At 55.3% G+C, this 69,315-nt stretch overlaps 9 protein-coding genes across 12 annotated transcripts; 4 read left to right on the top strand and 5 right to left on the bottom strand.

The window, feature by feature from the left end:
- Positions 1–3,850: 3,850 nt before the first annotated feature.
- On the top strand, positions 3,851–5,440 carry IUM83_14514 (the record flags this gene model as incomplete). 2 transcript variants are annotated; one of them, XM_067939267.1, is made up of 2 exons in its annotated part: positions 3,851–4,941; positions 5,137–5,440. In XM_067939267.1, the coding sequence occupies 2 exons, from the start codon at positions 3,851–3,853 to the stop codon at positions 5,438–5,440; spliced, it is 1,395 nt and encodes a 464-aa protein (XP_067793545.1). The 2 variants fall into 2 exon arrangements, with proteins under 2 accessions (XP_067793545.1, XP_067793544.1); XM_067939268.1 differs by having other exon boundaries at positions 3,851–5,440.
- Positions 5,441–10,679: 5,239 nt separating this feature from the next.
- IUM83_14513 (putative endo-1,3(4)-beta-glucanase) lies at positions 10,680–13,337 on the bottom strand (the record flags this gene model as incomplete). Its single annotated transcript, XM_067939266.1, has 1 exon — positions 10,680–13,337. One exon carries the CDS (start codon positions 13,335–13,337, stop codon positions 10,680–10,682), a length of 2,658 nt encoding a protein of 885 aa, XP_067793548.1.
- Positions 13,338–32,389: 19,052 nt separating this feature from the next.
- Positions 32,390–32,810, bottom strand: IUM83_14512 (Retroelement pol Polyprotein; the record flags this gene model as incomplete). The annotated part of the gene is made up of 2 exons (XM_067939265.1): positions 32,390–32,404; positions 32,475–32,810. The coding sequence occupies 2 exons, from the start codon at positions 32,808–32,810 to the stop codon at positions 32,390–32,392; spliced, it is 351 nt and encodes a 116-aa protein (XP_067793549.1).
- Positions 32,811–34,424: 1,614 nt separating this feature from the next.
- Positions 34,425–35,426, top strand: IUM83_14511 (DnaJ protein 1; the record flags this gene model as incomplete). The annotated part of the gene is made up of 3 exons (XM_067939264.1): positions 34,425–34,909; positions 34,967–35,168; positions 35,256–35,426. 3 exons carry the CDS (start codon positions 34,425–34,427, stop codon positions 35,424–35,426), a joined length of 858 nt encoding a protein of 285 aa, XP_067793582.1.
- A 189-nt stretch (positions 35,427–35,615) lies between these two features.
- Positions 35,616–39,683, bottom strand: IUM83_14510 (pleiotropic drug resistance protein ABC superfamily; the record flags this gene model as incomplete). The annotated part of the gene is made up of 1 exon (XM_067939263.1): positions 35,616–39,683. One exon carries the CDS (start codon positions 39,681–39,683, stop codon positions 35,616–35,618), a length of 4,068 nt encoding a protein of 1,355 aa, XP_067793547.1.
- An 883-nt stretch (positions 39,684–40,566) lies between these two features.
- Positions 40,567–44,631, bottom strand: IUM83_14509 (pleiotropic drug resistance protein ABC superfamily; the record flags this gene model as incomplete). 2 transcript variants are annotated; one of them, XM_067939261.1, is made up of 2 exons in its annotated part: positions 42,374–42,378; positions 42,438–44,631. In XM_067939261.1, 2 exons carry the CDS (start codon positions 44,629–44,631, stop codon positions 42,374–42,376), a joined length of 2,199 nt encoding a protein of 732 aa, XP_067793630.1. The 2 variants fall into 2 exon arrangements, with proteins under 2 accessions (XP_067793631.1, XP_067793630.1); XM_067939262.1 differs by having other exon boundaries at positions 40,567–44,631.
- Positions 44,632–44,991: 360 nt separating this feature from the next.
- On the top strand, positions 44,992–46,032 carry IUM83_14508 (ATP-binding Cassette (ABC) Superfamily; the record flags this gene model as incomplete). The annotated part of the gene is made up of 1 exon (XM_067939260.1): positions 44,992–46,032. The coding sequence occupies one exon, from the start codon at positions 44,992–44,994 to the stop codon at positions 46,030–46,032; it is 1,041 nt and encodes a 346-aa protein (XP_067793629.1).
- Positions 46,033–46,136: 104 nt separating this feature from the next.
- IUM83_14507 (ATP-binding Cassette (ABC) Superfamily) lies at positions 46,137–52,866 on the bottom strand (the record flags this gene model as incomplete). Of its 2 annotated transcripts, none has more annotated exons than XM_067939259.1 (2): positions 46,137–46,335; positions 52,223–52,866. In XM_067939259.1, 2 exons carry the CDS (start codon positions 52,864–52,866, stop codon positions 46,137–46,139), a joined length of 843 nt encoding a protein of 280 aa, XP_067793623.1. The 2 variants fall into 2 exon arrangements, with proteins under 2 accessions (XP_067793623.1, XP_067793624.1); XM_067939258.1 differs by lacking the exon at positions 46,137–46,335 and adding an exon at positions 48,808–48,855 and having other exon boundaries at positions 52,252–52,866.
- A 2,121-nt stretch (positions 52,867–54,987) lies between these two features.
- IUM83_14506 (ATP-binding Cassette (ABC) Superfamily) lies at positions 54,988–68,788 on the top strand (the record flags this gene model as incomplete). Its single annotated transcript, XM_067939257.1, has 2 exons — positions 54,988–55,649; positions 68,647–68,788. The coding sequence occupies 2 exons, from the start codon at positions 54,988–54,990 to the stop codon at positions 68,786–68,788; spliced, it is 804 nt and encodes a 267-aa protein (XP_067793622.1).
- Positions 68,789–69,315: the final 527 nt, after the last annotated feature.

The raw sequence follows: 69,315 nt of genomic DNA, 5'->3' as shown, positions 1-69,315 counted from the left end.
CTGGCTGACATCATCTTTGTAAATACGTGGGCAGTGTGTATCAAACTTTAACTTCGACATTAAGGCCATCGCGGCCGAATATGAGTTGAGTTTTGTGTCTTCATCGTAGTCGGTGTTTCTTTCTCGGTGCAGTCATTGCTACACAAACCGCGCAACGTTGCATCATGTCTGGCATTGCCGCGAATAACGCTCAGAAGGTTCAAGGCACACTGTCGACTTTATTGGAAAATAAAACAAGTTTCTTGTTATGTGCCTTACGCAAAACTGAAAAAAAAACTCGCAAAATGGTTTCACTCAGGGTGTCACCCTTTCTCAACGCTACTCAGAGGCGGTGCGGTACAGGTATTGGGAATTTTCAAGCGGAGAGTGAAAATTTACACTGGCCACGGATTTGAGCAAGTTTACTCACAGAGGGGCTTCGAGTAAATCGTTGAACAACGTTCAGCGAGACATCGCGACATTTAGCTAGGCAGGTCCAGTACGTCACCAAGCCGCTGCGCAGTCTTTTACTGCCACTCTGGAATCTCTCGAGACTGCGAGCTGTTTTCGAGCCCTAGTGGCCACACCGGCAAGCCCATCAACACTTACGAGGGAACGCGCTACATCTCCAGCCTCGCCTCGCCGGCACTTGACCGCTACTAAACGTCTAAACTGTCCAGGGTGACTCGTTCAGTCTTCAGTTCGACAACGGATCCGGTACCGCCAGCCGGGCTGTTACGGACAATACTGCGCGAGAGAGACGGTGAACGTCTCCGGAATCGAGTTCAACTGGTGGAATGGATCACGACTGGCTCCTGGTGATCGAGCCTTACATTACTCTTCACGTCGTCAGGGCAGAGAGGTATTGTATTTTGAATTTTCACTTGTATACTGTACAGGACATGTATGTACATGTAACGCATTGTGTTATGTGTGCATGCCTGCAATTTCACGGGCATGTACTACGTAAAACACAAACCGCCACAGCCGCTGTCAATAGCCGTATACATCGAAACATGTATGGGCTAGGTTCGGCGAATCTACAGTAGCATTCAGCAGGAAAAAATCAAGGTGCCATTTCGACACCAATGATTGAGCGTTGTCTTGCAACCTGCAAGTTGCAAACTTTAGCCTACAGTACTCTTCAACTAGTGAAACGCTTTTCTGCATCAAAGATGGCCCGTTCTTTGGCGAGTCCAACTTGAGGTTTCCTCGCGCTTCATATTTTGCGTTATCAATGACCCACGCGTGAAGGTCTCCAGGCAGTATGTCTAGCCAGATGATTGCGAGCGATATGAGGCGAATCCGCATTAGGCACGATTTTGATTGGTTTAATGTGTATTTCCGTTGCCCTCACGCCCAGTGACTCACTTCATCGAACTATCGGGAGGGACAGCTCCGTATGCCTGTTGATGCTATTCTCCAGAACCCGAACATATTACGCCACATTGTTAGTCCGCTTTCACCAGTTGATCGTTCATACCATTGTGTGACACAATGGTCTAGATGTCCAGCACCAACCACTTCACTTTCGAATTCACTTCGACCACTACAAGACAAGCCAACTAACGGAGCACCAATGAAGATCCAACCAGTCCTTGCAGGTCTTCTTTCGCTGGCAGGACTCACCTCCTTCGCCACCGCTATCGACAACTCCTGGCATAACCTCGCCATCTCCGCCCCACACTACGGACGATACCTCTACCGCACTGCCTCAGAGGAACCCTTCTTCTGGCAGGCCGACACGGCCTGGGAGCTCATCCACCGCCTCAACAAGACGTCCATCGACTTCTACCTCAAGACCCGCGCCGAACAGGGCTACAACGTCGTCCAGACTGTCGTGATCTCGGAGCTGAACGGCACGACGCGCTCCAACTTCTACGGCGACCTGCCGTTCAACAACTCGGACCCGTCCAAGCCGAACGAGGCGTACTTCGAGCTGGTGGACTGGACGGTTGACCTGGCCGCAAGCTACGGCATTCTGATAGCCCTAGTACCGACGTGGGGCATGTACGTGAACGGCGGATGGCACAATTTCGAACGCATTTTCAATGAGTCGAATGCGTACGACTGGGGTCAGTACATTGGCAACCGATACCCTGGTCTGCCGAAAATTCTCGGTGGTGACTCCAATGCTTTGTGGTCGTGGAACATGTCTGCAGTCCAGACTGAGTACAACGAAAATCAAGACCAGGACTTTGTGAGTATGCTGGCTCCTATCGAAGACACGTCCTCGGTTTGGGCGAGCATGCGCCGCGGTCTCAAGGACTCGGAAACCGAGCACGGCTATGACTCGCTGGTGCTTTATCACCCGACTAACATGTGGATCGTCAAGCCTGAAGTGACGCCACTACCGTACGGTCACATCATGCTTCCCAATGAGGAGGACCGCGTCTCGATCGATGCTGTTCAATCCGGTCACGCCACCCCGGACCCGACCAACAAGTTCACGCCTGCGATCGGTTGGGACTCCACCAAAAACTACGAGTGCATCGCCGAGATGCGCGACAAGTTCACGGGGCCGGTCCTCGACTTGGAAAACCACTACGAGGGTGCCCACAACAGCTTCGACCTGGCCAAGACGATCTGGAACGCCTCTCACATCCGTACTGGGCTTTACCACGGCGTCTACGGTGGTGCAACGGGTTTCACCTACGGCGCTAACAGTGTGTGGCAAATGTATGAGCCTCGCTCCGACCTCCTGCGTGACAGCGACTACTACCCCGCCCAGATCAACCAGAACGCCTCCGGTTCGTGGCGCAACGACATCTACTTCGAGGGTGCCACCCAGATCCAGTACGTCACCAAGCCGCTGCGCAGTCTTTCTACTGCCACTCTGGAATCTCTCGAGCCTGCGCGTGAGCTGCTTTCGAGTCCTAGTGGTCACACCGGCAAGTCCGTCAACACCTACGAGGGCACGCGCTACATCTCCAGCCTCGCCTCGCAGGCGCGTGACCGCTACTACGTCTACACTGGTCACGGCGACTCGTTCAGTCTGCAGCTTGACAACGGATCGTGTGCTCGCTCGGGCAGCGCCACCTGGCTGTCCCCTCGCGACGGACAATACTACGCGAGCGCGACGGTGAACGTCTCTGGAAGCGGCAACAACACGTACGTGGACTTCACACCTCCTTCGACTGGTGGAATCGACCACGACTGGCTGCTGGTGTTGGAGTTTTAGGTTCTAAAACTCTAACACCTATATTCTGTAGGGTTTGTACCTAGCAGAAAATGTGATGTTGAAACACGCTTCATGTACTGAGTCCCTTCCTGGTTCTATTCTGCGCGATACACACTGCAAGGCAAGTGCTTGGAGTCATTGACATACCCTACTAAATAGTAGATTCAGCGTCAGGCTATCGCGGCTTCCGCGTGGAGAAATTCTGGTGTCAAGTTTAGCAAAAGATAAAGTTTATCGAGGTCCTTTTCAGAGTGTCCAGTAATACTGTAGTTGCTAGAGATCTCAGATTACTATTAATCGAGCCTCTGTGTACAGTATATTCGAGGTCCCGTGCGTTGAAGCCCACTTGAATCAAGTGACTTGATTTTGCTGCACCGGGGATCACCGCGGTGTCTACTGATACCGCTCACGTCGACACGTACGCCGATTGCTGCTTGGGCTTTCTACCACGCTCCTTGAAGTATCTTCTTTTTCGTCATCAGCTGGTATCACTTCAACGTACTGTGCGGGCAGCCATATTTGCGTTGTGGATGAAGGCGGGAATGGCTCGTTCCCGAATGGTAAATCGCGCATCGAGCCTTTGTCACCAAGCGAGCAGCATACGACTAGAAAAAGACAAGTCCCTTGACCATTCTCCAATTCGGCTCGAGCTTCCCTCGTCTCTCGAGGTACAGTGCCGTACCAACGACGATGAAGATTCAAGCCGCACTCGCCGGTTTGATCGGCCTAGCCTCCACTACTCTGGCAGACCCCTCATGGCACGACCTCGCCATCACCGCCCCGCGCTGTGGGAGATACCTGACCCGCACGACCTCCGGCGAACCTTTCTTCTGGCAGGCTGACACCGCTTGGGAGTTGACACACAAGCTGAACAAGACCTCGATCGATTTCTACCTCAAGACTCGTGCTGAACAAGGCTATAACGTGGTGCAGACGGTGGTGATTGCGGAGTTGAACGGCACCACCCGCGCCAACTTTTACGGGGACTTGCCGTACAACAACTCGGACACGACGCAGCCGAATGACGCGTATTTCCAGCTGATCGACTGGACCGTGGATCTAGCTGCGAGTTATGGTATCCTCGTTGCGCTGGTCCCGGTATGGGGTCGCTGGGTGAACGGAGGCTGGCACAATGATGAGGCATCGATCTTTAATGAATCGACGGCGTACGAGTGGGGCAAGTACATTGGTGATCGGTACCCGGGTCTGCCGAAGATTCTCGGCGGCGACTCGGACTGTATTTGGGCGCGTAACACAAGCGAAGCCATGGTGTCGTACGCGGCTGACCCGAACGTGGATCCTGCCACGCTACTTGGGCCATTAGAAGACACTACCGACATTTGGGTGAGCATGCGCACTGGAGTGAAGGACGCGGAAACTGCACAGGGCTACGAGCCGGTGATACTTTTCCACCCGACCGCTGGCTGGATCTCTAGACCCGAGAACACCCCGGAGGCTTACGGACATCTGATGCTACCAAAGGAGGAAGATCGAGTGTCGATTAATGGCGTGCAATCGGGTCACGCCACCCCGGATGCTCTCGGCGGATTTACACCGTACACGACCTGGGACTCGACGAAAAACTACGAGCTCATCGCCAAGATGAGAGACGAGTTTACTGGCCCCGTTTTGGACCTTGAGAACCACTACGAAGGCGCGCACGACAACTTCAAGACTGCTTTCCCGATCTGGAATGCCTCCCAAGTTCGTACTGGCCTGTACCATGGAGTCTACGGCGGCGCCACGGGCTTCACCTACGGCGCCAACAGCGTGTGGCAGATGTACGAACCTAAGGCTGATCTGCTTCGCGAGAGCGACTACTACTCGCCTTCAGCCAGCCAAAACGCCTCGGGTTCCTGGCGCCAGGACATTTTCTTCGAGGGCGCGACTCAAATCCAGTACATCACTAAACCGCTGCAAAACTTCTCCTCGGAAGAACTGGAGCTCCTCGAACCAGCCCGCCAGCTCCTCGCAAGTCCAAGTGGCTACCTCGACGTGTCTGTCAATGCATTCGAGGGAATCAGGTACATCTCTGTCCTCGCTTCGGAAAACCGCGACCGCTACTTCGTCTACACTGGCCACGGCGACTCCTTCAGCCTCAAGCTGGGCAACGGATCCGAACGCTCGGGCAGCGCCCGCTGGTTCTCCCCGCGTGACGGTCAATACTACGCAAACGCAACGGTGAGTGTCCTCGGCAACGGCAATGGCACGCGCGTGGACTTCACCCCTCCCTCGGGCGGCAGTGTGGATGACGACTGGCTTCTGGTCCTGGAGTTTTAACATCGCCAACATCATCCCGGACTGGGCTAATTTTTTTTTTGACACGACGATTGTCGTCTTTAACTTGTAGTGTACATGTTGCGTTGGACAGAATACAGTCATGCTGACAACTGATGCGTCGGCTGTAATGTCGGAAGCTTTATCGAATCGCTTTTAAAAAGCAATTTGAAAAATGTTCATGTATTAGTTTCCTTACTTAGTCTTCGCTGTTTGCTGCTCTTTCGCAGCCAGTCGTTTAGAAAGTAAACACAGCGTGATCTATTTAGACTAGAAGTAAACATGAACGTAATCGTCTACAGAACAACGGAGCATGCACTCCGTTACATCGGCAGTACATGCATCACATTATTGTTCTGTTAGACATATTAGTTAGTAGTAACCATTGCCCTTCGATTTCTTAGATGCATCATAACTAAGTGGCGTGTGCCACGGTCTAACAAAATCTGTAAAGTCCAGTAGCATAGCATGCATGTAAATGCTGATTAATGATCTCTCAATCCACAAGTCTGCCATGCAAGTGCAACAGCGACAAACTCGACGCGCCTTCTTAGGTTGCCATAGAAAAAAATTGCTGACTGATGCGCAGCAAACGCAAAACTACAATTCTCAACTGTTGCAACATTGCGTTACACTCTGCCGTTCTGACTCCAAGTTCTACAGATAAAAAATATATACGAGTTCATTCGCCCTGCCGTCTCGTCATGGCCGGTCTGGTAGGTCGCCTACAGCGCACTCTGAGGTAAGAAGTGCGTACTTGCACACGGCTGATACGTCCTTGATGTTCCCCAATATCCGAAGCAACGGAGTCACCAAGTCGATCTTGGGCTCTAGACGTACTACGCGACCGCTTGCCTCGTCGAAAAGGAACCTCATGGAACAGCTGTAGTCCAGGCGTTGCCCCAAAAGAGACTTGCTCAGCTGGAGCAACTTGCGACCACCGCACGTTGCGAGTCCAGGGAACACGCATCTTAGCGTGAAATCGGTGATGGTCACACTTAACGTTGCGATAGCTGAGACGACTCCCTTCGCCAGAACTTCGACTCGCTTCAACTCGAGATGGGGTTCCTCGAAGTACAGCGAGTACCGTCTCCATTGGTCCATGAGCGCGTTGATGCCTCGCAGGTCTCCCATGGCCACATTATGCACGAAACATTTCTCCAAGAATGCCAGGCTCTGGCGAGTATCGGCGTGCTTCATCATCTCCTCCGTACTCGCCAATCGCCATGGGGACCGAAACCCGTCTTCAAGCAGGCGGAAAACTTCGCCCACAATCGTCCATGGACTCTGGTTGGTCTTCCTCTCGAACTTGATGTTCCGCTTTCTCAACTTTAGACCTTGAATTTCCTCCTCGAGAAGCTGGTTGTCTCGCTGCAGCTGGCGCTTGTGGTTTAGCTGTTTGTTGCGGTAGCGGGCCTGGTTAGCTCGGCATTGCTCTCGGCGAATGGCCTGCTTGTCCGTAAGAACTGGCCTCGTCTTCTTTTTCGAGTCTCGGACTCGCTACGCTGGAGTCCTCGGTCATTATCGAGTCTGATCGATCGCGAGGCATGAGACGCGCCATTTCGTCTGCCGAGGAAACGGTGCCAGGATCAGGCTGAGCTGGGCCGAGATCGGCTTCGGTGGTGGTCGCCGAAATGAGCGCGCTCACTTTCATTTTTCCTCAAGAGCAGCCTTCCAAGTGAGGTTGGCTCTATAAGATCATGCAGTCTTCAGTGTGCTGAACCTGGTGTCGTTGACAGAGTGAACTCGCGAATGACCCAACGCTGCGCTCGTTCAGGGTGTAGGTAGCTCCCAGAGACTGCACAGAGACGAATTCAGCCGAGGTGTCCGCAAATCTGCAAAGCCAGCTGGAGCTTGAAGCAGCACAAGCATTGTGCCACAATGCATGAACCGTACTGATTGTCATGTCAAACGAACCGAACGTGCACACAAATCTTCAGTATTGTACCAGTACTGTACAGTACATCGCCGGATGGCGCGAGCAAGGAGGACGGACAAGTGCCGCCGATCCTCCATGCTGTAATCAAACATACACCGAGGTGAGGACGCTACGAATCATAGCCAACGATTGGAATCAGCAAAGCCTCCTCAGTCACGTAGGTTCAACCACGCCAAGGCGGGTCTGCAGACGCAGCAGCGTCACCGATAGAAAGAGCATAGTTTAGTACTACTAAATGTAGTAGTAAACGGTAGTGCGCGTTTTCACTCGGTGAAGGAGCATAAGGAGCACCAATCTTGGGCGCCACCACCCGCAACTTGTGGACGCAGACCGCAGCAACACACGTAAGGGTCTGTTGAGCTCTATCCGGCTAAACTTTTCTCGCTCGAAAAACGCGTTGTTGGTGTTAATGCATGTATCGCAATAATGCACAACATACCAAACTGAACAGTAGCTCCTTTCCATTTGGGTACATGACAGCACGATGATTGAGATTAACACAGGGTTGTACTGTATCCACTCGATATCAGTGCAACTCCTGCTCACTCATCGCCTGGCCAGGTTTCTTGCTCAAAGCGATGCTCTAAACCGGTAATAGTCACCAGGCAATGGAAACGTCACCACATGTTCATTTTGCTACTGTGGAAGGTATACACTGCCATTGCGTTTCATGCAACACGAAGACAACGAAATAATATTTATTTTCGGGAAATCCAGGCAGAGGCGCCCAGTGTTGCAAACATCAAGTCGTCGTTTCGAAGTCACTGTCATCGTCACGCGGCAGAGTTAGAAATCGACCGGGTGACACTAAGCTTAGCCGAAGTGCTTAGCCGTTTGGGATATGACCCGCCAATGGACAACATAACAGAGCCCAATCTATCGCTTCCGAACAATCACATTTGGATACCACGTCAGTAGTCAATTTCTTGAACTTTGAGATGTCTAAGCTACATGTAGTTAATCAATTTCGATTCTTCTCTGTATGCCGGTAATAGTCGTTGGACTCGATCACATCACGATGAAGTTTACACACGCCATGTTGCAACACTGTTGCGCTCTCGCCCACCTTACATCCCTGCCGTTTCGCTACTCCACCTTCTAGGCTCATCACTTTCACGAAATCTCAACCTGGTTTCACAGCCGCGGTAGGGATCCTGCAATATGTACAGGGCATTTGCGCCACAGGATACCTATCTCGACGGTGCCGAAATACAATTTCGACTTAGTTGAAGTATACATGTAGGCGGACTGCCCATTTCGATGTTCTGGTGACCTTCTTGGGCTAGAACCAAATAACACTGAAGAATGGGTAATTCCCTGTCTTGACTGTGAACTCCTCTCCCGCGAAGTCTTGGATAATACGAGTGACTATCATGCTGGAAGAGAGAAAGCTGACCGGGTTAATTGTTCGCCGTTATCCCCTCAAATGATGCAATTCGAAGATGACGGATTTTTTGTGGACATGTTCGCTGGACGAAATTGGTGGTATCAATAGCGAGTTCGAGCGTTTGATGATTTTGAAGGTGACGAAACCGTTGTGCTGGAGTCGAGTAATATTAATCCCATCCAGGAGCAAGATTTGCGTGCATCACCTCCAGGCAATGCCAGGACTGCTAAAGAGGGAGAAATTGGTGAGTTTGCACACTGCAAGAAGTACCTCGAGCATTTAAACAGCACGTGGTATTTTGCATAGTAGAGAGAGCATTGCTTCGCCGGTGGAACATGCAGGAAACAGGCGAATTGTCTGGCGGATCGATAGAAACATCACGGGCAAGCCAACTTCGCATGTTTGCTGGGGTGAAGTAGAGAAATTGACGTTATTGACGCGTTGTGTATTAGCTGAAGGCATCTAAAAAGTATCGTAAAAACCTGCTTTAAGCGAAAGGTGGCTACGATTATTGGAGGTCGAATACTTGCTATTTTTTTTACTGAGCTTGGAGAAAGGTTTGTCGCCACTGGATCTAGATTCATCGTTGTGGATCAAATTTCAATGATCAAACAAAAAACGTTTTCGAAGCTAGACCGTCTACTTCGAAAGGAAAAACGAGTGTTTGATATTCCATTTGGTGGCGTCCACATACTTTTCACGGGTGATTTTCTTCAGCTTCCTCCAGTTGGCGCAGTGCCGCTATTTGTTGACCCAAAAGCAAAACGAAAATGCTCAGTTATTGATATTGCAACTTTCGAGCTAAGGCGGCCATTTGCGACAGACATTGTTCTAGAAGGATCAGCACGTTTTCGCGCTAACCCGGAGTTGTGGGGGGGGGTGCAAAGCTGCTAGTCATGGCAAGTGGACCCCTGACTTTATGAAAATAATTAACCGCAGGGTAGTGCCGAAACGAGGTGGAGAGGAAACTGTGCTTGGCATTGGTGAAGTTACTAACCATCAAACGGTGTTTGCAAGTCCCGAAAATACTACCCGACGAATGTCTAGACTAACCGAAAGTAATCGTTTGTTTGCTGTTCGTAGCCTCACAGAACGGATCCATTGCTCAGGCACTGCTTCGTCAGTCAAGCCACCGAGGGCTCATTGGCAAGGGGTGCGCCATCGATGAAGTGATGTCCACCCGTAATAGTGCATGCAACGATTGGTAGAGCGAGAAGGATGTGTCTGGATGCACTCTAGACTATGGCAACTGGCTGGTAAGGTATATGAACGTAAACTCGTGTTTCTTATATTACTATCGCTGGATTACGGTGGCGCTGCGTAGGCGTCCTCGAACAGGATGAATTCGGGTGAAAAAGTAGTGGTCTTGAGCAAAGACGTCGTAGCTAATTTCAAGGATCTACAAGCAGACAATACGTTGCACACAACTATTTGTAAGATTCAATAATGTTTGCGGAGTGCATGGTAATGGCAACCAGGAGTTAGACGTAGCGTAGGATAACTAACATGCATAAAGTATCCCACATTTACTAAACTAACACTTGCCTGTAAATACTTGTTCGTTTCTCAGCTAACATTTAGGCGAGTAATACTGTCGTACCGACGTCGGAAAAAGGGAACGCGGTAGGCAATTGTGTCAAGGTTTTATTGCCTGAGGATAGACATGGAAATACTTCCTCCACGTTCATGCACCATAAATTATGTCCATGAACTTAGACCATCAAAATAACATCGAGATCAATACTACTTCTGTGATCATAGTCAACAGGGTATTTGATAAGCCAATAATGGCACCGGAGTGGCATCCGCCTATGGACTCTGGACTCTGGATAAAATGGCGAAAAACAAAGATTTTCGATTTATTTTGTGAACATTTGGCTATGACAACCAACGGATAGACAGGTAACGAAAAACTCCTAAGCTCTACGCGGTTGTTGGCTTTTGGCGCTGTGGCTACGAGCAGCGGCATTGTACAGAGCCCATGAACGGGTGAGCCCGTCGTCCATGGTTGCCTTTTTTAATTTGGGTAGCGCGTCTGCCTGATCGACAGCAGCCTCATTCACCAGCAATAAAGAAAGCCACGCGTTGGTCGTGTTGGCCTCCGTGACGATGGGCTCCTTGGACAGGATGTCGTCCCATTCCTGCTGGATGAACTCGGTGGTGCGCACCATGGCATTGATGGGCGACACGGGGATCATCTGGATGCCGTGGATCGCGTACTTCTCGGCGCTGAACCAGGTCGCGTACGCCGCCTTGTTGTCGAAGAAGATGCCCGTAACGTGGTTGGGCACGAACTCCTTCGGGTGGATTGTGTTGTCCGACGTCATGAGGAAGTAGGTGCGGATGGCCCGGGCGTTCAGGCGCAGCATGAGGCTACCCAGGTCTTCCACGGCCTTGTTATTAGACACCTGACCCCAGAGCTTCATGCCGTAGTAGAAGTTGACGTCTTCCGACGTGCTCTCCTCGTCCTTGCCGTCCGCCATGGGGGTGACACCGTGTGAGTACGAGTGACCGAGATAGAATGAGAAGTGGCGGAATTTGGGGAAGAATGCGTCTTCACTGCTTGGGTTGGCGACGTCACGTAGCATTATCCAGATCATTGCATCCAGCTCCTTCATGCGCTTCCACTTGGGGTGAAGGCTCTTAAGCATGGCGGAGGCCGTAACCCAGTAGCCATAATGGTAGTGGTGGTCGTTGTACACGGAGTTTCCGAAGTCGGCGTCAACGTCGTTGGCCGTGAAGCCCTGGCTGCTGACGAGACCGCCGTAGGAAGTCTCATAGTTGAGCGGTGGGGCCAGCGTGTTGTCCAGGAACGGCTCAAGGAGAGTCTCGAGCTTCGACAGACAAGTATTGAGCAGTTTTTTGTTCTTCCCCACGATAGCGACGTCAGCGGCCATGAGGCACAACGACGCGTACTTCTGGTACTGCTTGCCGTTGAAGTACCAACTCGTCTTGTTTAAGCCCCAGTCATCGGCGATATCGGCCTGCAGAGTCTTCAAAAGGCCCAACTTCGACACCATCTTCGCAGACGGTTTGGTCGTCGGGTAAAAGTCCACCTCGAGGTCGTTTTCAGCCTCGGACAGCGTCCACGCCCCGGTGGTCGTCACCTGAGCAACCATTTTGCCTCGCGTAGCGGAATTGAGGACGATGGCTTTGGGATTCTTTGCAGTAATCGCGCCCTTCAGAACAGGCAAGTGGTGAGGCAGCGCGAAGTGCAGCAAGCCGTGGGTTTTACAGCTTTTGCCGACCGTTTCCCACTGCAGCAAGTACTCGGTCCTTGATGTCACCGAGACGTTGCCGCCGCGAACGTGGCATGTTCTGTACTTATCGTACACATCTGTGGCTTCGCTTGAGGGTAGAATAGCCACACGGACCGTTCCAGTGAAAGGTTTACTGGAGACCAACGCCTTACCCGATTCATCGATGGTGAAGCTGCCGTCGTTGCCAGTGTACACCACCCACGTCTGGTTACCGCCGAGATCGATGATGTACTTGCCCGGAACCGACTTGTCCACGATCTTCATCGTGTACTCCGATTCAATGCTAGCTGTCAGACGATCGTAGGTCGCGGTAATGAAGGCCATGCCGTGCACCAGAGCGGAGTCCATGCACTGCTGCTTGTTTTCGAGGCACGCGCGGACCTTGATGCCGAAGTCGCTGAACGAATACATCTCGTAGATAGGTTTAGCTTCCCCAGCAAACTCCGTGGCCGAGAGCGTGATGTCGTTAACGAAGTCGTGCAAGTAGAACTCAGCAACACCGTCGGTCAAAGCGGATAACTGGCGGTAGTTGTACGAGTAACACGCCTGGATGCCGTACGGCGCCTCTTTCGGCAGCTTGACCGCATACGGGTTGGACCAGCCGGGATTGGCCTTCGTGTTGAGCTCCTCGGCCGTGGTATGAATGAGGTTGCCCCACCACTTGTTCGTGGGGAGTGGTTTCCCCAGCAAACCTTTGGCGACGTTGATGATAGGCGCCATCTCTCCGAGAGCATTACGAGGAAATAGAGTCTCGGGTGGCTCCTCTGTCGCGAACGGAGCAAGCAAGCCGCCGCTTCCAGATGTGGTGGTTGTAGCATCGGAACCCGCCGAAGAAGTCGTGGAAGTCTCAGCCGAACCAGAGGCCGAGAAATCCAATTCAGACCCCGAAGCAGATGAACTAGCGTCGAAACTCGAAGCCGAAAAACTAGGAGTCGATCCGGACATCGAAAAACTAAAGTCGGAGCCGGAAGCCGACAAACTGCCATCGTTTCCGGAAGCGTCCGAGCCGGAGGTTGAAAAACTAGCCTCAGGATCCGAACCGGACAAGCTAACAGCAGAGCCTGATGTAGACAGGCTGATGCCTGATCCTGAAGCCGAGAAGCTGGGAGCGGACCCGGATGCCGAAAAACTATCAGAGCCCGACGAAGAGTGTGACAGGGAGGCTCCAAAGGCCCGTTCTTCCTCTTCTTGTGGAGCATGCACGGTGCCCCCACGGAGGATATCATCGTCGTTCAGCAGGGAGAGGTCGAACCCGGCTGCCGAGACAATCGCCATGGCGATCGCCGCGGCGACGCGCATCCGTCTCAACTTCATGTGTGGGTCTTGGAATTGGGTGGTGTTCGGATGGAACTTTTGTACTTTGAGTAGCGCTTGCCAGTCAGAGAGCAGGATTGAAAGTGATTTCGTCCAGGCGGATCAGCAAGATGCTTGCTGCTACCGAGGACGATTCACGCGGCGACCTAGGGGGGCAGATCCGAACACGAATCTTTGGTTCGAAAAATTGCTTGCAAATTGCCTTTGCTAGCTCTTTGTTGCTGAAGTGTTCGACGTGGCATTGGACTCACCTCAGCTCCTGTAACTCAACCCTCGATTTCGATGCTCACCAGCTGGATCCACGGACGGCGACTAAACAGCACACAACTCTTTGGGTCATGGCTTGGTAGTCACTGCAAGTCCTTGCAACGGGCAGTTAACGTAGCACACAGGCTCTTCCAGCGTCGAACTGGTGTACTTGTCGTGCAGAAAAAACTTGAACAAAGAACACGAATTGCTATAGAGTTGAAGGCCGATCTCAGCAACACTCGCAAATCCTTGCACGAAAGAGGCTTTGCGTGACGATTGTGCCGAGCGTCGAGATTGCATAGGTGCACATACAGTACAATGGGACTGCCCCGTATCAGCGCCTGTCTAATGTATGACGAAGAATTGCAGTTACCTCAGCCATGCTGGCTCCTTCGGAAGTTCCTATTAGGCCCATGGGCATCATACTTTTCAAACCACCATCCGCCCATATACTGCGTGTATCAAAAAAACGTCGTAGGGGAGATAATATGGCGAACTAAATATCCTTGCTCTCGATCAGCGCACTAATTTGAAATTGCTTTGCTATGCTAGGTGTTTGTAAACAGGTAAGCTGTACATTGCGTGTTTGTATGTACAGTGTATTCTGCATCCCCAAGCGAGATTTGAACGGTGGTGCAGATGGCAACCGACAATATTCTGCTGATGCATCTGGTCGTACCAATATTTGAAACGGGCAAACACCTCGAAAGCTCGCGGGTAGCATGCCCTGGAGCGCAGTGCCTATTCATGTACGATAACGACCTTTACGCTATTTGCTCAAAGTTCTTGTCAGCTGCAGTGTTCAGTCTGCACGTCCGCCCAGTACTCAGAGTCGTATATATATACATTATAATATATTATGAGACCACGGCAAACAAAATATTACTTACAAACCTAAGCACGAATCAGCTCTTTCGCACACTATAGAAAAGCGGGGTATCTCCGCTTTCCAATGAGCCATACTACGTTTAATTTGGGCATGTTCGAGAGGAGAACCACCCCGATGAAAAACGTATCTCCTGTGTGGTCGCCAAAATCGATTTTTTTCTTTGCATATCCCACTCTGAAACTATCTGTACATTCCGCTGGTGCAATCCGTTTTAACTCAGGCTGTAAGTGCTCCAAAAAGTTGGTTTTGCTGAACTTGTTAGACGATTTCCCATCAAGCTCAGCCGACTTCCGCATGAGCCTCCAACGGCGATTGCTACTACCGCGAGTCGGGTTTCCGGTGATAGAATTTGTTGCTACTGGATTCACTGCTTCGGCTACTTGCTCCACTGTCCAACAGTTCACATTGCTAACGTGCTTCCGTATGTGGCCAAACCCACGGTCACACGAAAAACTCGTGTGACCTTTCACGAAAACCTTGTACTCGACTCGCTCTAGCACTCCCACCCGGACCTGAGCGAGCAGGGACTTTTGTCAAAGTTGTTTTTGTTTTGTCCTGAGCAGCTGTCTGCACAGTGTCAGCTTCTTCTTTCCGGGTGGTAGCAACTTCGTGCGGATGATGTGAGCAAGCATAGAATTAATCTGGTCACTCCCTTTGCCACGCACAGTCTTGTCATACACGTAATTGGTCTACACGCCGTCGTTTTCGCAGAATACACCAAAGCAGTACACAGCTACCAGAGGGTAAAAATACCATAATGAAGGCGTGTTCGTCACTCTCGGCACAGTGAGATTTTGCGAGTAGCCCATGACAATAACAGCGTGGTCATCACCTGCAGCCTGTTTGTCTTTCTTGTACTCACGCTGACAAGAGCAAACAAAATGTTACCAATATCCCCATACAGAAGTTTAGCGCTCATTAAAATGTTACTTGTGTCCCCAACCCAGTAACGTACCGCATTGCACGAGGCACCACTACCCCGGCGCAGTGGTCCATAATCCAGACCTCGAAAATATAAACGCGCTCCCATCCAAGGGTGGCTTTCACCTTCGCCCGGCGAGTCGTCATCTTCCCCTTGGTGATTCCTTGTACATCCTTGCAACGCCCATGCTCCACTACTTCGCGGAGTCTCAGTCGCTTGGCGAGTTTCTCAGAAATGACACTGACGTTTGCTCCAGTGTCCAGCAATATCCTTGTGCGCGAGTCGTCCACGGCTCCATTCACTAGTGTCCGCATCCTTACGCGCTTGTCAAATTTCTGCGCCGACCACAATCCCATCCATTCTCCGGCTAAGAGTCGTACCTCCGGAGCGAGTCGTCGGCCAGAGTCTTCTTGCACTGCACTTGTCAGACAGTCTTCGGCAGTGTCTCCAATCATTTCCTTGTCGTCTTCTTTACACAATACACCTCCATTGAGGCAGTCGCCTCTTTCTTTTTCCAGTTCCGTCGCTTTCATGTCGTTATCTTGTTCAGTCTTCGTCCATTCGCACTCGCCCACAAATGCAAAGATGCACTCAGCTTCAATTGCGGGCTTGGCTAACTGTGGCAGCCCGATTGGGACCAACCCAGTCGTAGTTGGTGGGCTGCTTAGTTTAAATGGTCCGAAAACAGTAGTTCATGGAGCTCGGGAGTGAGGTCTTTCTTCTCCACCTTGGACTTGACGATCATGGTGATCTCTTGGAACACGTCACACTTTCCGGCGTCGTGCACTTGCTTGCACATCTGGCACTGGTACCGGCAATAGTACCCGAGTGATAGAGGCCTCCGCTGGCTGCACACGGCCCGTACTCGCGAGGTTTCTCGTCGCAGTAGCCGCGGCTCTGGAACTGATTGTCCCGGCCTTGGCTGCGGCCCGCTGAGTCACCCCTGGGTTGTCGGTTGTCTGACCGGGCGTACGTGCCTTCAGCGGCGACTCGGCATTCATTGTCGTTGGCTGCTGCAAGGTAGTGGTCGCCTCCATCTGACGAGTAGCTGTCACCGCAGTCCTCGCCGTAACACTGCGAGTCGTCGCGGCCATGATCACTTCCATCTTCGCCGTTGCTGTCGCCATTATATCTGTAGCGCTGGTGCTGCGGCTCGCTCCGAGCGTCCCGCGTGGCCCGTCCATGAAGTTCGGCGATTATGTCGGCGACAGGTGCTTCAGCTAGGCTCACGCGAGGCATGTTGCGTGAGTCATCGCGACGGCGCTCATAACCTCGTTCGCGTCGGTCGCGACGGCTGTAAGCATCTCGCGAGTCGTCGCGGCGGCGGTCATCACGTCGGCGAGTGTCTTCCGAGCGCTCGTGACGGCGCGAGTCATCGCGGTGCCTGTCATCACGTCGTCGGGAGGCATCCCGAGTTCGAGAGTGAGGCAGCGACGACTGGCGGGACGAAACGCGCTCGTCAATCTTCAATATCGCTTGGGTCATTTCCTCAAACTCATGGATATCCGCGATACGCAGATGGCACAAACGCCGTTCGAGTTCCCGGTCGCCACAGGTCTCGAGGAACTGCTTGACGTGGTCGCGTGCTTTGCGGCCGTTGCTTTCGAACCGGATTCCGGCGTTCCTGGCATAGCCATTGAGCCGGTTTAGGTAGTCGCAAACATGTTCCTTGTCTTCGCGCTTGGCTGAGTAGTAGCGAGTCTCCGCTGACTGGCTGAACTGGGAGCAATAGTATTTGATGAAGGCTTCGCTTAGAAGGCTCCATGTTCGCTTGGTCCTCTTGGGCAGTTGTCGGTACCAATGTAGAGCGCCGTCCCGAAGACTCAGCACGAAAGTCATGCACCATTCATTGGGTGATGCTTGCGTCCCTTTCATCTCGTAGACAAAGGCGCGAAGCCATTGCATCGACTTGTCGCTCTCGTTCCTGGTGCCCGAGAATGCTTTGATCTGTCCCAGTGATCGATGTGTTGCCCCTTCGATCCTTGGGGTTGCATTCAGCAACTCAGATTCGGTCACTTCATAGATTTGACGCAGGTATTCGTTCGTCTGCGCCCTTCCATCACCGGTGAAGACTGCTTCTTCGTCTGACGAGTCGTCGGTGGACTGATAGCGACGACTCTTTCTCCGTCCGGAACTGCTTCGCGTGCTTCTGTACGGTTTTGAGTCATCGGTGGTGCGTCTAGCGCGGTCCGAGTTGCCCGTAGGTGATGGAGTCACCATGTGGGGGTCTTGAAAGTACGGGGATCGCTCCCCAGACGCGCTAAACACCCTCCCAGTGGGGGTTTGGCTTGGGTTTTCGTGCTTTGTCCTTTTTTGAGCCGTCGGCAGCGGTACGCTAGCCAGGTTGACCACTTCGCGGGTCGCACAAGTGTTCCGCGAGTCGTCCAGAGTGAACGAGTTCACGCCAAAGGCTGTGCGGAGTCGCTTTTTCCATTTCCAGAGCTCCGCGCCCGCTTCGGCCGCCACCCAGCACTCCAGAGTCGACGGCGAAGGGTGCTCCAGAGACCGAAGCCCCAATGCTTTCAGAAATCGCACGGTTTCATTCACCACTTGTTCGATTGTCACGGAACTCACTGGGCGAGCGAACTCGTGACACAAATCGGCCCAGACCGCTCGGCGAGTCATCGTTGGCTCGAATAGCTCACCCCAGTCGCTCTTCTTCATCTCTTCATAAAGTCGACCGAGAACCTTGTTGGCCGCCGGCGTGTCACCGTTGAGTGGCGGCCGGTTACCGGAGGTTTGATCAGTCACTTGAGTCGTCAGGACCGGTGACCTCGAGTCGTCGACGGCGTCTTCAAAGTCTTCCAAGTCGTCATACGCTGGCCCTGGGCCATCCACATCATCCAGTTCATCCGCGAGATTGCGCGTCACGGAGCGCGAGTCATCGTCAAGCTCAACTGCGAGGTTTCGCGACAACGAACGCGTGCCAGCACTGCGTCCCGCCGACAGCACTGCATCTTCCGGAGTCTCGGGCGTCACCACCGCTGGCACAGGCGCCTCCTCCTCCAGGTAATTTGCGTAGTCTTCATCCATTTCTTCATCCTTGGCGTCGGATCCAATCATCGAGTCGTCGAAGCTGACGGTCCGCTCAGCAATCGAGTCGAGGTGCGGCGTAATCAGGGCCACAGTCGAGTCGTCGCCACGCGTTCCGCCAGTCTTCATTGGGGTTGCTGGTACCGTTGAACGTGATCCTTTCGCCATTCTTCTTCTCGTCTTCTTTTTCTTCTTCTTCTTCGCTTCTTCTCTTGGTTACTGCTCGTAAAGTCGATCGACCTGCAGTAGCACGAAACACAGAAGGTCACACCAATCCCGGGTCGCGGCACCAGTTGTCGTGTAGGAACACGCGCTAAATTATATATGGCACACTTTCCCCACCGACAACACCCACCAAGTCACCGAAGACTCAATGGGCTTGTTAGGGTTAGAACTTGAAGGCCCAGGAACTTTCCCTTGCACCGGGTTGATGTTTCCCCTGGGTACCGAGATTCCGCTAGTCGACCGACGGAAGACTCAGCGTCACTAGCCACGAGCAAAGGCTAGCACGCTCTCACACACAAAATATACCTCGCAGGACCTCAGAGGGAAGGGTCCCGGCCTTTTACGGCGTGATACGAGGGTGCCGGAGCTATACTCCGGCGGGAAGAAATAAATGGAGTGCGCTCTCGCTCCTCCAGTTCCTGGCGACGACTCGTCGCTACCAATATACCGGCCACTAACTCTTGGCCCTGCCAGGGATGAACACACGCTACACTAGTAGATGTGCCCACCGACAGTCATAATCCTACCTACCAGGTTTACCTTGAGCTGCAGGTCGTTCACTGCAGGCACCGGTGTCGCCCTTGCGTGGTTGGGAGGAAAAGCTGATCTGTTATTGTTGCCCGAAGGCTTATCTTGTCTTCTCTTAAGTTTCCTATCGATCAATACAAATATCAAGTATAAACGCGTCCGTTATGAACCGCCAGTTGTAACTCACGACTCTTCGGCGCTTTCTCTGCGACGTGGCGGCGTTACCGACGACTCAAACGGCCGCTGAAACGCCACCGACGACTGGGAACAGGAGCCGACGACTCATAAGTTCGGATCTTGCCAGTAGGTTCGCACCGTACTTAGCGAGCTGCAACCGCCCCCTCTTGACTTGGGACCGTCGACGAGTCATCGTCACCGGCCTATTTAGGCCAATCAGCGATCGGGGAGTTTGGTCCAATGACTGGCGGTGGGTTGTGACTTGCCAGTTGGCGCCGGCGCCTCGAGTCTTCTACGCACCCTGTCTCGGCTGCATTTCTCGACACCACGCCCGCGTAATCCTCCAGTACTTGGACAAGTACGTGGCCAAGCCAAGGAACTGCCTCAGTTCCTTGACACTTGAAGGCGTTGGCCTTCATTTATCACTCTGACCTTTTCCGGGTCAGGGAGAACACCCTTCTTTCCTACGAGACACCCGAGGACGGGTATCTCGCTCGCCCCGAAGATACACTTCTTCAGGTTCGCGTAGAGCTTATGCTTTCGCATAAGCTCAAGTAGCTTCCGGAGATGTACCCTGTGCATCTCTACGTCGGTCTTTCCGTCCACAGCCCGGCTGTGGATGAATACATCATCGAAGTAGCTCGGTGCGAAGTCGCGCACCGAGCGCAACAAGTGCGTCACGCACCTGTTGCAAGTCGCAGGGGCATTCTTAAGCCCCTGTGGCATTACTAGCCATTCCCAGAGCATGCCGCTTGGCGTGCTCACTGCCGTGAGAGGGATATCGCTCTCACGCATTAGGATCTGATAGAATCCATCTCGTAAGTCGAGAGTACTGTAAACGGTGCTCCCGGCCATCGAATCGATGATAACATCTTTTCGCAGTATCGGCGTCTGCGCCGGTACCGTCGCATTGTTCAGCTTGTTATACGCATGAACGATGCGTATCCGCCCTGTGGCTTCTTGACACAGAACGTCGGAGCACTGTGCGGGGACTTCGATTCCACTTGTCCTGCTTTACGACGACTTTCAAAGAAGTCGTCGATTGCTTTTACTTGCTCTCGCGGCAGTGGCCACTGCCGCGTGACACAGTACTTCGTGCCCGGCACGAGATCAATCTCGTGCTGAATGCCTTTATCCTGCGGAAGCTCCGCAGGAATCTCTTCCAGGAGTACGTCTTTGTACTCCCTCAACAGTTCGTAATAGGGACTCGACTTCAGCGAGTCGCAGCCTTGTTCCTCGAAGCGCTCTCGCTTCGTCTTCGCACTGAGAGTGTCTTCACTCTCAGTGGTACTTCCCATGAAGAGCTGCCTCAGCTCTTCGCTCTCGCTCTTCGTTCTTTCGCTGTCCGAAAGAACGCAGACTTGCTCGATGCGTCCATCGCGCAAGTCGCGCGTGAAGCGCTTCCAGCTCATGGCTGGAAGCGAAGTCAACTCCGACGCCGTCGTCGGAGGACTAGCGAGTTCCATGTCACGATACTGGAATCCAGTATCGGTGCGCGTCAAGACGCTTAGCGTCTTGACATTCGGTGTCACCGCCGCAGTCTGCCCAGCAGACTGCTCTTGTTGCGTCTCGGTCCCGGACCGAGACTTGCGCAGCGTTTTTCGCTTGCGCCGTCTTCTTGTTGTGCGGAGCCCGGCTCCGCACAGTCGTTCTCCTTGTCCAGGCCCGGCCGTGGACAGTCGTTCGCCGGCGGACCCTGTCCGCGGGCGCGCGGTATCAAGCCCGGTTTGACCGCATGCAAATGGCGTCAGTGTAGTACGTTTGCAACCGTCCGCACTGTTTGCAGCGTCAGCTCCCGGAGTTGACACGCCGTCGTCACCTCGACGCCACTTATTGGCGGAGCCCCTCACGACCGAGGGTACGTCGGCCCCCGCAGCCGACGCGTCGTCGCCGACCTGACTTCTTCGGGTCAGGGACTGTGTAACGGGGTTACACGTACAAGTGGCTGCAAGCCACTTGTGAATTTAACAGATAGGTTATCTGTTAAACGTTTTGGATACTTCCTCACATTGGTGTAAGACACACCGATGGGTACATTGAAGTGGACCACCACAGTGAGTGGTCCACACATACCCAAAGATCCTATTGGTAGAAAGCAGCATCTTTCTACCAATCAGAGTCATGCATATTAGCGGGGCTCTGACAGCCAGCCGCTGTCAACCCTTTCATAGATGATAAACAGTTTTTAGCAGATTTTAGAGGAAGATCAATTTACAAACAATACAGTTCTCATTTTACCTTAAACTAGCTACTTGGTGTTTTATTTGACTTACATTATACTTGTGGACTCAAGTATAATTAATTCAAATTATTAATAAACTCCTACGCTTCCTCATACACGTGGCGCGACGTGTAAGCTAAAGTAGTGAGCCAAAGTAGGCCCACTACACATGATAGCACTTTGTAGTCCGTCCAACGACCGACTGCTTGACGTTCGTACGAGGAGTACGAACGCGGAGCCGAGAACCACATGAGCACGGAGGTGCCCATGGAGAGATCCAACACGCCTGCAACGCATGTTGCACGCGCTGACTGCCCCCACCTGTCTGACCCAGAGTGGGAGGCCCTCCAACGACTGTCAACAGTCATTGGAGAAGCGGCGATAGCTACAATGCTGCGTACGCTATCGCCGACGGAGCAACATGGTGTTGCTCTGGGGTTCATCATGAAGGAGCAGCGTGACGCTGCTTCCTCAGTGACGGCGTCGTCAGGGACGACACCGCGTGCTCAACCATTAAAGTTGAGCGTAAGCAACTACGTGGGAAGAGAGGGCGAGCCTCTCCTCCGATGGCTTGTCGAACTCGACACAGCCATAGCGGCTCGACGCATCGTCGACCCGCTGTCGAAGGTCGCGTTCGCCATGTCCTGCCTTGGCGGACGCGCAAGGAGTTGGGCGTATGGACGCCGACTCTCCGATCCTACGTGCTTCAGCACGTACGAAGTGTTCAAAGAGGAGCTCAAACAAGCGTTTGAGCCCCCGCAAAACGAGTTCCGGTCGAGGGCGGAGTTCCTCGACCTTCAGCAGGGTAAGCATGACGTCCATGCTTACGCGCAGCGCGCACGATATTTGGTATCAAATATCGTGACTAACCCGATTGACGAGGCGACCAAGGTCGTCACGTTCATGAAAGGGCTTAGAGATGGGCCTGTGAAGACCTATCTCTTCCGAGAGTACCCGAGTACTCTCGAAGCTGCGATTACTCTTGCCATGCTAGAAGAGTTTAGCCTGCGGCAGGCTAAACTGCATGTGAACGTGCCGAGGCCGCAACCACGCCCGGTAGCGAGGACAGGAGGTCCGGAACCAATGGACCTCTCGAACGCAACAACTACTGGTTACCAGCAGCAGGGAGGTAACGTGCGATGCTTCCGTTGCGGAAGGATCGGTCACTTTGCACGGGAATGCACAGCTCCCATGCCCCCTGGAGATGGCCGTCGTGGCGATGCTAGGCATCGCCGCGGACCAACAAAAAACGCGAACATCCAGTAGGCGCGGGGAGCCCTACTGGTAATGCAGTCACGCGTGCCGACATCGGGCACGCGACACTGAGGACTGCAGCACCCAGTGAGACCAGCTCTCACTGCAAGAAACAAGATGACAGGCCGAACCTAGTCATCTTGAAGGTTTACTCGAAGAGAGCGAGTGACTCTCTTCGAGCTTTGGTAGACTCAGGCGCATCGAACAACTTTGTTCGACTACGAAGCCTGTCGAGACTTAACTTCGAAGAGGTAGATACACCTCGAAGTCCTCTGGAGGTACGATTGGCCACAGGTGCCATCGTAAAAACCGAGAAGCGCGTCGTGAACGTGCGCTTCTCGTACAAACAACAAGTGTTTGTCGAACACTTTATCGTCCTGGACCTGGACGATAAGTTCGACGTAGTAATGGGCATGCCGTGGCTTGCACGGCATGATCCGGTGATAGACTGGAAGAAGCGCGCGCTCGTGCGCTTCGGACGCGACAGCGGAACAGAGAGCGATGGCCCTGTTACCGCAGCGCACGCACCAGCAGGTGCGCGCGGCTCACCAGTCGAGACAGCGCTTAACGCTGCTGTCCCGGAGTGCCCAAGAAGTGCGCGAGGGCGCGCACAAGTGAGACCCACGTCGGCAATGCTGCCGACGTCGGAAGAAAAAGATGTGTTGGTTTCGGGAACCAACACCCACGTTCAAGCGTGCAAGGAACAGTCCCTGACCCGAAGCGGTCAGGTCGACAACGACGCGTCGGCTCCGGGAGCCGACGCACCCTCGGTCATGAGGGGCTCCGCCAATGAATGGCGTCGAGGTGACGAAGGCGTGTCAACTCCGGGAGTTGACGCTGCAAACAGTGCGGACGGTTGCAGACGTACCACACTGACGCAATTTGCATGCTGTCGTGCAGCCGGGCTGCACGACGAAGCGCCATGCGATCAAGCCGGGCTTGATATCGCGCGCCCGCAGACAGGGTCTGCCGGCGAAGGGACACATTACCGTGCAGCCGGGCTGCACGAAGGAAAATGCGGTCAAGCCGGGCTTGATACCGCGCGCCCGCGGACAGGGTCCGCCGGCGAACGACTGTCCACGGCCGGGCCTGGACCAGACGAACAACTGTGCGGAGCCGGGCTCCGCACAACAAAAAGACGGCGCAAGCGGAAAACGCTGCGCAAGTCTCGGTCCGGGACCGACACGCAACAAGAGCAGTCTGCTGGGCAGACTGCGGCGGTGACGCCGAATGTCAAGACGCTAAGCGTCTTGACGCGCACCGATACTGGATTCCAGTATCGTGACATGGAACTCGCTAGTCCTCCGACGACGGCGTCGGAGTTGACTTCGCTTCCAGTCATGAGTTAGAAGCGCTTCACGCGCGACTTGCACGACGGACGCATCGAGCAGGTCTGCGTTCTTTCGGACAGCGAAAGAACGAAGAGCGAGAGCGAAGAGCTGAGGCAGCTCTTCATGGGAAGTACCACTGAGAGTGAAGACACTCTCAGTGCGAAGACGAAGCGAGAGCGCTTCGAGGAACAAGGCTGCGACTCGCTGAAGTCGAGTCCCTATTACGAACTGTTGAGGGAGTACAAAGACGTACTCCTGGAAGAGATTCCTGCGGAGCTTCCGCAGGATAAAGGCATTCAGCACGAGATTGATCTCGTGCCGGGCACGAAGTACTGTGTCACGCGGCAGTGGCCACTGCCGCGAGAGCAAGTAAAAGCAATCGACGACTTCTTTGAAAGTCGTCGCAAAGCAGGCCAAGTGCGGGAATCAAAGTCCCCGCACAGTGCTCCGACGTTCTGTGTCAAGAAGCCACCGGGCGGATACGCATCGTTCATGCATACAATAAGCTGAACGATGCGACGGTACCGGCGCAGACGCCAATACTGCGAAAAGATGTTATCATCGATTCGATGGCCGGGAGCACCGTTTACAGTACTCTCGACTTACGAGATGGATTCTATCAGATCCTAATGCGTGAGAGCGATATCCCTCTCACGGCAGTGAGCACGCCAAGCGGCATGCTCTGGGAATGGCTAGTAATGCCACAAGGGCTTAAGAATGCCCCTGCGACTTGCAACAGGTGCGTGACGCACTTGTTGCGCTCGGTGCGCGACTTCGCACCGAGCTACTTCGATGATGTATTCATCCACAGCCGGGCTGTGGACGGAAAGACCGACGTAGAGATGCACAGGGTGCATCTCCGGAAGCTACTTGAGCTTATGCGAAAGCATAAGCTCTACGCGAACCTGAAGAAGTGTATCTTCGGGGCGAGCGAGATACCCGTCCTCGGGTGTCTCGTAGGGAAGAATGGTGTTCTCCCTGACCCGGAAAAGGTCAGAGTGATAAATGAAGGCCAACGCCTTCAAGTGTCAAGGAACTGAGGCAGTTCCTTGGCTCGGCCACGTACTTGTGCAAGTACGTGGAGGACTATGCGGGCAAGATCCGCCCGCTGTCACAGCTTCTTAAGAAAGAAGCTGTGTGGAATTGGACACCCGATTGCCAAAAGGCATTCGATGCAGTCAAGCGGGGCTTGACTGAGGCGCCGATCTTGGCAGTGGCTGACCAAGATCGCCCATTTCACGTAGTGTGTGACGCATCCGATTTCGCGATCGGATGCGCGTTGATGCAGCACGATCACGAGGGCCGTGATCGTGTCGTCTACTACCAATCGCGTCAGCTAAAGCCAGCTGAGCGCAACTATCCAGTGCATGACAAGGAACTCCTTGCCATGAAGTATGCACTCGCAAAGTTCCGAGTGTACTTGCTTGGGAGTAGACCATTTGTGGTCTACACCGACCATGCTTCACTGCGTACCGCAGTGAAGTCGCCACACATATCACAAAGAATGGCGAGATGGCTCTCATTCTTTGCGGAGTATAACTTCCGGGTCGAATACAAACCCGGAAGATTGAATGTGGTGGCCGACGCGTTATCACGTCGGCCGGACTATGCAGAAGCTGTTGACGTCAATGCCATTGACGCCATGCGATCGAGCAAACCCACATCATCTCTGTTGGATGATGTGAAGGCCGCGTACGCGCACGACGCGGACGCGAAGCTCTTGCTGGCCTATGGCACGGCGCCTTCTGACAAGTCCCGCCAGAAGCTGCCCAAGCACCTTCGAGCGCGTGCACACCGCTTTCGTGTGCACGACGGACTGCTACTTTACAACGCAGTCGACGACAACGCGGATCGCGTTGTCGTGCCAAATGACCATGACCTGCGACTCAGGATCATGTACGAGTATCATGATGCCCCGACTGCGGGACATCTCGGACGTGAGAAGACTTACGTCCTCCTCACGCGCAACTTCTACTGGCACCACCAGTATAAGTGGGTGCGCAAGTACATCCGTGCTTGCGAGGTATGCCAACGCGTGAAGCCTGCGCCATTCGCGCAGGCTCCACTGCAATCACTACCGACTCCGTCGGAGTGTTGGAAGTCCATGTCTTTGGACTTCATCTTTGGTCTTCCCCCGGATAGCGGAGGGGACACCGGTGTTGTGGTCTTTGTAGACCGTTTCAGCAAGATGGTACATCTTGCTGCGGTGCCGGCAGAAGTGATCGCGAAACAGACGGCCCGTCTGCTCGTCGACATGGTGTTCAAACACCATGGCATGCCGTCCGACATCGTGTCGGACAGAGACCCGCGCTTCACAGCGCACCTATGGCAAGAAGTGTTTACACTTCTTGGGAGCCAGCTTTCCATGTCGACTGCGGATCATCCGCAGACGGACGGTCAAACCGAGCGCGTGAATCGCGTGCTCGTCGATATGTTGAAGAGCTACGCTCACTCGTTCCAATACTGGAGCGAGTGCTTATCAATGGCAGAGTTTGCCATCAATAACTCAGTGCATGCCTCGACCGGGCATACACCGTTCTACGTGAATGCCATGCGGCATCCACGTCTACCGAGTTTACTCGGAGTGATGGCTCCCACTTTAAGTGGGGGAGGATCTACGACTGCAATACAGCAGCCGCAGAAACCCCCTGACACTTGCACAGTGTCAGCTGCAACAATGGAGAAACCACATGAATCTGCGCAGCGCGCAGACTCCCCCAACAACATGGCCAACGACCACGGGTCTGCGCAGGGCGCAGACACCGCAAAGAACCACGCAGAGGTCGGGCCTCCAGCGGAGAGCGAGCTGAATGACTTCAGCTCGGATGCAACCAGTTTCATCACCAAAAGACAAGCCGTGATTCGGTTTGTCCAAGACACAATAGCAGCTTCTGTTGATCAACAGAAGCTGAACGCAGACAATGCGGGCAGAGGCAACACAAATGAATTTAAAGTTGGTTCATTAGTTTTGTTAGCTACACAAAACCTGCCTAGACATGCCGTTTCGGATTTCGGAGCAAGCAAGCTTGCTCCGCGCTTCATCGGGCCGTTCACTGTGTTGGCACGGCACGGCAACGCATACACGCTAGACATACCGTCTAGCATGCGCCTCCATCCGACCTTTTACGTCGGACGGCTGAAGCCATACCTGCAGCACGAGCCATCTAGCTCGGCTGACCCGAAGCCTCGGCAGGAGCCGAGGCACAAGCGGAGGACTTGGCCTCGGCGACGAGCAACCTCTCCTCCAGCAACCCCTTCATCTGGGTCCCCAGCTCGACCTGGATATTCGAGGCGGTCTGCGAGACCGCCGCGACTTGGGCCTTCTGGTTCGCCAGCTCCTGTTTCAGGGCGGCGAACTCAGCGCCCTGCAGGCGCTCCACGACGGTCACCCGGTCGTGGAGAGGCGCATACTGATCAGCCCGTGGCTGATCATACCCGGGGCGTGTTCCCACCCCCGCCACCGCCGATCCGTGACGCCCGCGGCTCAACCCGCTGGATTGTTGAGCGGATTGTTGACCATAGTATCCCGAAAACGAACCCTCAAGGGGCTCGTTTTCGTATTCGTTGGAGAGGATTTCCTCCCCATCGAGATACATGGGAGCCGCGGAACGTCTTGCTGGAGGACGTTCCGTAAATGGTGAGGGCGTACGAGGAGCAGTACGCGCTGGCGCAGCGGAAGTAGTACGAGCGCTGCGATCATCGCTAGCGCCCGAACCCTCACGTGCTAAGAACTTAGCACGGAGCTCTTTGAGACTCTCGGGCACACGGAACGACGTGTACCCGTTCAGGTCGCGGTCGCTCAAGCGGACCGCGCCTGGAAAGCACTTCGTGCACTGAAAGCCCTCGGGCACAGCGCACGGCACATTTGCCTCCTCAGCAGCAACATGAAGTTGCTCCAGCTTTCCACGCTTCGAGTACGTCTCGAAGCGATCACGCGCCTGCTTAATCCGATCACGGTAAGCACTCGGCCTCTTGTTGAAGTTCTCAACAAAGGCATTCCAGCTTTGACAAAGTGCCTGCCATTCGGGCACTTTGCTGCGAGAAGAGGTCTTCTTGCTTTGAAACCATCGGAGCTCATGAAAGAGTCCGATGTAGTAATCGCGCCTTTGATGCGTTTCCGCATCAAAGTGCAGCTCGGCAGCCACAGCGTCATCTTTGATGGCGCTGCATACGTACAGCGGCACCTCATTCGGAGGTACCGAGTTCCCAAACCGGTCCGCGATCTCGGACGCGGACGGTATCCATGGATCGCGCGCTGCAGGCGCAGCGCGCGGAGAACCTTGAGCTTTAACATCACGCGCTGCAGCAGCAGCGCGCGGAGTACTGAGAGCCCCAGCGGAAGCTAGTGGGGTATCGCTCTCAGTACGCGAACGCTTCGAACTCGAAGCGCCCGATTCGTTCCCTTCACGCGGGCGAACGTTCTTGGCGTGAGGGTCGAGCGATTCGCTCGACACTGAGTCTTTACGCTTTGAGGGCGAGTCCTCCTCGCCCTCCATGTCTTCATCGTCGTCGTCGAAGTCGACGACGTCGCCGTACTTCGCCTTCTGGCGTTCGAAGTAGTCGTCGATGGAGAGATGACTCCCCATCGTCTTTGCGGACTTCTTCTGAGGCGCGCTCATCGTTGAATGAGCGCGGATTTCTTCTCCAAACGCGGAGAATTGACGAATGGTCAATTCCAAAAGATTGACGTGCGGGGACCCCGCGCGTCTAACCTTATAGGGGGATGGTGTAACGGGGTTACACGTACAAGTGGCTGCAAGCCACTTGTGAATTTAACAGATAGGTTATCTGTTAAACGTTTTGGATACTTCCTCACATTGGTGTAAGACACACCGATGGGTACATTGAAGTGGACCACCACAGTGAGTGGTCCACACATACCCAAAGATCCTATTGGTAGAAAGCAGCATCGCTCTACCAATCAGAGTCATGCATATTAGCGGGGCTCTGACAGCCAGCCGCTGTCAACCCTTTCATAGATGATAAACAGTTTTTAGCAGATTTTAGAGGAAGATCAATTTACAAGCAATACAGTTCTCATTTTACCTTAAACTAGCTACTTGGAATCTTGTCTAAGTTAACTTATATTTGTGTACTCAAATATAATTAACCTAAGTAATTACTAAGTACTTACGCTTCCTCATACACGTTGCGCAACGTGTAAGCTAAAGTAGTGAGTCAAGTTAGACCCACTACAGACTGTCCCATGTGTACTTGAACGCGAGTGTTGGTTCCCGGAACCGACACATCCTCATATTCCGACGTCGGCAGCACCGCTGACGTGAATCCCACTTGTGCGCATCCTCGCGCACTTCCTGGGTACTCCGGGACAGCAGCATTTAGCGCTGTCTCGACTGGCGAGCCGCGCGCACTTGTTGGTGCGTGCGCTGCGGTAACAGGTCCATCGCTCTCTGTTCCGCTGTCGCAGCCGAAGCGCACGAGCGTGCGCTTCTTCCAGTCTATTACCGGATCATGCAGTGCAAGCCACTGCATGCCCATTACCACGTCGAACTTATCGTCCATGTCCAGGACGATAAAGTGTTCGACAAACACTCGGTGTTTGTACGAGAAGCGCACGTTCACGACGCGCTTCTCGGTCTTTACGATGGAACCTGTTGCCAGTCGTACTTCCAGAAGACTTCGAGGTGCATTTACCTCCTCGAAGTCAAGTCTCGGCAGGCTTCGTAGTCGAACAAAGTCGTTCGACGCGCCTGAGTCTACCAAAGCTCGAAGAGAGTCACTCGCTCTCTTCGAGTAAACCTTCAAGATGACTAGGTTCGGCCTGTCGTCTTGTTTCTTGCAGCGTGAGCTAGTCTCACTGGGGGCTGCAGTCCTCAGTGTCGTGTGCCCGATGTCGGCGCGCGTGACTGCATTACCAGTAGGGCTCCCCGCGCCTACTGGATGTTCGCGTTTTTTGTTGGTTCGCGGCGATGCCTAGCATCGCCACGACGACCACCTCCAGGGGGCATGGGAGCTGTGCACTCCCGTGCAAAGTGACCGATGCTTCCGTTGCGGAAGCATCGTACATTGCATCCTTGCTGCTGGTAGCCAGCAGCCGTTGCGTTCGAGAGGTCCATTTCTGGACCTCCCGTCCTCGCTACCGGGTGCGGTTGCTGCCTCGGTACGTTTGCATGGAGTTTAGCCTGCCGCAGGCTAAACTCTTCTAGCATGGCAAGGGTAATCGCAGCTTCGAGAGTACCCGGGTACTCTCGGAAGAGATAGGTCGGTCTTCACGGGCTCATCTCTAAGTCCCTTCATGAACGTGACGACCTTGGTCGCCTCGTCAATTGGATTTGTCACGATATTTGAGACCAAGTATCCTGCACGCTGTGTGTAAGCATGGACGTCATGCTTACCCTGCTGTAGGTCGAGGAACTCCGCCCTCGACCGGAATTCGTTTTGCGGGGGCTCAATCGCTTGTCAGAGCTCCTCATGAACACTTCGTACGTACTGAAGCACGTCGGATCAGAGAGTCGGCGCCCATATGCCCAACTCCTTGCGCGTCCGCCAAGGCAGGACATGGCGAACGCGACCTTCGACAGCGGGTCGACGATGCGTCGAGCCGCTATGGCTGTGTCGAGTTCGACAAGCCACCGGAGGAGAGGCTCGCCCTCTCTTCCCACGTAGTTGCTTACGCTCAATTTCAATGGTTGAGCACGCGGTGTCGTTCCTGACGACGCCGTTACTGAGGAAACAGCATCACGCTGCTCCTTCATGAGAATCCTAGAGCAACACCATGTTGCTCCGTCGGCGATAGCGTACGCAGCATCGTAGCTATCGCAGCTTCTTCAATGACTGTTGACAGTCGTTGGAGGGCTTCCCACTCTGCGTCAGACAGGTGAGGGGCAGTCAGCGCGTGCAACATGTGTTGCAGGCGTATTGGATCTCTCCATGGGCACCTCCGTGCTCATGTGGTTCTCGGCTCCGCGTTCGTACTCCTCGTACGAACGTCAAGCAGTCGGTCGTTGGACGGACTACAAAGTGCTATCATGTGTAGTGGGCCTACTTTGGCTCACTACTTTAGCTTACACGTCGCGCCACGTGTATGAGGAAGCGTAGGAGTTTATTAATAATTTGAATTAATTATACTTGAGTCCACAAGTATAATGTAAGTCAAATAAAACACCAAGTAGCTAGTTTAAGGTAAAATGAGAACTGTATTGTTTGTGAATTGATCTTCCTCCTAAATCTGCTAAAACTGTTTATCGTCTATGAAAGGGGTTGACAGCGGCTGGCTGTCAGAGCTCCGCCAACATGCACGTCTCTAATTGGTAGAAACATGCCGCTTTCTACCAATACGATCTTTGGGTATGTGTGGACCACTCATTGTGGTGGCCCATTTCAATGTATCCATTGGTGTGACTTACACCAAGGTGAGGAAGCATCTAAAACTTTTAACAGATATCCTATCTGTTAAAATCACAAGTGACTTGTAGCCACCTGTGCGTGTAACCCCGTTACAGTACGTCTCCGACTCCGTCCTGAACGCCGTGTACTTGCGACTGGCGGGTTCTGCGCGCTTTTGATGGTACCCTTGTGCCAAGTCGATCGTCGAGAAGAGTCGGTAGTCTACCATCCGATCGAAAAGCTCCTCAACTCTTGGGAGCGGGATTTTAGGCACCTCCGTTTGGGAGTTCACATACCTATAATCCATTACCCATCGCACCGGTAGTGATGTATTTTCTGACCGAACCCATTCTGCCGTGGTCGGAACCTTCCTCGAAACCGGGTCCTTCTTTGGCACCGCGAAAATGCTCGACATCCAGGGCGAATCGGACGCCTCGATCCACTTCTTTCGCAGAAGCTCGTCGACAAACAGCTTGAGGGCTTCTTGCTCGGTCTTCGAAAGACGAAATGGCGCGCGTGGGCTCGGACGCGCATCATACTTCATCGTGAGCGCAAATTCCACCTCACGCGATCCTGGTAGCTCATTGGGCAGTTCCTTGGGAAAGCAGTCAGCGTAGTCTCGCAGCAGGCGGTCGATAGCGGGCGAGGTACATCGCTCATCCCCACCTCCCGCTCCGCCCTTAGCGTTACCAGGAACCTTGTCGCCGCTGCACCAGTCGTCCCCGTCGTCTGGGGCGTTGTCCTTGATGTTTATCGAGTGGCACGTCGTCAGGCCTGCAGCCTCCGCTTCCTCGGCCATGTTATAATCAAGCGTTACCTGATGCGTGCGCCAATTAATGCTCGGGTTAAAACGGGAAAACCACGGTTTACCCGAAATTACGTCGTGAGTAGCTGGCAAGTCCCATTCCGAGAATAGCATATCGCTAAGAATATACCCCTCCAACGTCATATCGGTCTTTACCTCATTGATCCACTGCGCGTCGATGACCGAGCCGTCAAAACGCTCCGCGATCGCCTTCATGTGCTTCATCACTTCCGTGGCTAGGCCCTTGCGCAGCACGTTGTGATCTGCACCGCTGTCCAGCAGAATTTTGACTGGAGTATAGTTCACCTTACCCTTCTTCACCAGCAGCTGATGCGCCATCAGTTCCTCATCCTGGCGCCCAGAGCTTCTAATGCCAGTTGCATTGCTTGTCATCCTCTCGAACAGCTCTGTCTCGGCGTCTGGGTTCTTCTCCTCGTAGGCATGGACACGGTGACTAGCCGCATTGGTGACGTCGTCGTTGCCGCGGGGCATACGCGCTTCGAGCTGGCGCTGGCAGCTCTGCTGCTGCCGTTGAGGCTGCCGTTGAGGCTGCCGAGGAGGTACGCGCTATCCGCTTTGCTTCCAGCAATGAGCCATTCGATGTCCTGGCTCCATGAAAAAGAAGCACAGGTTGCGTCTCTGGCACACATCCCTGGAGATACTCTGCCACACCCTATGTCCATAGGTTCAGGCTGAGGTTCTCGAGCCGGGGCGCGATCTGGGTTGCGACCAAATTGTCGGCGGTCACTGACTCGTTGAAACGCGGATCGGGGAGTTCCCCGAGATCCACGAATCTGGGTCTGATGGGCTCGCTCGTATTCCATAGCCACGTTTGCGGCTTGGTGCACAGCACTGCGCCGGCGATACACAACCTCGGCGCGAGTCTGGGACACGAGACCACGCGTAAAGAGCGTGATCCTGTCGATTTCGCCCATGTCTTTGACTCGGCTGATGAGCTTGCGATACTTGGTGACGTACTTAGCCAGGGATCGACACTTTCGTTGCTTTGGTACAGCGAGTCACGCAGGCGCCTCTGCAAGTCAGGTGGAATGAACTCGCGGCGCCGCTGCGAGCGCTGTGATGTCATTAATTTCATGTTGCTTCGTGATGTACCAGGCACGACAGCACAGCGCAAACCCGACTTCCACTTGAGATGGTGTGTACCACAAGAAATTCGGTCCGATGTGTGTGGGCCACTCAATACCTCCGGGACCGCGACCAAATGTCGACTTTGGGCACGGCGAGGCGGGTAGGAGAGGAAGTTGATCGGTTGCTTGTGATGCTTGTGAGGCTTGTGAGGCATATTGTAAAGTGAATTGATTCTTAGCTCGAAAAATAACCGATCGCTGGAATGCGAGCACCGTAGCGGGAAGCTACACTCGAATCTGGCCTGCATACAATGTTCTTCATATAACTGGCACGCCCTCAGCAGCAACTAGAAATCTTAGAGACAGCATTGACACAATCAACCGCGAGCTCGTCAAGATTCGGTCTCGAGACTTGCAGGCGCCCAGCAGCTCCTGTCGGATTCTTGGTAGAAAAAAAGATTCACCCGCAGCGGGTGAGGAGGGTTGAGTGGCGCAATCCCTACACAATTCGTGATGGTGAAATTCGGTTTGCAACGTGCATTGCTGACGCGGCAGTGATATTGAGATATAAACCGAGAAGACACAACGACGCACTACCCAAATTGAAAGGGCCACTACAGAAGACGGGTTCACCCGTCTTGGGCACTCTACACTGCCAAAAAGACAACAGTCGTGCAGAGCACCTAGCTGAGCAATAAATCTCTTCTTTTTTTTAATTATTTCCGGTTGGTTTGTAGTGCCACCACTGCTGCGGCCACGATTCCTTGATGTTGGCCCCCCCCCCCCCCCCCCCCCCCCCCCACACACACACACACACACGTCGAGAAATTGAAAGCGTTGAAAACAACCTGGCTATTAACTGTGGTTCGAAAAAAAAGAAAAAAGAATATCGAACACGGAATTCTCTCAGCCAATCAACCGTCTCGATTTTGTCACCGAGAACGAAAAAGATTCGTTTTTGAAGCGTCGTCATTATTTGACGCTGTTAGTTGCACTTGCTTGTTGACTTTTCGCGGTCATGACGCTGTCGATCCAGGAGGCGTACGCGGCGCTGGGGCTGGCGCGCGACGCGTCCGCGGAGGACGTGAAGAAGGCGTACCGCAAGCTGGCGCTGCAGTTCCACCCGGACAAGAACCCGGACCCGGCGGCCACCGCCGCGTTCCAGCAGCTCTCGGCCGCCTACAAGCGCGTGGACGACCATCTGCAGCGCGGGGGCCACGCGCGGAGCTTCGAGGACGTCTTCGCGGCGGAGTTCGGCGGTGACGATGATGGCGACGATGACGACGACGACGCGTTCGCGCCGTCCATGGAGGAGATGCTCTTCATGTTCGACGTGCTGTTCGGGCCGCCGAACCGCCGGGAGCGCCGGCGCAAGGCCAGGAAGGACGGAGGCGTGCGCGTCAACCTGCGCGGCCGACGCGGGGCGGGCCGCCACTTGCCGTCGTACGTGGAGCAGGAGCTCATGGACATGTTCGCGCGCGGCATGATGTTCGACGACGACCTGTACGTGGAGTGGAGCGGAGAGGAGTGGAGTGGAGCTCATTGAGTTTGTGTTGGCAGGTCGGACCTGGAGGACTTTGTGCCCATGACCAGCTTCTTCGGAGCTGAAGACAAGAAGCGGGAGGCGAAACAGGACAAGGAAAATGTCCCCAAGCAAAGCGGCGGACCGGCCAAGGCGAGCCCCTCGGCGAAGAAGAAGAAGAGCCCCAAGCCGGCGCCGACTATCGGCAGCAAGGTCTGCATCAACGGCAAGCACGCGGGGGTACGAACGCTGCCATCTTCGTCTTTTTCTCCCTCCTATTGAAGCAACATAGTATAATACTTACCAGCTTGAAATGCATGCACGCAGGTGGTCAAGTTCACGGGCCATGTGCACTACGCGAAAGGCGAGTTTGTGGGCGTGGAGCTGAGCGCTCCGGTGGGCAAGAACGACGGATCTGTCAAGGGCGTGCGGTACTTCGAGTGCTCGCCCTGCCACGGCCTTATGGTGCGCCCCAACGACGTCACCCTGGCTGCGTGAAGCAAGTTGAGTGGGGCAGTCTTGGCAATGAGAGCTCGTTCGTGAAAGGAAGGAGCCGATTCATTATTACGCATGAGTGAGTGTGAACGTACGTCAGAAAGTAAGAAGAAGAATGCAATACGCTACGCCTTCTTGGAGTCTGGGGTCTTGTGCCTTGCTCCAGCGCCATCGCCGATCATGGACACTTGCTTATCTCTTGAGGTGGCTCACGTACTTGAACGTCAGAAAGATAGCAAACTGCACCACGAACCAAATCACGATCAGGCCCGCCATGAAGTTGTACTTGCGCTCCGGCCGGAAGTCGTACGTCTTCGCGATGTAGTGCGCCACCGTCATGTTCGTGGTCGTAGTACCCGACGTCACCGCGATGATGTCTTGGTTGTCGCCGAACTGCACGCCCACCAGCGCCGCCAGTGAGTAGCTCGACGGCATCAGATACGTGAACCACTTGTAGCCAACCTTCATGGCCGTACGCGGCAGAAGGTAACCCGAGAACAGGTTGAACAGACATGACAGTGCTCCCACAGCCACATTCGCCACCTTCTCGTTCGGCATCAGAGCAGACATCCACTGCCCAATGTAAGTGCACGCCGACGTGTACAAGTAGAACACGAAGAGGAAGAAGAAGAAGTCACCGGCGTTGTCACTCCAGCCAACCAGCCAGTACTCGATCGTCACGAACAGGATGATCACCACGATCAGGTACGGGATCTCAGCAAACCACAGCGACAAACTGTACGGCAGCGGGCTGTAATAGTTCGACATGCGCTCACGGTAGAACACAGCACGCTCAGCACAGGTCACCTCAATCACCGTCATGAGATTCGTCACACCAATGAAATCCATACTGTTATAGATGAGACCAATGTGCGAGTTGATCTTCTTCACGCTTCCGGCTGACAACTGGTAGAATGTTGTGCCAAAGATGATGGCGAAGATCGGGAATAGGAACACGCGCATAAAGTTGTACTGCGGGTTGCGCCAGTACGTGAGTCGCTGCTTCTTGGTAAGCTCGCTCAACTGGTTCCAGAAACCCGTAGCGATCGGTCGGTAGTTCAGAGTCGAGTGGCGCACGAACTCGTCCGAAACTTCGCATAGCTCCAACGTCCGCTCCCGGTTCTTCTTGCACAGCTCACTGTTCTTGTACTCCACCGAGTAGTCCTTCACGTCACGACCGATACCAGCGCCGATCACCTCCAGCATGTACGTGGCCGGATTGTACTGAGGGCGAATCTCCTCCGTGCCCGGGATCGAAGCGAAGTACTCCAGCATCTTCACCGAGTCAACACCAAGGTCACCGAAGTACGCCGTGTAGCCGCCCTTCTGCAGCAGAAGCAGACCATCGAACAGCTCGAAGATCGAGATACTCGGCTGGTGGATCGTGCACAGCACCGTACGACCCGTGCGAGCAATCGACTGCACACCACGCATCACGATCAGGGCCGACCGCGCGTCCAGGCCACTCGTCGGCTCATCCAGGAACAGGACGCTCGGGTTGGACACCACCTCCACGCCGATCGTCACGCGCTTCTTTTGCTCAACAGACAGACTTCCCACCATCTCACCAGCGATTGTGTTGAGCTCCAGCAGGTCCAGTGTTTCATGCACGAGGTTCATGCGCTCTTCTTCAGTAAAATTTGGCGGAAGTCGTAGCTTCGACGAGAAGACCAGTGCCTCATAAATCGTCGCAGCCTCCGAGTGAATATCCATCTGCTCGCAGTACGCCGTGATTCGACTGAAGTTGGCAGGATCTTTGAGCTCGCCATTCACGTAGATGTCACCAACAATGCGGCCGCCAGTCTTACGACCAGCAATCACATCCATCAGCGTTGTCTTACCAGCACCGGTAGCACCCATGAGAGCGATCATGCGGCCAGGCTCGAAGTGTGCCGTGATCTTTCTCAGCAACTGCCTCTCTTCGCCGGACGGCAGCGTCACGTAGTAGTCCAGGTCCTTGATGCACAGGTTTGACGGCGTGAACGGAAGACCACCGCCCTTCGCCTTCGTCGCTCCAACACCCGGCAAGGCAGTAGGGGTGCTCACTTCAACGTACACACTGTGGGCCTCCTCCTCTTGCTTCATCGCCTTCGCACTCACGCCCTTGAACTTCTCGTACCGGATGAAGTGCAACGCCAAAGCGTTGAAACTCGTGAACGCGAAGTAGTACACGACCAGCACCGCGATACCGAAACCAATGTAGCCCGTGCCCTGCTTGATCGAAAAGCTTTCCAGTTGAGCCTTACTCTGCGCAGGAGTGTACCGGTCGCTTGAGAACTCTGACAACATGTTGGCTCGCAGCGCCCACGAAATCGGAGAGAACCAGTACATCCAGATCCAGTAGTCGGGGATCAGGTCGGCCAGGATGATGTTGCCCGAGAACAACAAGAAGAAGCTCACGGAGATGGCGGCCAATGCCTGGCCAATCGTGATACTTGGTGCCAAAGAGCTCAGCATCGTCATGTACGCACTGATGGCGTGCTGGAAGCACAGCAACACCAGGTAGAACACGATATACTTCTCGAACGTCCTCGTCAAACCACTCATGAAGTAGAAGAACGTGCCCAACACGAACGACACCGCCATATTCACTGGGATCTGCACGACACTCTCAGCAATCGCGTAAGACGAGGTACGGAAGAAGTTGCGCGGCCGTTGCTTGTAGAACACCTTGCGCAGCTGGAACGAGATGGTGATCTGTTGCCAAGCCTGACGCTGGAACAGCGCGATACTGAAGAAGATCATGCGGAGGTAGTACGTCGAGCTCACGTTGTAGTAGATCATGCCCAGCACGAAGCCGACGATCAACGCCTCGAACATCTTGCCCCACAGCAGCGGCGGATCACGCAGCCACACCAGCTTCTGTCTGTTCAGCAGCAGCAACGTGCTCGGGATGAATGCGAGACCGAACTCCGACTGCTGCTTGGACCGCAACAAATTGGCCACGCTCTTGGCCTTCTTGAAGTCCTCCGGACTGTCGAACTGGTGCTCGTTGAATCCCTTGCTGATGGCCTCGTGCGTCTTCTTGTAGATGTTCGACTGACAGAACAGGTTGTTAAAATCCTCCGACGACATCGGCAGGTCCTTCACAGGGATGGAGCCATTCGCGTAGCGGTGGCCACGTCCAGAAGTAACCTCAATGAGGAAGTCGGCCGGGTCCACGCGGGGAGGACACGTGAAGCCCTTCTCCTCGAAGTAGTCGAGGATCTCGGTCCTCGGGCCATGGTACATCATGTGGCCCTCGTTGATCATCAGAATGTCATCAAACATCTCCACCACCTCGGGCGTCGGCTGCAGCAGTGCGATCACCGCCGACCCGCCTAGCGTCTTGCACCACGTGCGCAGCGACTTGATGATGTCGAACGTTGCGGCACTGTCGAGGCCCGTAGAGATCTCGTCACACAGGAACAGGCTCTGGCCACCCACCAGCACCTCTCCAATGGTCACGCGCTTGCGTTCGCCTCCACTCACTCCACGCAGCAGCGCGTCGCCCACCACCGTATCCGCGCACTCCTCCATGCCCAGGATCTGGATGAACAGCTCCGTTCTCAACGCTGCGATGTCCCTCATCTCCTCTGGCTGGTCCTCGGGCCGCCCGTTGACGCAAATGTCGGCGAACTTGAACGTCTCGCGCACGGTCAGCGTGGCGATGTGGTTGTCCGTCTGGTCCACCATGCCGGCCAGCTTGATGAGGTCGATCTCGTCTCCCCTCAGGCCGGAGTAGAGCACCTGGCCGCCCAGCTTGGTCTTGCTCGAGTTCTGCAGCTTGCCGGCCAGCGCCTTGAGGAACGTCGACTTGCCCGAGCCGGGGTTGGCCAGAATCAGCGTCAGCGTGCCCGGCTTGATGATGCCGCTCATCGGGTGCAGCGCGTGCTTGGTGACCATGGCCGGCCGCCGCCACGGCGTGAAAATGCCGCGCAGATGCGAGCCCACCGTGCCGTGGTCCTCGGCGGACGCGGGCACCTGCACGGCGAAGGACAGGCTCTCGAAGCGCACCTCGGGCGTGGGCAGCTGGATGTTGACCTTGCGCGAGAGGTGGTCGTACTTCTTGTAGAAGCGCTCGAGGCCGCCGTTCAGCATCGTCTCGAGGCTGTCGGCGCGCAGCGTGCTGTAGCGGCTGGCCATCGTGTCGCCCGCGCCGTGCGAGTACGGGTCCTGCAGGCTGCGGAAGTTGAGCGAGCGGTAGACCTCGGGCACGGCCTGGCCGTCGGCGCCCGCCTCGGGCTGTAGCAGCTTCATCTTGTCCTGCTCCTTGGACATGGCGGCCGCGGGTTGGCCGGCGGACGGTTGGGGCGTTGTGGGGATCGGACGGAGGGCGACGTGAGCTCCAGGCGGCCAGTTGGAAAGTGAGGCAGCAACGTGAGTGAGCGCTCTCTAGTAACGTTGGAAGCGGGTGAAGCGGCAATAATGTCGACGGGGATGTCCTCGTTGAAGTGGGACGACTTGGCTTCACTATGTGGGCCAATGGGCGACGAGGTCTCTCATAGTTGATGCTGGGCTCTTTAAACGAATGGAGGCGTTTTCAACCAATTAGGAGGGCTGTATTTCATGTTTCACTGCACGATTCTGTGGCAAAACCGCGCCACCGCAACTTGCAGTGGAGTTGGTGGCGTCGGACGCTTGCCAGTATTTACTATTTGTGTTTTGCTTCGGTGACGAATGCAGTGCTAGGTAACGTTGTCGAGCCTCGAAGTTGGTTCGCTTGAGCATGTAGCAGTATGTCGTCTTTCGCGTCTCATGTTGATTTCAGCTTCCTACCCGCTTATGAAGCATAAAGAGGTCTCGGCTGCTCTTAAACTTGGGGTAGCTCGTATCCGAATGGAAGTTCTATCCTCGTGGAACTTCGGCAAATGTGATCTGTAAATTACGCGTTGCTGTATGTATGAGCACAGCGGGTGGGTAGCATCACTGAGTGTTCGAGCATCACGAAGTTTTCGTGCCAGAGGGCGCGATGTGGAAGGTTGAACGGGATGTTGAAGCTGCCCGAAGTAAAACCTCCGTGTGAATGGACACGAAACAAACAAGCGCTCACGTGATGTACACATATTTGATGTCTCAATGCAATCCTTGCAACCCTCGTTGAACTCTGCCTTCATTACTCCTCTCTCAACCAGCAAAACGTGTGGGTCTGCGCACCGCTTGCTTACCTCTTGAGGTGACTCACGTACTTGAACGTCAGGTAGATGGCAAACTGCACCACGAACCAAATCACAATGAGGCCCGCCATGAAGTTGTACTTGCGCTCCGGCCGGAAGTCGTACGTCTTCGCGATGTAGTGCGCCACCGTCATGTTCGTGGTCGTAGTACCCGACGTCACCGCGATGATGTCTTGGTTGTCGCCGAACTGCACGCCCACCAGCGCCGCCAGTGAGTAGCTCGACGGGATCAGGTACGTGAACCACTTGTAGCCAACCTTCATGGCCGTACGCGGCAGCAGGTAACACGAGAACAGGTTGAACAGACACGACAGCGCGCCGACGGCCACGTTCGCCACTTTCTCGTTCGGCATCAGAGCAGACATCCACTGCCCAATGTACGTGCACGCCGACGTGTACAGGTAGAACACGAAGAGGAAGAAGAAGAAGTCGCCTGCATTGTCACTCCAGCCAACCAGCCAGTACTCGATCGTCACGAACAGAATGATCACCACGATCAGGTACGGGATCTCAGCAAACCACAGCGACAAACTGTACGGCAGCGGGCTGTAGTAGTTCGACATGCGCTCGCGGTAGAACACAGCACGCTCAGCACAGGTCACCTCAATCACCGTCATGAGATTCGTCACACCAATGAAATCCATGCTGTTATAGATGAGACCGATGTGCGAGTTGATGCGCTTGACGCTGTCCGCGGAAAGCTGGTAGAATGTTGTGCCAAAGATGATGGCGAAGATCGGGAACAGGAACACGCGCATGAAGTTGTACTGCGGGTTGCGCCAGTATGTGAGTCGCTGCTTCTTGGTTAGCTCGCTCAACTGGTTCCAGAAACCCGTAGCGATCGGTCGGTAGTTCAGAGTCGAGTGGCGCACGAACTCGTCCGAAACTTCACATAGGTCCAACGTCCGCTCCCGGTTCTTCTTGCACAGCTCGCTGTTCTTGTACTCCACCGAGTAGTCCTTCACATCGCGACCGATACCAGCGCCGATCACCTCCAGCATGTACGTGGCCGGATTGTACTGAGGACGAATCTCCTCCGTGCCCGGGATCGAAGCGAAGTACTCCAGCATCTTCACCGAATCACCACCAAGGTCACCGAAGTACGCCGTGTAGCCGCCCTTCTGCAGCAGAAGCAGACCATCGAACAGCTCGAAGATTGAGATACTCGGTTGGTGGATTGTGCACAGCACCGTACGACCCGTGCGAGCAATCGACTGCACACCACGCATCACGATCAGAGCCGACCGCGCATCCAGGCCACTCGTCGGCTCATCCAGGAACAGGACGCTCGGGTTGGACACCACCTCCACGCCGATCGTCACGCGCTTCTTTTGCTCAACAGACAGACTTCCCACCATCTCACTAGCGATTGTGTTGAGCTCCAGCAGCTCGAGAGTCTCATGGACCAGGTTCATACGTTCCTCCTCAGTAAAGTTTGGAGGGAGGCGCAGCTTTGCTGAAAACACCAGTGCTTCGTAGATCGTTGCAGCTTCCGAGTGAATATCCATTTGCTCGCAGTACGCCGTGATTCGACTGAAGATCGCAGGATCCTTAAGCTCACCGTTCACGTAGATGTCGCCAACAATGCGACCGCCAGTCTTACGGCCGGCAATCACATCCATCAGTGTTGTCTTACCAGCACCGGTAGCACCCATGAGAGCCACCATTCGACCAGGCTCGAAGTGTGCTGTGACCTTCTGCAGTAATTGCCTCTCTTCGCCGGACGGTAGCGTCACGTAGTAGTCCAGGTCCTTGATGCACAGGTTCGACGGCGTGAACGGAAGGCCACCGCCCTTAACCTTTGTCGATCCACCACCTTGAAGGGCAGTGGTGGGGGTGCTGACTTCAACGTACACACTGTGGGCCTCCTCCTCTTGCTTCGTTGCCTTCGCACTCACGCCCTTGAACTTCTCGTACCGGATGAAGTGTAGCGCCAAAGCGTTGAAGCTCGTGAACGCGAAGTAGTACACGACCAGCACCGCAATGCCGAAACCAATGTAGCCCGTGCCCTGCTTGATCGAGAAACTCTCAAGCTGGGCCTTGCTGACAGCAGGCGTGTACCGGTCGCTTGAGAACTCTGACAACATGTTGGCTCGCAGCGCCCACGAAATCGGAGAGAACCAGTACATCCAGATCCAGTAGTCGGGGATCAGGTCGGCCAGGATGATGTTGCCCGAGAACAACAAGAAGAAGCTCACAGAGATGGCGGCCAATGCCTGGCCCACCGTGATACTCGGCGACAGCGCACTCAGCATCGTCATGTACGCACTGATGGCGTGCTGGAAGCACAGAAGCACCAGGTAGAACACGATATACTTCTCGAACGTCCTCGTCAAACCACTCATGAAGTAGAAGAACGTGCCCAACACGAACGACACCGCCATATTCACTGGGATCTGCACAACACTCTCAGCAATCGCGTAAGACGAGGTACGGAAGAAGTTGCGCGGCCGTTGCTTGTAGAACACCTTGCGCAGTTGGAACGAGATGGTGATCTGCTGCCACGCCTGACGCTGGAACAGCGCGATACTGAAGAAGATCATGCGCAGGTAGTACGTCGAGTTCACGTCGAAGTACAGCATACCCATGACCAGACCGATAATCAGCGCTTCAATCAGCTTACCCCACAGCAGTGGAGGGTCACGCAGCCACACCAACTTCTGTCGATTAAGCAGCAGCAACGTGCTCGGGATAAATGCCAAGCCGAACTCCGACTGCTGCTTCGAACGCGCCAGGTTCGCCACGCTCTTGGCCTTCTTGAAGTCCTCCGGACTGTCGAACTGGTGCTCGTTGAATCCCTTGCTGATGGCCTCGTGCGTCTTCTTGTAGATGTTCGACTGGCAGAACAGGTTGTTAAAATCCTCCGACGACATCGGCAGGTCCTTCACCGGGACGCTGCCGTTGGCGTAGCGATGGCCTCGACCCGACGTCACTTCAATGAGGAAGTCAGCCGGGTCTACACGCGGTGGGCATGTAAAGCCATGGCCCTCGAAGTAGTCGAGGATCTCGGTCCTCGGGCCATGGTACATCATGTGGCCCTCGTTGATCATCAGAATGTCATCAAACATCTCCACCACCTCGGGCGTCGGCTGCAGCAGTGCGATCACCGCCGACCCGCCTAGCGTCTTGCACCACGTGCGCAGCGACTTGATGATGTCGAACGTTGCGGCACTGTCGAGGCCCGTCGAGATCTCGTCACACAGGAACAAACTCTGGCCGCCGACCAAGACTTCACCGATGGTCACGCGCTTGCGTTCACCTCCACTCACACCTCGCAGGAGGGCGTCACCCACCACCGTATCCGCGCATTCTTCAAGACCCAGGATCTGGATGAACAGCTCGGTTCTCAACGCCGCGATGTCCCTCAACTCCTCCGGTTGGTCTTCCGGGAGACCGTTCACACACATGTCAGCGAACTTGAACGTCTCCGTCACCGTCAACGTCGGGATGTGGTTGTCGGTCTGGTCCACGAGACCCGCCAGCTTGACCAGGTCGATCTCGTCGCCGCGGAGACCGGAGTACAGGATCTCGCCGCCCAGCTTGGTCTTGGACGTGTGCTGGAGCTTGCCGGCCAGCGCCTTGAGGAACGTCGACTTACCAGCACCGGGGTTGGCCAAAATCAGCGTCAACGTGCCCGGCTTGATGATGCCGCTCATCGGGTGCAGCGCGTGCTTGGTGACCATGGCCGGCCGCTGCCACGGCGTGAAAATGCCGCGCAGATGCGAGCCCACCGTGCCGTGGTCCTCGGCGGACGCGGGCACCTGCACGGCGAAGGACAGGCTCTCGAAGCGCACCTCGGGCGTGGGCAGCTGGATGTTGACCTTGCGCGAGAGGTGGTCGTACTTCTTGTAGAAGCGCTCGAGGCCGCCGTTCAGCATCGTCTCGAGGTTGTCGGCGCGCAGCGTGCTGTAGCGACTGGCCATCGTGTCGCCCGCGCCGTGCGAGTACGGGTCCTGCAGGCTGCGGAAGTTGAGCGAGCGGTAGACCTCGGGCACAGCCTCGTCGCCGTCGTTGGCCTCTGGCCGCAGCAGCTTGGTGTCGTCCGGCGCCATGGTGGGGGGAGGTCCGTTGCGCGCTCGGTGGCGAATTGCGGAATGGAGCTGGTTTGACGCCGCGCGTGCGAGGCTCCAAGACGCGGCCTGACCTGCACACACTTGACCGGTTGCCATCGATTGCAGCGAGAGAATGGCCGGGGGTGAGGGCGGGGTCACTGCATCGATCACGACACCCCTTTGCAGGTCATAGTTGAAGCGCTGACGCACGAGACCGTGCAGATAAGTTTTGGCGATCTTATTGATAAGGTTTGGCAATAATCTTGTGGATAAAGTTTGACAATCTGTCAACAAGTTTTGGCGATCCACCCTGCAAGTTGCACGGGCCATTCTTCAACTTGCTTTCTCTCACTCGGATCGATGCGACTGGAGGAGCTGCCCGCAGAGGTACTGGAGGCGGTCGGCGGCTTCCTGGCGGGCTTCGACGCCTTCCAGCTGTCGCACTCGAGCCGCTGGTGGTTCCGCGTGCTCTCGGACGGCCAGCTCTGGCACGAGCGCCTGGTGCACGGCGCCATCCCGGAGAACCAGCAGCACCTGCTGCACACGTGGAAGCGGCGCTACATGCAGGCCAGGTCCATGCTGTTCCACGGGCTGGGCACCGACGACAACGACGAGCTCGTGCGCGCGTCCTACGCCTGCGTCGAGTACCCGCCGCCCACGGACTGGGGCCAGTTCCGGCGCATGTACTTCGCGCTCCGGACGATGCACGAGGAGAGCTTCAGCTTCGACCTGTGGTTCTGCATGCTGCCCCCGGCGACAAAGCAAGAAACTCAATACCCAGGCGGGGTCATCTTCGGACTGCAGTCCGAGGAGCGGGACAGCAGGAACTGGCCGCAGTACCATCAGCAGTTCGTCATGGTGGACTCGAACAGCAACCTGTACTGCTCGGTGCTGGATGTCAAGACGCCCGTGGCGAGGGGTCTCCAGTGCGAGCGATGGTATCATCTTGTGCTGACCTACGACTTCGACCGGCAGCGACAGAGCGTGTACCTCGACGGCGAGCAGGTGTGGTGCACGTCCGGAGCTCTGCACCGCGAGTGGCAGCACTTACTGCACGAGCAGGTGGGCACGGGCTACGTGACGGCAGGAGGCGGGGATTTCCCGCACGGAGACTTTGTCGGCTGGTACGGCTTCCACGGGCTGCTGGACGAGTTCCGCTTCTACAGTGGCGTGCTGCCGCCGGCCGAGGTGCGGCACCTGGCGCAGGGCGGGGAGCTGTCGCCCAAGCGGCTGAGCGGCACGCTCAAGTACCCAGGCATCCGAGGCCCGCAGTCGCGCATCAACGTGGAGCTGGTGGCCTGCACGCGGCCGGCGGAGGGCAGGTCCGTCGAGATCGTCGCCGTCGAGCCGAGGGCGTCCTTCCCGCCGAAGCCCTGCCGGCCCCGAGCCGTGTTCGCGTGACCGGCCGGCAAACAGCAACAGGTTCGTGGCACGTGTAACGTGTAGGTCGAGTAATGGTTGTCAAGTATAAAGTGTGAGGTGCCGCGCTGCGATTGGCTGGCTGTCTAAGTCGGCGATGTTCCGGCCTTGCCCACCTCCGGGTGCACCACCAACGTGTCCCAGAGTGGGGCCAAGCCTTGCAGCGCGGCTGAGAGAAGAGAGCAGCGGGGGTCGGGCGATGCCGCTGCGAGGACCTCCACGCGCGCGCGATGCAGGCTCTGGTTGGCGTCGAGCGCTGCACCGCGCGCGTCAGGAGTCGTTGGACTGCGGTTGAGGGCAGAGCCCAAAACGATATCTTTTCGTTGTTTTGGGCTTTCATGTGCAAGTGACAGGGGTCCTTCTGCAAGAGAAAGGGGTCCGAATGCAATACCATAGGAAAGCAAGCGAAAGCGATGCGCCTCCCGATCTCAGCGTTGGCGGAATTTTGGGCTCCCTGGGCGGAATTTTGGGTGCCTCACGTCAACGTTCAGCAAAGTCGCTCGAGATCACTCGCTGCTGCTGCTGGCTAGCGCTCCGCCACGGAACACTGACCAGCAGCACGGAGCCTCCGTGAACGCTGCGCAGGGAGACTGATGATCGTGCCAGTGCCACCGCGACACGCTGGCGCGCTGCCACTCATGTTGTGGGCAAAGCCCGCTTGACAGCCGTCAATGGCGGCTGTTGGGACGCATAGGGTGCTGGGGGGCTGCAACAGACTAAGCGGGCTTAAGTCGGTCGTTGCGGTTCTGCACCGATGCAGGTTCGTGTCAGTTGTGACGGGGGATTGTTTCCACACTGGCGACGCTGGCCGCCAAGCCTAGCGACCGCCGTGGCGTGCCCAGCCTTCCGTCTTTCAGCAGCAAGCAGCATTACGGGGGGGGGGGGGGGGGCATGTAGCAGTGCCAGTGTGGGGTGGACGTATAGTTCGTTAGCGGAGACCAAGGCTAAGGTGATGTAATGCAATTAGCAGCTCTTGTATCAACTATGAAGGACGGACGCCCCGGATTGGCTGGCTCTCTAACTTTGTTATGTTCCGGCCTTACCCATCTCCGACGGTACAATGCGACTGCGCTCTCGGGCGAAGCCACTCGGCCTGCCTCTGCGAGAGCAGGAGAGGCGTGCCTCGCGCGTGAGTGCCAGCGTGAAGAGCGCGCGGCTGCGAGGGGAGAGGCAAGACCAGCGGCGACCTCACGCGCGACCTCACGCGCGACCTCACAAGCTGGAGGCCTCCACGCTGGTCGCGACGCGACGGTTGATGGCGAGATAGATCACTGAGATTGCGAGCCGCGGGCAAAATGCAGCCTTGATAGACTATTACAGTGTGATTTGAGGACTTGCTTGTCAACCAGCACGCAGTCGTGTACGTGTCGCTCTGGCAATCAGGGCGCCCAAAACGATATCTTTTCGTTGTTTTGGGCAGCCAGTGTAAGCGACAGGGGTCCATTTGCACGAGAAAGGGGTCCGATTGCGGAATTTTGGGCTCCACGGCTGCAGCAAATTGCCTCTGCCGATGGAGTCTCGACGTTCTACTCGCTGCTGTCCCTCCTCGCAGCAGGCTTCCTCCACACCGAGTCTGGTGGCTGCGCAGCGCGACTCACTTTGCAGCTTGAATGCTCGCCCCAACGGCTGTTTGACATTCGCGCCAATACGGAGCCGCGTCGAAGAAGCGTGGCACTGGAAGCTAAGCGCGCTTAAGTCGCTCTGCTGTGCTTCAAGCAGTGCTTGTAATGCATCACGGTTCTGTAAGCGCAGGCCTTGCACCTCGGCGATGTCGTTCGCACCACCGGTCTTTGGATGGTACATGGTATGTAGCGCTAAGAAGTGCCGTCAGGTCACCCCAGGCGTTGTAGTGATGAGGGGCTGCTTGAACAATGCTTCATCCATTCTACAGTGTTGTGTGCCTACGGCTTTGACCCACGCCATGCAATGCACCTCGGAATCTCTCTCCACAGTGCTGAAGCTTCTCTAGCACACGAACCCGACACTGAGATTCCCTGGGTGACGCTTAGGGCGAATGAAGGACCCGCGCGAATCAGCTCTTTGGAAGCTTGGTCGAGCAGACAGCTCTCTCTAGGCATCTACAGGATAGGGGTAGTAGGCAGGACCAAGCCGATGCTGGCGCAGGCACTTGCTGCAGCCGACAACACAGCCCAAAACGATATCTTTTCCCGTTGTTTTGGGTTGCGGAAGCAAGCGACAGGGGTCCTCCTGCAAGAGAAAGGGGTCCGAATGCAGAGCCATACCGAAAGCAAGGTAAAGTGATGCGCCGCCACACATGGTTTTTCTATAGGAGTCAGCGTTGGGCTCCCGAGGCCGGAATTTTGGGCGCCTCTCGTCCACAGACGCGGTGAACGGCTCCGCTGCAACAAGTCAGCAGCTCGATGCTCATGTTCATGTTGTGCTCGCAAATGAACAGGCAGGCACGAGCAAGAGCTCTTCCGATGCTTCCTCCGTCGCTATGATCGTCACCTTGCAGAGCTCCGCGACACGCAAACAAGAGGCGGCCTCGTGGCCTCACGTTGCTCCGATGCATGTGGTCTCGTTTTCATGCGGTTGAATGCTCGGCCGCCTAACCTCACGCATAGGGCGCGCACAGCGCTTAAATCTCTCGCGACGCGGGGTACGCTGTGCGTGGCCTGTGCGCTGGACCGACTGCAACAAGTTGAAGCAACAAAAGGCGATGTGATGTGAAAAGGCGTCATTCAAGCGTGCAACATACATGTGCCTAGCAAACAAATCCACTCAACCGGCGCACGCTTATCTCTTGAGGTGGCTCACGTACTTGAGCGTCAGGTAGATGGCCAGCTGCACCACGACCCAGATCACAATGAGGCCGACCATGAAGTTATACTTGCGGTTCGGCCGGAAGTCGTACGTCTTCTCGATGTAGTGCGCCACCGTCATGTTCGTGGTCGTAGTACCCGACGTCACCGCGATGATCTCTTGGTTGTCGCCGAACTGCACGCCCACCAGCGCCGCTAGTGAGTAGCTCGAAGGCATCAGATACGTGAACCACTTGTAGCCGCGCCTCATCGCCGTCCGCGGCAGCAGGTAGCCCGAGAACAGGTTGAACAGACACGAAAGCGCGCCCACAGCCACGTTCGCCACCTTCTCGTTCGGCATCAGCACCGACATCCACTGGCCCACGTACGTGCAAGCCGATGTGTACAGATAGAACACGAAGAGGAAGAAGAAGAAGTCGCCGCCGTTGTTGCTCCAGCCCACCAGCCAGTACTCGATCGTCACGAACAGGATAATCACCACGATCAGGTACGGAATCTCGGCGAACCACAGTGACAGACTGTACGGAAGAGGACCGTAGTAGTTCGACATCCGCTCACGGTAGAACACGGCGCGCTCTGCGCAAGTCACTTCCAACACGGTCATCAAGTTCACAACACCGATGAAATCCATGCTGTTGTAGATCAGGCCAATGTGCGAGTTGATGCGCTTGACGCTGTCCGCGGAAAGCTGGTAGAATGTTGTGCCAAAGATGACGGCGAAAATAGGGAACAAGAACATTCGCATGAAGTTGTACTGCGGGTTGCGCCAGTACGTGAGCTGTTGCTTCTTGGACAATTGGCCTAGCTGATTCCAGAAGCCCGTAGCAATCGACCGGTAGTTCAGAGTCGAGTGGCGCACGAACTCGTCCGAAACTTCGCATAGCTCCAACGTCCGCTCCCGGTTCTTCTTGCACAGCTCGCTGTTCTTGTACTCAACCGAGTAGTCCTTCACATCGCGACCGATACCAGCGCCAATCACCTCCAGCATGTACGTGGCCGGATTGTACTGAGGACGAATCTCCTCCGTGCCTGGGATCGACGCGAAGTACTCCAGCATCTTCACCGAGTCAACACCAAGGTCGCCGAAGTACGCCGTGTAGCCGCCCTTCTGCAGCAGAAGCAGACCATCGAACAGCTCGAAGATAGATATACTAGGCTGGTGGATCGTGCACAGCACCGTGCGGCCTGTGCGAGCAATCGACTGCACACCACGCATAACGATCAGAGCCGACCGCGCATCCAGGCCACTCGTCGGCTCATCCAGGAACAGGATGCTTGGGTTGGACACCACTTCCACGCCGATCGTCACGCGCTTCTTCTGCTCTACGGACAAACGGCCCACCATTTCACCGGATATCGCCGTCAGCTCGAGTAGATCCAGAGTTTCATGTACTAGGTTCATGCGCTCCTCCACCGTAAAGTTTGGTGGGAGACGTAGGTTTGCTGAAAACACCAATGCCTCGTAGATCGTTGCGGCTTCCGAGTGAATGTCCATCTGCTCACAATACGCTGTAATGCGACTAAAGTTCGCAGGGTCTTTGAGCTCACCGTTTACGTAGATGTCTCCCACAATGCGACCACCCGTCTTGCGACCGGCGATTACATCCATTAGCGTCGTCTTGCCAGCACCGGTAGCTCCCATAAGCGCCACCATGCGTCCAGGTTCGAAGTGTGCCGTGATCTTCTGGAGCAATTGCCGCTCTTCACCGGATGGCAGTGTCACGTAGTAGTCTAGGTCCTTGATGCATAGGTTCGATGGAGTAAACGGTAGACCGCCGCCTTTCACTCCTACCGAGGCTTGATCACTTGCTCCTGGGGTTTTCACTTGAACGTAGACGTTATCCTCCTCAGGTGCGTTGTCGGTCATGGCCTTGGGAGTGACGCCCTTGTACTTCTCGTATCGGATGAAGTGCAGCGCCAAACCGTTTAGCATCGTGAACACGAAGTAATAGGCCACAAGGACAATAACGCCAAACCAAATGTAGCTCGTGCCTTGCTTGATCGAAAAGCTCTCCAGCAAAGTCTTGCTCTGCACAGCAGTGTAGCGGTCACTCGAAAACTCCGACAGCATGTTGGCTCGCAGCGCCCACGAGATCGGAGAGAACCAGTACATCCAGATCCAGTAGTCTGGGATCAGGTCTGCCAGAATGATGTTACCCGAGAACAGCAAGAAGAAGCTCACCGAGATCGAAGCAAGAGCCTGGCCCACCGTGATACTCGGCGACAGCGCACTCAGCATCGTCATGTACGCACTGATGGCGTGCTGGAAGCACAGCAGCACTAGGTAGAACACGATGTACTTCTCGAAGGTTCGGGTCAAACCACTCATGAAGTAGAAGAACGTCCCCAGAACGAAAGAAACAACGACGTTCACCGGAATCTGCACCACACTCTCGGCAATCGCGTACGACGTTGTCCGGAAGAAGTTGCGCGGGCGCTGCTTGTAGAACACCCTGCGGAGCTGGAAAGAGATGGTGATCTGCTGCCACGCCTGACGCTGGAACAGCGCAATGCTGAAGAAGATCATGCGCAGGTAGTACGTCGAGCTCACGTCGAAGTAGATCATGCCCATGACAAGCCCGATAATCAGGGCCTCAGTCAATTTGCCCCACAGCAACGGTGGGTCACGCAGCCAGATCAACTTCTGCCGATTCAGCAGCAGCATCGTGCTCGGAATGAACGCGAGGCCGAACTCGGATTTCTCCTTGGAGCGGGCCAGGTTGGCCACACTCTTGGCCTTCTTGAAGTCCTCGGGGCTCTCGAACTGGTGCTCGTTGAATCCCTTGCTGATGGCTTCATGTGTCTTCCTGTAGATGCTCGACTGGCAAAAAAGGTTGTTGAAGTCTTCCGACGCCACAGCCAGATCTTTATTGGGGATACTTCCGTTGGCGTAGCGGTGGCCTCGACCCGACGTCACTTCAATCAGGAAATCGGCTGGATCCACACGTGGAGGGCACGTAAAGCCATGACCCTCGAAGTAGTTCAAGATCTCCGTCCTCGGTCCATGGTAGACCATGTACCCCTCGTTGATCATCAGAATATCATCAAACATCTCCACCACCTCAGGCGTCGGCTGCAGCAGTGCAATGACCGCCGATCCGCCCAGCGTCTTGCACCACGTGCGCATGGACTTGATGATATCAAACGTCGCAGCACTGTCGAGACCCGTGGAGATCTCGTCACACAGGAACAGGCTCTGGCCGCCCACCAGCACTTCCCCAATGGTGACGCGCTTGCGTTCGCCTCCACTCACTCCACGCAGCAGCGCGTCGCCCACCACCGTATCCGCGCACTCTTCCAGGCCCAAGATCTGGATGAACAGCTCCGTTCTCAGCGCAGCGATATCCCTCATCTCCTCGGGCTGGTCCTCCGGTCGGCCGTTCACGCACATGTCGGCGAACTTGAACGTCTCCCTCACCGTGAGCGTCGGGATGTGGTTGTCCGTCTGGTCCACGAGCCCCGTGAGCTTGATGAGGTCGATGTCCTCGCCCTTGAGGCCCGAGTAGAGCACCTGGCCGCCGATGTCCGTCTGCTTGTTGTCCTGCAGCTTGCCGGCCAGCGCCTTGAGGAACGTGGACTTGCCCGCGCCGGGGTTGGCCAGGATCAGCGTCATGGAGCCCGGCTTGATGATGCCGCTCATCGGGTGCAGCGCGTGCTTGGTGGTCGTGGGGATCTTCTGCCACGGCGTGAAGACGGAGCCCAGGTGCGAGCCCACCGTGCCGTAGGCGCCCGCCTCGGCCGGCACCTGCACCGAGAAGGACAGGCTCTCGAAGCGCACCTCGGGCGTGGGCAGCTGCAGGTTGATCTTGCGCGAGAGGTGGTCGTACTTCTTGTAGAAGCGCTCGAGGCCGCCGTTGAGCATCGTGTCCAGGTCGTCGGCGCGCAGCGTGCTGTAGCGGCTGGCCATCGTGTCGCCCGCGCCGTGCGAGTACGGGTCCTGCAGGCTGCGGAAGTTGAGCGAGCGGTAGACCGGCGGCACCTCCTCGCCCGCCTCGGGCTGCAGCAGCTTCATCTGGGCCTCGTCCGTCGCCATCTCGCTGGGCCGGTGCTCGGGGCGGCGCAGAATGCGGAATGAAGTGAGCGGGGCAGAGGCGGTGGAGGCTGACGCCGCGGCAAGCGTGGCGCTCTATGGTCTCTTATAGTCAAGTGGTCTCTATAGTTAAGCCAAGAGGCGCAGCCACGTTGAAGTGCGAGCGGATACGCGCCTTTATCAAGACGAACGTTAATTGGAGGTCATCCCTCCTGCGTTACCAGCGAAAGTGACTTGAAGTTTGTATGAGGGCTTTCGTTCCGAGTAAGTACGAGCAAGTCGTTTATAACAAATGCACAGACTGTGTGAGAGGCTGAAGCCACATACTGAACACTACAGTAGTCTGAGTGGTTTTTCGGGGGCGCCTTGAACTGGGTCCGTGAAGCGGACGGGCGACGCCCGAATCAGACTCTGATACATCCCTGGAGAGCTCAGTTGCCCACCGCTCTGCAGGGCCCTTGATGCGCTGCCCGCAGCGCAGCGGCGGCGATTTGCCTTGTTAGACAGGTAAAGGTATGGAGGCTGCATGCCACGCAGTCCCTATCAAGAAGCTCACCTGCATGGCCGTGCAGCTGGTGTCCGTCGAGCGGCTCCTTCTGGCGCCACGGGCAACGCGGGTAACGCGCTGCACACTGCAGATTAAAACATTCCCTGCGCTACACGTGTGCACGTGAGCCGCCCGATCCTGCGAGAGCTTGTGCCGCTTTGCAGCAGTTGGGATGGCGGTCCACGCGTTGTTTTCGCTGGGTTGCGGCGGCCTCTATTTTCCCTCCCAGCGCGCAGGCTTCAATCTCGTGCACGTCTTGCGGGCTCTTTAATCAATCTGGGCCCCACCGCTGAAATGGCTCCGAACCGCGGACGAGCAAACGAGACCAGCTCGCTTTGCAGCGCCTACGTCCAGATCGGCGGGAGGCCGATCGTATCGGGGCGTTGTTGCTGGCGCAAGGGAGCACCGCGCGCCGGACAAGAAAGTGAACAAGATGCAGAACGCGAAGGGCTGCCACGCAGGCCATGTTGACGTTGGCATGCAACTCGGGCCCAGGGAGGAGCAGGGGATGCCCGCGTTCGTCTGCAGCTTCTGAAGGTGGGCCTTTGGTACGGATCCACCTTCAGATGTCAGAGACTGCGGGCCGAGCCACACGCGCTTGCGCGAATGCAGTCTGCTTTCGCGGGCCCAAGCTGCTGCGGATCCCCGTGCATGCTCACGCCTCGCAGCCAAGCGGCCCGTGAACCTTCGCGCCGCGAGCTCCAGTTTCTGGCCGACGGCTGTAGGAGATCCGGTCCGTTTGACCCAAAATTTCGCAGGTTAAATGCCCAAGCCAAGGGAATCGCCCTTTCTGCGCACGCTGATACTGCTTCCAGTATAGGCGACGCGCGCACTATCCCAAAATAACAAAGATATCGGATTGGGCTCGTGTCCGTTCATCGTTCCATGCCTTTCACTCACGGCTCAAGTTGTTGTGGCTGCAGGTACCAGCATGCACGCTGGTCGCTCGTGGACGAGATGCTATGATAGTAGGTGGCACCCAGCTTCCGCTTCTTTACGTCTGCGAAGGCCGCGAGAACCCTTGTCTCCGCGCGCTCGGACGCTCCTGGATTTGCCCATTTCAATCACGAGGACGGAACAAGGCATTGGTCTCTCCAGCTGTTTGCAGGCGGAGAGAGCAAACTTGCAGCTTACTCAGTCTGCGACGGTCACCATCTGCAGATAGCAGATACGGCGCTCACAGGCACATACGCAGGTGTCAAACGCTTCTGGTCGCGGTGCCGTTGACCGGCGTGTTTGTCGCCGACGAATCGTCGGCCTTCACCTCTCGCAGCGAAAAGAATCTTGGCGCCACGTCAGGCGAGGCAAAAGCCAGCGACTTAGACCCCAGCCTGCACGCCGGCTGGCGCTCGTCGTGAAGTCGCAGAGCGGACGTGGCCGCGACGGCCACGTACAGGAGCTTGCCAGCCCATCAATCGGAGCAAGCGCGCTTCAGCCAGCGCTTGGCGGCCCCAACGCTGCGACGCCCTCTGCTTCTCGTGGCCTCACTCTTCAATTTGCCTCGGAGGACGCCCAGCCCCAAGCTTCGTCCGCCCCCCATCCGAATCGAAGAGCCTACCCACCCACCCACGACCAAGATGGCCACGGAGGAGCAGAAGCCCGAGGCCACGGCCAGCCTGCTGCAGCCCGAGGCCAACGACGCCGGCGAGGAGGTGCCGCAGGTCTACCGCTCGCTCAACTTCCGCAGCCTGCAGGACCCGTACTCGCACGGCCGCGACACGATGGCCAGCCGCTACAGCACGCTGCGCGCCGACGACCTGGACACGATGCTCAACGGCGGCCTCGAGCGCTTCTACAAGAAGTACGACCACCTCTCGCGCAAGATCAACCTGCAGCTGCCCACGCCCGAGGTGCGCTTCGAGAACCTGTCCTTCTCGGTGCAGGTGCCGGCCGAGGTGGGCGCCCACGGCACGGTGGGCACCCACCTGGCCTCCATCTTCACGCCGTGGCAGAAGATCCCCATGACCACCAAGCACGCGCTGCACCCGATGAGCGGCATCATCAAGCCGGGCTCCATGACGCTGATCCTGGCCAACCCCGGCGCGGGCAAGTCCACGTTCCTCAAGGCGCTGGCCGGCAAGCTGCAGGACAACAAGCAGACGGACATCGGCGGAGAGATCCTGTACTCCGGTCTCCGTGGTGACGAGATCGACCTGATCAAGCTGGCGGGTCTGGTGGACCAGATGGACAACCACATCCCGACGCTGACCGTGCGCGAGACGTTCAAGTTCGCCGACATGTGCGTGAACGGCCGACCGGAGGACCAGCCCGAGGAGGTGCGCGACATCGCTGCGCTGAGAACGGAGCTGCTCCTGCAGATTCTGGGTCTGGAGAACTGTGCCGACACTGTGGTGGGCGACGCGCTGCTGCGTGGTGTGAGTGGTGGCGAGCGCAAGCGTGTGACGGTGGGCGAGGTGCTGGTGGGTGGCCAGAGCCTGTTCCTGTGTGACGAGATCTCGACGGGTCTCGACAGTGCCGCCACGTTCGACATCGTCAAGTCCATGCGCACGTGGTGCAAGACGCTGGGCGGTTCGGTCATTGTGGCGTTGCTGCAGCCGACGCCCGAGGTGGTGGAGATGTTCGACGACATCTTGATGATCAACGAGGGCCACATGGTGTACCATGGACCGAGAACCGAGATCCTGGACTACTTCCAGGGCCTTGGCTTCACGTGCCCGCCGCGCGTGGACCCGGCCGATTTCCTGATCGAGGTGACGTCTGGTCGCGGCCACCGCTACTCGAACGGTACTGTGCCCCACAAGCAGCTCCCGGTCACGTCGGAGGACTTCAACAACAAGTTCTGCCTGTCGGCCATCTACAAGAAGACCGACGAGGCCATCAGCAAGGGATTCAACGAGCACCAGTTCGAGAGCCCCGAGGACTTCAAGAAGGCCAAGAGTGTGGCCAACCTGGCCCGCTCCAAGGAGAAATCCGAGTTCGGTCTCGCCTTCCTCCCGAGCACGATGCTGCTGCTGAACCGCCAGAAGTTGATCTGGCTGCGTGACCCCCCGCTTCTGTGGGGTAAAGTTATCGAAGCTATCATCGTCGGCCTTGTGCTTGGCATGATCTACTTCAACGTGAGCTCGACGTACTACCTGCGCATGATCTTCTTCAGCATTGCGCTGTTCCAGCGTCAGGCGTGGCAGCAGATCACCATCTCGTTCCAGCTGCGCAAGGTGTTCTACAAGCAGCGCGCGCGCAACTTCTTCCGGACAACGTCGTACGCTATCGCCGAGAGTGTGGTGCAGATTCCCGTCAACCTCATCGTCTCGTTCATCCTGGGCACGTTCTTCTACTTCATGAGTGGTTTGACGAGGACGTTCGAGAAGTACATCGTGTTCTTCCTGGTGCTTGTGAGCTTCCAGCACGCCATCAGCGCGTACATGACGATGTTGAGTGCGCTGTCGCCGAGTATCACGGTGGGTCAGGCGCTGGCTTCGATCTCGGTGAGCTTCTTCTTGCTGTTCTCGGGTAACATCATCCTGGCAGACCTGATCCCGAACTACTGGATCTGGATGTACTGGTTCTCTCCGATTTCGTGGGCGCTGCGTAGCAACATGCTGTCGGAGTTCTCGAGTGACCGCTACACGCCTGTTGAGAGCAGAACGCTGCTTGATAGCTTCTCGATCTCGCAGGGCACCGAGTACATCTGGTTCGGTGTCATTGTTCTGCTGGCGTACTACTTCGTCTTCACGACGCTGAACGGTTTGGCGCTGCACTTCATCCGGTACGAGAAGTACAAGGGCGTGAGCGTGAAGCCAATGACGGACAACGCTGCTGACGAGGACAACGTGTACGTGGAGGTGAACACTCCCGGCGGTGCTTCTGACGGTGCGAAGTCGGGCAGCGGTTCTGGTCTTCCCTTCACGCCGTCGAACCTGTGCATCAAGGACCTGGAGTACTTCGTGACGCTGCCGTCGGGCGAGGAGAAGCAGCTTCTGCGCGGCATCACAGCTCACTTCGAGCCGGGCCGAATGGTGGCGCTCATGGGTGCCACGGGTGCTGGTAAGACGACGCTGATGGATGTGATTGCCGGCCGCAAGACGGGTGGCCGCATCGTTGGTGACATCATTGTGAACGGTGAGCCGAAGAACCCTGCCAATTTCAGTCGTATCACGGCGTACTGCGAGCAGATGGACATCCACTCGGAGGCCGCGACGATCTACGAGGCTCTGGTGTTCTCGGCCAACCTGCGTCTGCCGCCTAACTTCACTTTGGAGCAGCGCATGAACCTTGTGCACGAAACGCTGGACCTGCTGGAGTTGACGTCCATTTCTGGTGCCATGGTTGGCAGTCTGTCAGTCGAGCAGAAGAAGCGCGTGACCATCGGCGTGGAGGTGGTTGCTAACCCGAGCATCCTGTTCCTTGATGAACCGACAAGTGGCCTGGATGCGCGGTCGGCTCTGATCGTGATGCGTGGTGTGCAGTCGATTGCCCGCACTGGTCGTACGGTGCTTTGCACGATCCACCAGCCGAGTATCTCAATCTTCGAGCTGTTCGATGGTCTGCTTTTGCTACAGAAGGGTGGCTACACGGCGTACTTCGGCGACCTTGGTGTTGACTCGGTGAAGATGCTGGAGTACTTTGCTTCGATCCCTGGTACGATGGAGATCCGTCCGCAGTACAACCCTGCGACGTACATGCTGGAGGTGATCGGTGCTGGTATCGGTCGCGACGTGAAGGACTACTCGGTTGAGTACAAGAACAGCGAGTTGTACAAGTCGAACCGCGAGCGCACGCTGAAGTTGGCCGAGGTGTCTGATGAATTCGTGCGCCACTCGACGCTTAACTACAAGCCGATTGCTACTGGATTTACTAACCAGCTTGGCCAGTTGGCGAAGAAGCAGCAGCTCACGTACTGGCGCAACCCGCAGTACAACTTCATGCGCATGTTCCTGTTCCCGCTCTTCGGCATTATCTTCGGTACGACGTTCTACCAGCTTTCTGCTGACAGCGTGAAGCGCATCAACTCGCACATCGGTCTCATTTACAACAGCATGGATTTCATCGGTGTCATCAACCTCATGACTGTGCTGGAGGTGACGTGTGCGGAGCGCGCCGTGTTCTACCGCGAGCGCATGTCGAACTACTACGGCCCGCTGCCGTACAGTTTGTCGCTGTTCTTCGCTGAGGTCCCGTACCTGGTTGTGGTGATCATCCTGTTCGTGACGATCGAGTACTGGCTGGTGGGCTGGAGTTCCAACGGCGGTGACTTCATCTTCTTCATGTTCGTGTTCTACCTGTACACGTCGGCATGTACTTTCGTTGGCCAGTGGATGTCTGCGTTGATGCCGAACGAGAAGGTGGCGAACGTGGCTGTGGGCGCGCTTTCGTGTCTGTTCAACCTGTTCTCGGGCTACCTGCTGCCGCGCCCTGCCATGAAGGCGGGCTACAAGTGGTTCACGTACCTGATGCCGTCGAGCTACTCGCTGGCTGCTCTGGTTGGTGTGCAGTTTGGTGAGGTCCAGGATGTTATCTCTGTGACCGCCAACGGCGTCACGACGGACATGACTGTGGCCGACTACATCGAGAAGACGTACGACTTCCGCCCGAACCGCAAGTACAACTTCATGGCTGGCCTCATTGTGATCTGGGTTGTGCTGCAGCTTGCCATCTACCTGACATTCAAGTACGTGAGCCACCTCAAGAGATAAGTGGTGACGTTGAAGACAAACGTGCCAGCTCTTGTAGCGAAACATCGTAAGATTGATTTAGCAGCGAAGAGAAAGCTGCTGTGCATTTACTTTTGAAGTAGACTTGTTTGATTTACCATTTCAGCGTTTGTTGGTTTTGCACTGTTTTGTTCTGCGGCTCACACGCCAAACGCTCACGCATTGACCAGAGTAGCCACCCGCGTTGTTTCTCTTTCAGATCACCGACCAGAAATATACTTCGTGCTTTCGGTGTAAACCTGAACAGTGTTGAGGACGAAAGTTCGGAGTTTTCGAGATAATCACGTTTAAACAGGGATTAGTAGTATCGGGTAGAAGTATTACCGGTACTTCCCAGGACTCTACGAAGTGGACATACTCATACTAGTAGTGATTATACAATAGGTGTACTACAACAACCACAACCACAACAACAACAACAACAACAACAACAACTACTACTACTACTACTACTAATAATAATAATAATACTGATACTATCACTACTACTCACGGGCGGCGGCTTTAATATATGTGTGGAAAGACCACCTGAACACAATTTAGAGAGCAAAATCTACGAATCGTAGTGTGAGTACGAAAACTCAGTAATAACATTGAAGAATATACACACCATACCTCTTGTTGAGTGCCGAATTTGAACCTTCAACAAACACACCGATAGTGCATATGTGGTGTTTTGAGCTTGGAATATACACTACACGGATCTCGTTTGAGCTCGTCGCCCTCGTGGCAACCGTTCACAACGTAGCCCACAGTTCGTTTGTCGGGTTATGACACGGTTTCGGAAATGGTGATCTTCCCTGAGTGAACCAGTCAATCTAGAATTGCAGGATAGGGTTAACTCGCCACTATTACTCTTGGAGTACTATAGTAACGTGGTGAGTCAAGCAACTACTATTACCGGTGAATACCGCACTATACGGTAGTAGTACTGCTACTATCTAAAATATGCTAGTAGTAGTACTACCGTCTGAAATCGGGTGGTAGTATTACCGTTGGATATTATTTTAGCAAGTACTACTAATCCCTGCGTTCAATAAAAATAAAAAATCGTACATAATCGTATACCAAAATTTTAAAAGCTCAAAACACTCGTATAAAGTTCAAACAACTCAAATATACTTTGTGCTTTCAGCGTAAGCCTGGATGACGAAAGTTCAGCGGTTCATACCCCATTTACCACGTTGAAGCCCACAAAAATCACTGGTGACTGCACTGTGTAGTGGTCCGCGAAACAACATTCAGCACCTACAGTATCTCGAGAGATGGACATCAGTGGGTACTTGATATTGCTACTCGCGCTGATGATAGGATCCCAGCATGCGGTGCGGTCATTAGTTAGTGCTACGCCAACAGCAGACGTTTGACGTCGCTAACAAACTGTGACGATGGCACTTGTTCAAGTTAGCCCGCTGAGTGGAGGCGCTCGCGCGGTTCAGCACTGGAGTTCATCGGAAGAGCGGGCGGAAGGTAAGTCCGAGATTTGTGCGATGAAACACTTCCGCGCCCAAGCGTGGGGCCAGCGAAGGTTAAAGGCGTGGGCACAAGCCGACGCAGATAGCGTGTTGATCCAGCATCCCAACAGGCAGACGCTCAGGCCTACACTGCGTTTCGCAGTTGCTAGCTGTGCTCTGCTGGTCAGTAGCACGCTGACCCGATATGAGCTCGTGAGCGCAAAGCCTTTTTTTGGGCGACGTTGAAGTGCGTGCTAGTTTTGGGCCGACCTTATTTTCAAGCCGACGTCGGCCATGCAGTGAGTCCTGTAACTTGTACTCCAGCACACTAACATGCTAAAAATGCTGTTTTACATACTCTATCTTCCACACCATAGCATAGCCATCTTTACCACGGCTATGCAGCACTCCGAATGCCCCTCAAAACGAGACTATTGTACGCTCTGTCTGCAACCCGCTTACAAGTAAATCAACCTCCGCTTCCCTGTGTAGTACCGCCGACTGACGACGACAACGCATTTTCAAGCTAGATATCATTGCGCTGAGAAGCAGTGACAATAGTGATCGAAACAATAAAAAGCAGTGCTAAACGAAGTGCATTTCTTACTGAAATAGAGCGTAATATCTGGTGCAGGACATTTACTGACGCCAACCCAAACTTGAAAATAAGGCCAGCCCAAAACTGGCACGCACTTCAACATTGCCCAAAACAGCTGCAAAAGATATTGTTTTGGGTACCTATCGGGCCAGCGTGCTGCTGACCAGCGAGCCATAGCAACTCTACCACTGCAAAACGTCGGGAGAGCATGGGCTCGGTGCCGCCTGGACGCCGGCTTGGACCAACGAATTACCTGCAGGATGAAGCACCACGACTTAACCCCTCGCTGGCCCCACGCTTTTCGATCGCTTCGGACTCCGCGGCTCCAGTGCACCCGTGGTGTTTCAGCGCGCAAATCGCGCACTCACCCTAGCCGTCCGGTCTTCCAGTGAACTCGAACTCGAGCGCTGAACCGCGCGAGCGCCTTGTCGCTCCATCGTGGCGAGGCCCGCACGAACAGGTTTCACGAGCACAAACTCTAGACATTCGCCGTGGCGGGAGCAACGTGGCTGTTAAAGCGCACCTTACCGCACACCGGGACAACCGCCGCCGCCTCATCTCCAGGGCGAGTAGCAATGTCAAGTCGCGGGACACGATCAAGGCACACTGATGTCCATCCCTCATGGACACTGAAGGTATCTGAATATTCTGTCGGGACCAACAAAGATTTGTGCAGTGGTATTGAGTTATCGAGACTTCATGGTAACTGTGTTGAACCGCCGAAAACCCGGGACTTTCGCACGCGAGCCCAACAATTCAGCGACTCCGGTGGGTTGTCTGCACGTATTCTCTGCTACCCCTTTTCGCGCCTACGCGAAATGGTGAGCTCAACGCGAGTGGTCAGCGCGCAAATGTTTAAACTTTGCGTGCTCGGCCCTGTATCATCCAGGTGTATGCACTCACGCCTGTCTTTCAGTCCTTAGACCACGGACTATGATGAACAGCACTGTGAAGGGGATGGTCGTGAATTCCAAGCGTGCCTTACATTTGGAGCCTCACTTTCCAATTTGCTGTGCCCCCAACAACTCACGACCCAAGCGAAATGACGAAGGAAGAGGACAAGATTGGCCTTCTGCGCCCTGAAGCCGATGCTGGGGCCACCGAAGAAGTGCCTGGTGTGTACCGATCGCTCAACTTCCGCAGTCTGCAGGAGCCATACCATCACACGGACAGCAGGGCGAGTCGGTACAGCACGCTCCGCGCCGACAACTTGGAGACCATGCTCAACGGTGGTTTGGAGCGCTTCTACAAGAAGTACAACCACCTGTCGCGCAAGGTGAACCTGCAGTTGCCGACCCCCGAAGTGCGTTTCGAAAACCTGTCCTTCTCGGTTCAGGTACCTGCGGAGGTGGGCGCCCACGGCACGGTGGGCACCCACCTGGCCTCCATCTTCACGCCGTGGCAGAAGATCCCCATGACCACCAAGCACGCGCTGCACCCGATGAGCGGCATCATCAAGCCGGGCTCCATGACGCTGATCCTGGCCAACCCCGGCGCGGGCAAGTCGACGTTCCTCAAGGCGCTGGCTGGCAAGCTGCAGGACAACAGGCAGACGGAGATCGGTGGAGAAATCCTGTACTCCGGTCTGCGCGGTGACGAGATTGACCTCATCAAGCTGGCAGGACTCGTTGACCAGACCGACAACCACATCCCGACGCTTACGGTGCGCGAGACGTTCAAATTCGCCGACATGTGCGTCAACGGCCGTCCGGAGGACCAGCCCGAGGAGATGCGTGATATCGCCGCGCTGAGAACAGAGCTGTTCCTGCAGATTCTGGCTCTGGAGAACTGTGCCGACACGGTGGTGGGCGACGCGCTGCTGCGTGGTGTGAGCGGTGGCGAGCGCAAGCGTGTGACGGTGGGCGAGGTGCTGGTTGGCGGCCAGAGCCTGTTCCTGTGTGACGAGATCTCGACGGGTCTCGACAGTGCCGCCACGTTCGACATCGTCAAGTCCATGCGCACGTGGTGCAAGACGCTGGGCGGTTCCGTCATTGTGGCGCTGCTGCAGCCGACGCCCGAGGTGGTGGAGATGTTTGATGATATTTTGATGATCAACGAGGGTCACATGGTGTACCATGGACCGAGGACGGAGATCCTGGACTACTTCGAGAAGTTGGGTTTTAGTTGCCCGCCACGTGTGGACCCGGCCGATTTCCTCATTGAAGTGTCATCGGGCCGTGGCCGTCGATACGCCAACGGTAGCATCGAGCTCAGAAATCTCCCTGTCACTTCCGAAGGATTCAACAGTGCCTTTTGCCGATCCAACATCTACAAGAAAACCCATGAGGCTATCACCAAGGGGTTCAACGAGCACCAATTCGACAGCCCGGAGGATTTCACGAAGGCCAAGAGCGTGGCGAATCTGTTGCGCTCGAAGCAGAAGTCGGAGTTTGGCCTAGCATTTGTGCCGAGCACGTTGCTGCTGCTGAACCGGCAGAAGCTGGTGTGGCTGCGTGACCCCCCACTGCTATGGGGTAAGCTGATCGAAGCGCTGGTCATTGGTCTGGTCATGGGTATGATCTACTTCAACGTGAGCTCGACCTACTACCTGCGCATGATCTTCTTCAGCATCGCGCTGTTCCAGCGTCAGGCGTGGCAGCAGATCACCATCTCGTTCCAGCTGCGCAAGGTGTTCTACAAGCAGCGCCCACGCAACTTCTTCCGCACGACCTCCTATGCGATCGCGGAGAGTGTGGTGCAGATTCCGGTGAACGTCGTCGTTTCGTTCGTGCTGGGCACGTTCTTCTACTTCATGAGCGGCCTGACGCGGTCGTTCGAGAAGTACATCGTGTTCTACCTGGTGTTGCTATGCTTCCAGCACGCCATCAGTGCGTACATGACGATGCTGAGTGCGCTGTCGCCGAGTATCACGGTGGGTCAGGCGCTGGCTTCGATCTCGGTGAGTTTCTTCTTGCTGTTCTCGGGTAACATCATCCTGGCAGACCTGATCCCGAACTACTGGATCTGGATGTACTGGTTCTCTCCGATTTCGTGGGCGCTGCGTAGCAACATGCTGTCGGAGTTCTCGAGCGACCGGTACACCCCAGCCCAAAGCAAGAAGTTCCTGGACAGTTTCTCGATCAAGCAAGGCACCGAGTACATTTGGTTTGGTATTGTTGTGCTGGCGATGTACTACTTCGTGTTCACGACGCTGAACGGTTTGGCGCTGCACTTCATCCGATACGAGAAGTACAAGGGCGTGAGCGTGAAGGCGATGACGGACAACGCCCCGGAAGAGGATAACGTGTACGTCGAGGTGCGAACTCCAGGCGCAACAGTGGTTGCCGATAAGTCGACCAAGGGCGGGGGATTGCCATTCACGCCGTCGAATCTGTGCATCAAGGACCTGGAATACTTCGTGACGCTGCCATCGGGCGAGGAGAAGCAGCTCTTGCGCGGCATCACAGCCCACTTCGAGCCAGGTCGAATGGTGGCGCTCATGGGAGCAACGGGTGCTGGTAAGACGACGCTGATGGACGTGATTGCCGGCCGCAAGACGGGTGGCCGCATCGTTGGCGATATCATCGTGAACGGCGAGCCGAAGAACCCTGCCAATTTCAGCCGCATTACAGCGTACTGCGAGCAGATGGACATCCACTCGGAGGCCGCTTCGATCTACGAGGCTCTGGTGTTCTCGGCCAACCTGCGTCTGCCTCCAAACTTTACGGAAATGGAGCGCATAAACCTGGTTCAGGAAACTCTAGACCTACTCGAGCTGTCCTCGATAGCTGGTGAAATGGTAGGCCGACTTTCGGTTGAGCAGAAAAAGCGCGTGACGATCGGCGTGGAAGTGGTGTCCAACCCGAGCATCCTGTTCTTGGATGAGCCGACGAGTGGTCTGGATGCACGTTCAGCTCTGATCGTGATGCGTGGTGTGCAGTCGATTGCTCGCACGGGCCGCACGGTGCTTTGCACGATCCATCAGCTGAGTATCTCAATCTTCGAGCTGTTCGATGGTCTGCTTTTGTTGCAGAAGGGTGGCTACACGGCGTACTTCGGCGACCTTGGTGTTGACTCGGTGAAGATGCTGGAGTACTTTGCTTCGATCCCCGGAACGATGGAGATTCATCCTCAGTACAACCCTGCGACGTACATGCTGGAGGTGATCGGCGCTGGTATCGGTCGTGACGTGAAGGACTACTCGGTGGAGTACAAGAACAGTGAGCTGTGCAGATCTAACCGCGAACGTACGCTCGAGCTGGCCAAGGTGTCCGATGACTTTATTTGCCACTCGACACTCAACTACAAGCCGATCGCGACGGGTTTCTGGAACCAGCTCTGTGCGTTGACAACGAAACAGCAGCTCACGTACTGGCGCAACCCGCAGTACAACTTCATGCGCATGTTCCTGTTCCCGTTGTTCGCCATCATCTTTGGCACCACGTTCTACCAGTTATCGGCTGCAAGCGTGAAGAAGATCAACTCGCATATCGGTCTCATTTACAACAGCATGGATTTCATCGGTGTCATTAACCTCATGACGGTGCTGGAGGTGACGTGCGCTGAGCGCGCCGTGTTCTACCGCGAGCGCATGTCGAACTACTACGGCCCGCTGCCGTACAGTCTGTCGCTGTGGTTCGCTGAGGTGCCGTACCTGATCGTGGTGATCATCCTGTTCGTGACGATCGAGTACTGGCTGGTGGGTTGGAGTTCCAACGCGGGTGACTTCTTCTTCTTCATGTTCGTGTTCTACCTGTACACGTCAGCTTGCACGTACGTGGGCCAGTGGATGTCTGCGTTGATGCCGAACGAGAAGGTGGCGAACGTGGCTGTGGGCGCGCTTTCGTGTCTGTTCAACCTGTTTTCGGGCTACCTGCTGCCACGCACAGCGATGAAGCATGGCTACAAGTGGTTCCAGTACTTGATGCCGTCGAGCTACTCATTGCCAGCGCTGGTAGGTGTGCAATTTGGCAACAACCAGGATATCATCGCCGTGACAGCAAACAACGTGACCAAGCAGATGACGGTATCTGACTATATCGCGAACACCTACGATTTCCGTCCCGAGAAGAAGTACGACTTCATGGTTGGTCTCATTGTGATCTGGATCGTGCTGCAGGTGGCCATTTACCTCACGTTCAAGTACGTCAGCCACCTTAAGAGATAATTTCGCCACAGCTCTCCTCAGCTTGTACATGTACTGCAACGCAGTGACCACTGTTGCGCAGAAGGCAAAGTGAAATGGGTGACATCGAGCTAACAGTTCTGAATAATTCGCTTGATTCATTGATCACGGTAGCGTTTTGCGATAGGTTTGCATTATTCCGGAAATGCATTATTCCGAAACTTCTTGTTTTAACGTCCAACGATCCGTCCGGTTTTGACGTCAATCAGTAAGAAAGAGAGAAGTAGGGGGGGGGGGGGCACAGTGTCGCATCATATCCTCCATTCAATTTAGGCCATGAAAAACCCGTGATATTACGAGAGTGAAGCTGCAGCTTGGTCAAAGTTCCATCCAAGTTTCACACAACGTCTACGGTTTACTTAATATCAATGTAGCAATGAAACCCCGACCCGCCATCGCCGTAAAAAGTACTATCGTTACTCCACAATTGACCAAACCTTTCCTTGACACGATCGGAAATTAAGGCTCGCTATCCGTTCGACCCAGATCCAACCATGTACAATCGAGAGCCATTGCTAGCCCCCGTGCAAAGCGCGTGGTTTCAACCTCGAGCTGGTCTGCAGGGAAGACGCCAATTTTCAGCGAGCATGCGAGAGCAAATGTCCTCACAGCCTCAAGTTTGGGCCGCAGTATTAGAGCTACACTGCAGTCAGCATCTTCTTTCGCTACTGCTCCCCTCCGGTTTTAGTAGCCGTCGTCGCTGTCTCCTCTACGCCCCCCCCCCCCCCCCCTTAGCAGCGAAGCCGAATCTACCACCTCAACAAACTGAGGGTCTACACGACGTTGAGCATGCATTCGTATCCCAGCGTAGAGCGCTTCGATATTATCCCATCCAGTTTCCAGCGAGTTCATACTTAGTCATTCTGATGACCCACCACAGACCGGTTTTGAATGAAAAAGCCCACGCAGTATGCACCGAAATGATAGCGCGTCCCCTAACTACAGCACAGACCACAACGCGCGATCATTTCAGACCTTCCAGGGTGACCAAGTTCGCTGCACGAAAGACTGACCCCGACACCAATACCGGCATCTCAAGCTTGCGACTACTTTTCGTAGTCGGGCCGTTCGACTGCCATGCTTTTGTAAACAGATAACGGGTCTCGGCATTTTAGCCCAGTCGAATGAGGATACGTTTGACCACGAGCAACCCCACATCGGCACAAGTTGCGCGATGTTCAAATCTGGGATTACTTGGCTTCTTCGGATATCTCCGCTCACACCCGACAAGCTAAAACGAGACAGTGCTTTTGCGTCTTGGAAGGTGATGATGCCGTTGACGGAACGGACAGCTTGGGAAACTGCTTCTATCATCACTGCACCAAGAAGTATTTCATGCAAGTCGCCTTGTTCAGTTGCGATGAAATCGACCCCAGAGTCCTTGAGTGCCATGGATAAGAAAGTGGTGGCCATGCTAGCAGACCATCCATTGCAGCAGCCTGGTTTGACGCGTTTTTCAGAAGTCAGGGGACAAGCGGTACTAAAAGACAGCGCTCTAGTTGCGAGCCGATGGTGGAATCGGCCGACTTCTCCATCGAATTTAGATCACCTACCGCCGTTCTTCCAGGTAAAGTCCAGAGTGGGGCTACGCCTCTCGCGCGCAAGAAAAAAAAAAGCGGTAAAGCATACCCTCCACAGAGTACAAGTCTCGACTCAATCTTAGTACCATCCAAGCTTTCCATCAACATGATGTGCCCAATCGAATCTTGCATGTCTGCTTTCTCCTTACCGCTCGTTGGTTCCCGCCAATATCGCGTACAACGAATCTCCCGACGACCGCATCCACCACCGCACCACGTTACTCCACAATTGGCCAAGCACTTCCTTGATACGTTCGAAAAATGAGCTTCGCCACCCGTTCGCCCTAGGCTCCACCACGCACAATCGAGCACTCGAGAGCAAAAAGCCTTTCAAGTCCAGGCCGCAAGATTTCGATGCAGTCAGCACATTCTCAAACCGCGCCCCTCCGTTCTTAGTGGCCGCCGTCGAGTTTGAGCGATCTCAACGAGTCGAGTGATCGACAGCCGTAGTACTGTCGACTACAGTCTGTAGTAGCTCCCCGTCACGCTGATACAGAGTTCCCCTCCTCCTCAATGACGGCCCAGGGCGCTGCAAGGCTGAATCCACCGCCTCTACAACCCGAGGGCCTACGCGACATCAAGTGTGAGCATGCTTGCATATCCCAGCGCGCTTCGATTCGTCCCATTTACGGCTTGCAGCTGGCCAACGACGCGTACTGGGGGTTCAAGAACAATCACCGGCTGTTGAGTGCGTTGGCGAGGGCGTTCATCAAGCTCGAACACTCACGGAAGGACTCGCCCCGCTGTGAAGTCAAGTGGGGTGTGCTGTAGTCGATCCCGATCGTTGTGGCGTTTGTTGTACATCAGCACCGACCAACTTTTCACCAAGGTGGACGAGCTGGTCAAGGTGTTCTACGTCGGCACTCGGGTTCGTGATGCCACACTGGTGGCTACGTTTGTTCTGGAGCAGGTCATTCTCGGCGCCTCGGTGCTGCAGGCATGCGGATGAGTATGTGCACGGAGCGCCTCCGTGTCAAGCAGCGCAAGGTCATCTTCAAGGCCTTTACCAAGTCGCAATCGACCAGCTACGCGGCTACCCAGAAATTTGGCAACCGTAGTTCTCTCCCTGGTGGTTTCCACGCGGTGCTTCAGCCGCTGGTTGTACTCAATTTTGTACCCCATACTACAGCTGTGCGCGAGAACATCATCGGCGGTGGACGTACTTAACGTCGCGCCAAGTTCATTGGTGCCTGCTTCGTTGCCCAGGACGGCTTGGACGCTATCCCTGAGGGAAGGAAGACGCAGTACTTTGACTTTATCGAGGCGGACGCCAGCACTTTTGTTGGTCGTCGTGAAGTTCAACTTTCCGATGACCCACCCAGATCGGGTTTTAAATTGAAAAGCCGAATACCAACCCGTCTCTCTTATAAAATTTTGATGTCAGTTCACTCAATGAGTTGACAGTTTTAATTTCAGTTCGCTCAATGAGTTGACAGTAGCTGGAACTATATTCACGCATAGTATCTTATTCGCTGA

Source organism: Phytophthora cinnamomi (assembly GCF_018691715.1).
Source record: "Phytophthora cinnamomi strain GKB4 chromosome Unknown Contig28, whole genome shotgun sequence".
In the NCBI taxonomy this organism is placed as follows: domain Eukaryota; phylum Oomycota; class Peronosporomycetes; order Peronosporales; family Peronosporaceae; genus Phytophthora; species Phytophthora cinnamomi.
This window is presented reverse-complemented; position numbering and strand designations above follow the sequence as displayed.